A 62,763-nucleotide genomic window follows, 5' to 3' on the forward strand; every position below is an offset into this window, starting at 1 on the left:
AACATCTCATAAATATCTCATAACATAAATAAGTAAGGGTATTTTGGGAAATCACCGTTCGAGCCCTGGCTGATTGTACACACTGCTCCAACTTGTTTTTCTCTTAAAACTCTTACTCGTGTTTAGAAAAATAATTTCTTTTGAAATTTTTTCTCAAATCCTCAGTTTGAGTCCAGACACACCCAAAGGTATATCCGAATCCCTCAAACCAAGGCTCTGATACCAACTTGTAACATCATAAATTTTCATACAAGTTTTTCATTTTTAAAAACCACATAATTCTGATAAACATAGTTCACAAATCCCAAAATGACAATGTATTAAAAACACATGTTAAATAATTGTTTAAACAAAATCCAAGATCCTCAAAACATAACTCCGCCTCGTGTGTACAATCAAGTCGGTGCCTTCCCGTGATCCTAAGTACCTGAAACACATAACACATAACACATAACACGGTAAGCACGAAGCTTAGTGAGTTCCCCAAAATACCACACACATCGCATTAGCCTCTCATGGCCATACTTAAATAAGACCCTCCGGTCAATGTGTCTCAGTGGAACCCTCCGGTCCCACAACTCGGGTGGAACCTCCGGTCCTAACTCAATAAGCTCAGAATAATACACAACATAAATCACAAAGACATAATGCAGGATATCACAATACTCAATATAAGCACCTAAGACCCTCCGGTCACTCAAAGATTACCATTTTAGGTAAGTATAGTGAGAAGACTCACCTCGTAAGCAAGCAAATAAACCTCGTAAACGAATCACCGGTCTAGCCTCTACCTAACACATATGATAATTATCTCTAATTAACATTCCATTCACAACTCTAAATAACCAAAGGATATTCTCTCTCTCTCTCTCTCTCTAACTCTTGGAATGGGTAAAAGACCATTCTACCCCTCCATGGTCTCCTTACACCCTGTCTTGACCAAACCTTAAAGTTAACTGAAGTCAACACTCAAGTCAACAGTCCATGCTGACCCGACTCGTCGAGTGCATCTATGTGACTCATCGAGTCCCCTTGTTCCTTCAGAAAAGTCGCGAAAACCCTAGCCGACTCGTCGAGTTGGCTCAGCAACTCGGCGAGTCCCTTAAGTCTGTTTTCTCTTTCAGACATTTTAACGCAGATTTACAACCCTAAACTCTAAATCTAGCCTCCCAAGGCTGATATACCACGTAAAGCTGCAAGCTTTACGTCCATGCATGGAACTTAGGGCTTGAAATGCCAAAACAAGTTCCATTTAGGGTCTTAATCATGAAAGCTCTTCTATTAGCTGGATAAAGCTAGGACCTTTGGGCTCTAAGGACCTCACAAGGTCCAAATATGAAGTCTCAATCACTTGATAAGCTCAACACACTCAAAGCCTCAAGGAAAGATGGAGTAAGCCCTAAAACTCCATAAAATGAGATCTAACCAAACTAATGAGCAAGGTGGGGACTTTTTACTTTCAACAGAAGCTCAAGACAAATTAACACTAGATCCAACAGTATCTTCTCGATCCTTGCTTTGATACTCCACTATTCTCTTCAAAAAGTGCACTAAATGCTCAAAGATTAGCTCTCTCTCTCTCTCTCTCTCTCTCTCTCTCTCTCTCTCTCTCTTAGCTCAATATAGGCGATTAGGGTTTCACACAGGGGAGTAAGGTGGTTGGTGAGGCAGAAATGAGGGCTTAAGGTCCTTTAAATAGGACCCAACCCCGAAGAATTAGGGTTTCCTCTCACAGTGCCAACTCACCGAGTTGGTCTCTCCGACTCGTTGAGTTGGTCATAAAACCCAAGTGGTCAATTCGCCTCTACTCGACGAGTTGGAGCATCCAACTCGTCATGTTGCTCAAACAACTCAAAATAAATGTATAAATATTATACCTAGAATTCGGGATGTTACACCCATTGATATATGCAAAAGTTCAAAGCCAACAACTTTATGGATTAAGGCATGATTTGGAACAAGTTCTGAGTATTGGACGCTTTGGCTTAAGGGATTAAGACATTTTCTAAGTGGATTGTGAGCAGTGTACGTACGCGGGGCGTACTGGGTCAACTCGATGTATGATGGGCGTACCAACTAAGTACGTAGGGCGTACGCAGTTTGTCTGGGCCTTTTTGATTTGTTGACCGTTTGACCACTGACCATTGACCAAAAGTTTGACTAGATTTGACGAATGGATATTTTGGGCTTTTTAGGATATTGGGCCTTCTTGGATTAGGCCCATGATGGGTTTTAGGCCTAATTTAGATAGCGGGCCTTATTGGGCCTTGTGGTGCCATTTAAGGGATTTGGGCTTATGATGCTTGGATTGGGCTAGGGATTTTGGCAAAGTAAGGAAAGGGGTAAAATGGACTTTTACCCTGAAAGGTTTGGTCATCGGACTAAAATTCTTGATTGGGTCGAGAATCAATTGTTGATGGAATGTTATTTGATGATGTTAGTGCGACGATTTTGGTAGCAGCGAATCGAGTGTTCGGTTATCTTGGACTGAGTTGAGTCTCATCACTGTACTATGGGTCGAAGGCACCAATGTCTGCCTGTTGGCTTATGTATTATTGGAAGACCAATGGGTGGCCCTTGACATTGTATGTAAGACCCGAAGGTGGCTCCGGGTAAATTTGTATGCAAAACCAGGGTTCGGACCCTGAAAATTATGTAGATTGTTAATTGTAGATTATATTCTAGTTGTGTTTGTGATGCTTGCATGGAAGACTAGGAGGTGGCTCCTAGCACTTTTCTCTAAGACCCAGGGTATTGGCCCCTAGCTTGGCAAGGAAAGACCATGATATGGATCGTGACACAATGGCAAGACTATGGTTGGCACATGACACTTTCTATTGTATGTATGATATGTATGGTATGTGGTATTTTAAGAATCTCACTAAACTTTATGCTTACAGTTTATTGTTTATGGTTTCAGGTACTTCCGGTTCGGAAGGGAAGGTCCCGGCTTGATCGCAGTGCATATACACATGTTTTTCCGCAACTTGTGATTTTGGGATTGTGTTCTGATAACTGTTTTATTATGAAATACTTCTAAATGTTTGAAGAAAAGATAAATGGGTGTTTTGATTATATTAAAAATGAAATTTTTACCTTATGATTTTCGCTACGTTACATTATATGGTTTGAAATGGAAAATGGTCAACATTGAACAAAATTGAAAAAAAATGATGTTTGATTTGGAATAGAAAAATAGACTGTTAAAATTGAAAAAAAAATAAACTTAGTGTCAAAATCGAAAAAAGTAAAAACTTAGTGTCTTTTGATGGAAAAAAAAAATCCAATCACCATATCAACATTCCACGTCATCAAAATTGACACGTCATCCTGCACGTCAACACATAACCTATTTGATCGGTCAAGTTGTCAGAATTATAAAAAATTAAAAAAGCACAATGTCAAATTCGAGACAAAAAAATGTCAAATTAGAATTTTGTTATAAACTTACTGTTTTTTGTGCTATTTACCCTATATTTAAATGAAAGAACATATAGTTAGTCTTCGTATCACTAACTGCTGAAAATACTAATCCCTTTGATATGTGTGTGTGTGTGTCTATATATATATATATATATATATATATATATATATATATATATATATATATATAAAACTAGGTCCAAGCATTCTAACTAATTATTGTGCAGATATCGTATGCTATAAAAATGATAAAGAAAATGTGTTATTTGATAATATAAATTCGTTCAATCTTACATAACTATTGTCATTAACACACATTCTCACTAATTAAATCATCTATAAGGTTATCATACACTTATTATTATTATTTTCATTTATGTCAGAATGTTTTATTGGGCCGTATTCTGTTAGAATGAAAATGAGTGAAAAACGATGTGTGAGAACAAAAATAAATAATAATCAGCGAGAATGCATGACAATGACGATATTTTTGTAAAGTTGAACGTATTCGTTTTGCTAAACAACTTATTCTCTTAGTAATTCTCATATATATATATATATATATATATATATATATATATATATATATATATATATATATATATATATATATATATATATATATATATATATTCTGTCCCAAAATTATTGTCCACGTTTGACTTTTGAAGTCTTTCCATGTCAACTTTGACCGTAAATAACTTTATTTGTGCAATATAATTTTTGATGAAACTTATAACAAAGAAAATATATAATCTTAATAAAAGAATTCAATTGTCCACATGGCACTCAACAAATCGTTTTTCCTCAAATATAATTTTACTCCAATACTCTTCATTCCTTTTAATTTCCGGTTATTCTGCCATTCAGTTTATATAACATTTATTTCGGTTCCATTTTATTCAGCAATTGATAAGTTACTTATCTTTATTTTTGAACTTCCGATTATAAATGGTTTAATTTGGTAAGCTTTAAAATCACACTACTAACAAACTACGTAATTAATTCATATTATATTAAAGGTCTATATTGGATATTCAACTAAAAATATCTGTTAATTTATAACAATCAATAAAATAGTCTAAACAAAACTTATATCTTATTAGCTTAATAAAATTTTATAAATTTTTTATCTGTGATTTTCACGGGTTGTAACCTAGTATTTAAAAAAAATCTATTCATATTTCTTGCATAAAAAAATATCTATATGGGTTTGATCTATTAGGATCAATAACTTTTTTAGGATCCATAAGATTTCTTTTTTCAACCTTCATTTTAGAGCTTTTCTTGTATTGAAAAAAATAAATAAAATTATGTAAATTCATCAAATTTCAACCTCTTTCCATATTGGTTAAAAAAAATCGATAACATGTGCATCACATGCACATTATTTGTGAAAACGTTTTTTAGAGATTATTTTCTATTGAAAAAATAACTAAAAATATGTAAATTTATCATTTTAACATCTACCCACACATAACTTCAATTTTTTTTTTAATTTTTAATTATTGTTATTTTTTTTTGCATATAACGTAAAATGTGCACCATATGCACATAAGTAGAAAAACGTTTGTTTTAAATTTCGTTTTTTTTTTCAAAAAATCATCTTCTATTGCATTGTCCTAAATTATTAAGATGTTTTTCATTTGTATATTAATGTGCATATATTCAGATGTGCATATATGTATATTTTCATTTTGTGTATATATGTATATGGTGCACATTTTATGTAAATTTTTTTTACCAGAATACCAATATGGAAACAAGTTAATAAACAATGAATTTACATATGTTTAGTTATTTTTTCGATATAAGATAAGCTCTAAAAAGGTTGAAAAATTATGCACATTTGAGTTTGTGTGTGTGTGTGTGTGTGTGTATATATATATATATATATATATATATATATATATATATATATACAAGTAGGTTCATGCGAAAACATAAATATCTTGTGAAAACGTGAAAACATATTTTATCTTATAAAAATCAAACACAAGTATTATAAAAATTAAATTTATTAGCAATAAATAAAGATAATAAGTTTACATTGGATTGTGTTATTATAATATAGATTTAAAGACGGTTTTAACAACTAATTTTTTTTCACGTCTTTAACCACTGTTAAATTCATGTTTTCATAATAAAAATGTCAAAAATCATGCTTTGCTAATATGAAACAATTTCTCATTTATCATCGATTATCATCATGTAGTTCAAAGTTTGGATGGTTTATTGTCCAAAATATAAGGTTGGGGTGACACAATCTCATAGTTTTCTCTTGTTTTCACGTTTTCGCAAATTATTTGCATTTTCTCATTAACATTCCCCTATATATATATATATATATATATATATATATATGTATTCATATTTTTTTAAACTTTTTCTAAATATTTTTTTTTCTAAAAACATTTTAGTTGACTATGATGTTGATATAGAAGTTGAATAGTTAAAAAAAATTAAAAAATGTTTTTTTTAGAAAAAATATGCATATGGTGCACATTTTTCATAGAAATTTTTTTATTATGAAACAATTTCTCATTTATAATCGATTATCATCATGTAATTCAAAGTTTGGATGGTTTATTGTCCAAAATATAAGGTTGAGGTGACACAATCTTATAGTTATCTCTTGTTTTCACGTTTTCGCAAATTATTTGCATTTTCTCATTAACATTCCCCTATATATATATATATATATATATATATATATATATATATATATATATATATATATATATATATATATTCATATTTTTATTTTAACTTTTTCTAAATATTTTTTTTTTCTAAAAACATTTTAGTTGATTATGATGTTGATATAGAAGTTGAATAGTTAAAAAAAATTTAAAAATGTTTTTTTTTACAAAAAATATGCATATGGTGCACATTTTTCATAGAAAAAAATTATATTTTTTTTTCCGAATACCAATATGGAAAGAGGTTGAAAAATGTTGAATTTACATATTTTTATTTGTTTTTTCGATATAAGATAAGCTCTAAAATGTATTTTTTATAAAAAAAATGTGCATATGATGAACATTTTTCATAGAAAAAAAATTATTATTATTTTTCGAATATCAATATGGAAAGAGGTTGAAAAATGATGAATATATATATGAATATATATATATATATATATATATATATATATATATATACATAATTATAATTTTTTTTATGGAAACTAATTAAATTCGTCATTAATGTCAGCAACAACATTCTTTTAGAAATGAATTTACATCTAAGTTTTCATGTATGTGTTCGTGTTTTGTTTATGGACCCACTAACTTAAAATACAACAAAGTTGAATAAAATATGAAAAATGAGAGTGTATTCTAGTAGAATACACTCTTATTCTGTTAGAAGATACTCTCATTCTTCTAGAATAAACTCTCCCTCTACTAGAATACACTGTCGTTCTTCATGTTCTAGGCAACTTTATTGTATTGTGAGTGAGTGAGTCTTGAAACAAAATACGAACCCATATATGAAAGTTTGTTTTTTTTTATCAAGGTTTAATGGTGTTCATATTAATCGACTAAATGCTAAAAATGGTAATATATTTTCTTATCTTTTGACTCGAAATCCACTTTATATGGAGATTTTAATTTCCTAATTAAGGTTATCCCTTTAACAATTTAATCTAACCTAATTTTTATATAAAAATCTAATTTCTCTTTCTTTCACTTGTACAACCCAACCCAATCTATTTTTTTTTACCTTATTAACAATCCAATCAAAACCTATTTTTATTTAAAAAATATAATTTATTTTTATTTTTATTTTATTAAAAACTGTTAGAAACATTAAAAATAAATATTTTATTTAGATATGAAAAATTGAGATGAAATATGAAGATATCAATATTATACTCTATCAGTGGTGAATCTATAACAAAATATCACATGGTTTCCAAATTAAGTGAAACTGATAAAAAAAATCAACAACACTTGTGAGGGGTCAGGTCAGGTCGTGTCGTGTACAATTTAATGAAATATAACTGAAACAATCGATCAGACACCACCAATTAAAATTTTAAATGAAAAATTAGTTGATTATTAGTGAATTGATACCTTATTGTTTGATAAAAACTATATATTATATTTAACCATATATATTTAACATCACAAATGCCCCATGTAACTTATTTTTTTCTCCTTTTAAAATGGTTTTTAAGACATTTTTTTAAAAAACAAACTCAAGATAGGTCTTTTACTTTTTCTAAAATAGTTTCTAATTTTTGTGATATATATATATATATATATATATATATATATATATATATATATATATATATATATATATATAAATGAAATTCAAATTTTAGGTAGGTCTTAGGACCTACCATCTTACTTGTTAGATAAGCTCCTATACTCTATTTATGGAGAAAAAATATAGAAATTTTAGTATTTTATTTTTACTTTTTTTTTGACAGAGTTAATGTTTGATTTTTACTAAATAACGATTTTTATCCTAAAAATATATATTGTTATCCAAAAAATATATGTTGAGCATCAACACATGGTAATGAGTAGTCTCTGATCATTTGTGAGCTCGGTAGTATGGGTGGCCTAGTTTATCAAAATTAAATTAGTTGTTTTTAATGGAAAAGAGTGAGCCGCTCACCAAGGTACTACCAATGGGATAGTCTAAAGACATTGAAAGTGTTTTGTTGTTTTTGAGAACTAGTTTTCGGAGGATTCCAAATATCGAAACTCTTAGAGTAAGAGGTTTCGGCATTCACACGTTTTGTGCAAGATTTGTCACGGTGATACAGATTCCGTGAGCTATGTTTTGGTGAAGCGTGGTTTAGCAATCAAAGCTAGAGAATGAATTTTTAAATGGTGTGGAATTCCTGCAACAGTTTTCCAGTATGATGGAGTTCCTTGATTTTGATACGAATTAGACAAATTGTCTTAGGAAGTACATAGTCATCACTTCAATCTTTTACCGTTCACAGTGGTGCATATCGAATGCAAAAAAAAACAAGAAGGTTTTTAATAATCTTATCTCTTCCCCTGCATTGATTGTGGGCGATGTAGTTTTGTTGTCATTTGCGTGGATAAACATAAGGGTAGAAATGAGTCTTTAGTTGTACTTATTACGGCTGCTCCATTTTTTGCATATGTAAATTGTTTCCTTGTATTTCGCCCTCGTTCTAGTTTATTGTTACTCGGGGATGCTTTTTAAGCTGATGCGAAATTCTAGTTCATTATCACCATGGTTGTAGAACTCGCTACTCGGTACCTACTCGGCCGACTACCGAGTAGCGAGTACTCGGGAGTACTCAGGAGTACTCGGATTCGATAATTCATATAGAAATATTTTTAGGGAAATTATATATATCAAAATCATAAGTTAAAACCATAAGTTGAGTGAAGCATATAGCAAAATTAGATACAATACACAAAAACTGAAAAAACACACAATGATCCCACTTCGTGAATATTTATTGAAAATTTAAGATATATATATATATATATATATATATATATATATATATATATATATATATATATATATATATGTAGTAATAATCATATATGTGTGTTAAATAATAAATCATTAAGTATACTATACATATTAATCACCGAGTTGGCCGAGTTTTACAATAGTGCTCGCTTCAATAAGGGGCCGATCGGGGAGTACTCGGATTTTGTAACTCGCCTCGGTAAAGGGTCGAGTAGTGAGTACTCGGACAGGTACTCGACCAACTTGGCAAGTTTTACGACATTGATTATCACCATATCCCGTTATGTACAAATTCTCCAACAAAGGTCACTTATAAGCGATTCTAATGCTTACAATATAAGTATTATATCCACAAACGAAAAGGACATCAATGGATTATTTCAATATGATGAACCCTTATTAAAATTTATTTATTTATTCCATCATCTATGGTCCATTATTGTCGTATCCGCCAAACACCACCTGGCAAAATAGGACCTTCATAATTGTTGTCCTTTTGGTTTACAAAATTCAGTTCACACCTAATGACCTTTTAATATATATCAAATAAAATATTTTTATTCAGGTAGAAGATACAAGGGGCTTTCCATTAAGTTAGTTTTAGATTATTCACTTTGACTGTTTCTTTTTTTTTTTAAAAAATAAATTTCATGGTGTATTTTCTAATTCCGAACATAGGTTTGGTTTTAATATGTTTTAAAAACACATTTTTATATCTTTTAAAAGCACATTTTTACATTAATCACCGTAAATACAAGCTAAATCGAATAAAAATAAAATTATGGATTATAAAGAATACTTTCAAAAAAAAAAAAATGAATAAGAAAAGGCGGGAAGCGCATTCGTCAACTCCCATTTATATCATTAAATAAGACCAAACCCTGGATCAAGGCATCAACCACAAACAGATGTCTCTCTCTCTACCAAAGGCAATATTATACTGTATAAAACCCCACAGGTTTCACACCCATCAACACATACACACACTAAATTCTCTCTCCATCGTCGTTCCCATGTGAAATCAATGCTCGTTTCAGTGCGTGTATGCTTCGTCTAAACTTCAATCTTCAACGATTCTCATTATTTTTTTATTTTCTCTCAGATTTATATAGATATAATAATGTATACATGTGAAGTACGCGATTCACGTTGAAGTACACAACCACTTTATCTCTTATAAGTCATAACCACTCGATTGAGCAGATCTAAAAAAAAGGAAGTCAAAAGGGAAAGGGCAATGGGGAGTTACAGAGTATGTTGTTGCTTTACTAGAAAGTTTAAGGTGACTGAAGCCGATCCGCCGCCTGATGTAAAAGAGGCGTTCGGAAAATACTCCGACGGGATCCATATGACTGCCGATCAACTGCGACGGTTTATTGTGGAGTGCCAGAGCGGCGATGGTGTCTCGATTTCAGATGTTGAGCGTATAGTGGAGCAGGTTCTTCACAAAAGGCATCCAATTACTTCGTTAATTAACAGGAAAACGTTTACTCTAGAGGATTTTCATCATTATCTCTTCAACTCCGATCTTAATCCTCCAATTATTTCTCAGGTATCTTCCAACATTCAACTTATAAATTGACATGAACAAAGCAAAAATATTCATGTTGAATATTTAACAAGTCGGTTTTACCTTTTACATCTAATTGTTTCAATCTCTGAAGTCAAAATGAAGTTACTATTTTGGAAAAGGTGTAATGTTAATAGTTGATTGTGACCTAGATCGATTTAGGAATACTTGATTGTTAAAGTTATAACTTATAACTTATACTTGATTGTTAATAGTTAAGGTTATAACTTATTAAGGTTATGACTTATAAGTATACGTCAAACCAGCACTTGTGGTAACATTGAATTTTCCACTGGTTCATCTGAATCTATTTGAAAGAAATCATGTATATATTCTCGAATTGGGAATATATAACACGTGTATGATGTAATTATTTATTCAGAGTTGATAATTCCAATCAACCAGAAAAAGAAGAGGATAGCAGATAAAGTAGTAACTTAATTGCTTTTCTTCCTGATTTTGTTCATATTTACGCATGTGATAGTAGCTTATGGTACCCCACTGCCCACTACAGGAAATGAGTGTTCCTTTTTTTATTTTTATTTGAAGTATTATTATTACCGATGATGCTACTTTACTACTAACTTTGGTATAAATGCATTGCCTCATGTTTATACATGGCTTTTCCAATGATAGATTCACCAAGATATGAATGCTCCATTGTCCCATTATTTCATCTACACGGGTCACAATTCGTACTTGACTGGAAACCAGCTAAGTAGCCCTTGCAGTGAAGTCCCAATCATCAAAGCATTGAAACGAGGTGTAAGAGTAATCGAACTTGATTTATGGCCAAATTCATCTAAAGATAATGTTCATGTTCTTCATGGAAGGACCCTAACAACACCTGTGGAACTCATAAGATGCTTGAGATCTATCAAAGAACATGCTTTCACAGCTTCTCCTTATCCAGTCATCATAACACTCGAAGATCATCTTACCCCTGAACTTCAAGCCAAGGTGGCTCAGGTAAAATATATTATATGCTTAATCCTTCCTTTTTTTGTGAATTTTAATATTGTTAATACTTTATGCTCTTTTTTGCTAGATGGTTACTGATACATTTGGGGAGATGCTATTTTGCCATAACTCAGGTAAAATGAAAGAATTACCAACACCTGAAAGTTTGAAGTATCGGATTTTAATTTCAACGAAACCTCCAAAGGAGTACCTTGAAGCTGAAGAGGACAAGCGTACGAAATCACAGAGAGTTAAAGATAGTGGTGAAGATGATGTTTGGGGTGAAGAGCCCTCACGAGCCGTAGCATATAAAGACAAGAACGATAAGTATGAAAGTGATGAAAGTTTCATTGATCATGATGTTGATGATTATGATTTAAAGAGATCGGATTCATGTCCTGCTTACAAGAGTTTGATTGCTATTCATGCTGGTAAACCCAAAGGTGGACTTGTGGAGGCACTGGAAGTCGAAAAGGATAAAGTTAGACGCTTAAGTTTGTCGGAACAGGGGCTGGAAAAAGCTGCAGAACACCATGGACAACAAATAGTGAGGTAACTATCTGTTGGGAAAATGGTCTCAAAATTTCCCAAAGGTCTAATGAAAAATAGTTTAAAAAGTTGAACAGAGCAATATACATGGAAAACTCTAAAAGCGGAGAAAAACAACAAACATCTCGACGGAAAAATTCATTACATAACAAAATTATTACAATCACAAAGACTAATCTCTTAAACAACACCACAATTACATTCACAATCTAAAGAGCGGAATGTCAAGGGATGACTCTAGCGACTAGTCTATCTCGTGTGTCACTTAGTTTTTCTCCGATTAAGTCAGGCTAACTTGATGAATAAAGAAAAAAAATTAATTAAAATATGATTGGAGACACATGAAACCAAATCCTTGGAATTCTTTTATACATAATGATGTTTTTCTTGATTGGAGACGCATGAAACCAAATCCTTGGACTTCTTTTATACATAATGATTTTATTCTTGATTCTAGGTTTACGCAGAAGAACATTCTTAGGATATATCCGAAAGGCACCCGTTTTACCTCGTCCAACTACAAGCCACTAGTGGGCTGGCTACACGGAGCTCAGATGGTTGCATTTAACATGCAGGGATACGGTCGATCACTTTGGTTAATGCATGGAATGTTCAGAGCAAACGGAGGATGTGGTTATGTGAAAAAACCAGATTTTTTAATGACAAGTGGACCCAACAACGAGGTATTCGATCCCAAAGCAAAGCTTCAAGTGAAAACAACTTTAAAGGTGAAAATCTACATGGGAGACGGATGGCATCTGGATTTCAAGCAAACTCATTTCGATACGTACTCACCACCAGATTTCTACACAAGGGTAACAACACAACACAACACTTCATATTTATATTTGTAATTTTGTTGTGAATGATTTTGTATATATAAAAATTGTTAGGTTGGGATATCTGGAGCACCTGGTGATGAAGTGATGAGAAAGACAAAGCCAATGGAAGACAACTGGACGCCTGTTTGGAATGAAGAATTTGTGTTTCCATTGACGCTTCCTGAAATAGCTTTACTTCGAATTGAAGTTCATGAATATGATATGTCTGAGAAAGACGATTTTGCTGGCCAAATTTGTCTTCCTGTTTCTGAGTTGAGGCCGGGAATCCGTGCGGTTCCTTTGTGCAACCGCAAAGGCGATCCGTACGCCTCTGCAAGACTATTAATGCGGTTTGAGTTTGTACCCAATGAATCCTAAAATCCCACCGACTTTGTAATTTAATCCCTACGGAATAAAATCTTTTTGCATTTTCAAATAAGGGTAATTGTATTCGTAGTATATAAGAAAAATATGGTTTTCGCATATTTTCCAAATAAGCCCAATCAAGCCCAATAAATAAGTACTTGTAGTTGTAGCCTTGGAGGTGAGCCCAGTTCAGGTCCAGCCCATCCTACATTATCAAAATGGTATTGGTAAATTTGGGATTTCAAATTTTTTTTCTTTCAATTGGGACTTCGAAGTTCGAACCTTTTCTTTTTCGTTATTAGACTACAACCAATTAACCATGAGTGATCAACACCACAAGTTCAAAGAATGAGACAAAAAATAAATAAATAATAATAACTTAATAAAAAATGAAAAATGAAAAAGACGACTTGTTCCTTTCCCCTCCCATTCTTCACCAAATTTGGGGGCTCACCGCTCACCTATGTGACATTTGGCATCTTTTAGATGTTATTCTTTTTGTATAGACTTTATATTGTATTTATTTAATAACTTTTATAAAAAAAAACTTAAACACTAAATTTTATAATTTATTCTCTATAAAGGTAATGTAGAAGTAGCTGTATATGTTTCTATAATAAAAACAATTAGATGTTTGTTTATTTTAAAGTAAAAAAATGTTTATATTTTTTATAAAATAAAATACAATAGATTAAAAATTATTATAAAAAATATATATTTAATAAAAGCCTGAGTTAGGTTGGTTGCTAATGAAATATAAAAAATTAGGTTGAATTGAGTTATGTAAATAGATGAAAAGGTAATTAATCTTTTTAATCACATGTTGGATCGGATTAGATTATGATAAAGACAGGTCTTATATGTTGGATAATGTTTCATTTTTATATGATGAGTATTGAATCATGGAAGTAGCCAAACAACCATTTAACTCTTACACTAATTAATATATCTGAAAACCTTAAAAATAATATATAGTCTAGATGAATATGATTTTGGGAACAAGCCAATGAAAAATTTGATTATATGTTTTTTTCATGGCCACTTGTGTTTTCTAAAAAGACAAACAATCTACTTAGTGAAGTAGATTTGAACGATGAATGTCCATCCAAGTACAACGATTTTGTATATGTTCGTTCTTTTACATATATTCAAGATAAGCATAACTCGTTTGGTTTTAGAGGTTTCCTATTTTATACACATTTTGGTTCCAAAGCTAAGGAATATAATAACCAAGAATAATAATATGATTGCAAGAGGATATGGGGAGTGAGTACGCATCAAAACACAAGAGAAAAGAAAAAACATAGTGTTTGGAGGAATAAAATTTAAAGAGAGTTTGGATTTGACCAAACTTTACAAATAAAAGGGTAGCTTTTGGAAAAAAAAAAGATTGTCAAAGTGGAAGATTGAATAAGATTCATATATCTTTATTACTATTAAGATCTTGAATGATTCCCACACCACAAACAGAAAGGACAACTATATACTAGTAATAACGATGGGAAATTTACCTTTACATGTATCAAACCAAAGGGTATAAATGCCATTTCATCCTCATGTTTTCAACAGACAAGTATAGTAGTAACACTTCCTGATATACCTTTTCTTACTTTCCAGTGTCCACAAAGACCAAAAAAGCCATATTCAAAAGATCCCATTTTTATCAATTCTTTATAGCTTTGTAGTTTGTACAATTCAACACATTCAAGTAATGACATGTTTGTATAACTCATCAATTAATGTTATCGATATAAAAATGTATGTAAATATACAAGTTTTGTACAAAAGGAATGATAAATGAAATTTTAACTTTTATTTACAAAATAAAAAAATAAAAAAGAATATCATACACAATACCAAGAAATAGAATAAGAAAAATATGAAGATTGATGAGACAACCTACTAAATAAAATCATCCCCTCATTAAATCTATTAAATTATAAACAAACATCGCTGTTTAGAAACATTTCAACATACATTTAATAATGGTTATTTCTTGTCAAAGTTATATCTTAAAAAGTTAGGCAAATTATCATAAACAAACATTTCATTTCGGTTCAAACCATCATATCGAATGACTCAAACTGTTTAAAAATAGTGTTGACCAATTTTGTAAAACTAAAATGAACTAATCGATCTTTTATTATTAAAAATGTCAAATCAATCCTTAAACGATCCAAAACCCTTATCGTTGAGTTACTAATATTATCCAAATATATGGATAATCATAAAAACACATTAATTTTGACTAAATCATTTGATCGTATACAACAACCATAACTACACCAATACTTTTAAAAATTATTTCTATTTTAAAATTTTGAATGTCTAAAAGCTTTTCCAACCACAACATTAAAAATGATGATTTTAACGTCAAAATGGTAATTGCATTTCAGCCGATCTTTAAAATGATAGTTTTTAAATAGCTTAATACTTGATACCCAACTCCAATGGTCCACTAAAATAAACCATTTTAGTGTGTTTTTTCTTTTCACATTCCAACCAACTTAAAAATTTAAGAGAAAATGACAAAATTAGCGAAATACATTAATTATTTTACAAATTTATCCATAAAAAATAGAAATTACAAATCTGCCCATGAAAATCGCAGATAAGAATGGTCCATCTATGATTTTTACACCCCATCTGCGAATGTACAAATGACTAAAACACAGTTGTGCTTTAGCCACTTGTACATTCGCAGATGATTTTTTTTGTGTATATATAGGGTTTTACCAGGCTTAAATCGCAGATGGATACTGTCCATCTGTGATTTCCTCTGCATTTCATCTGCGAATTTGTTGTTGTTGTTATTTATTTATTTATTTTTTTAATTTTGACTATGAAATCAATTGTTTTGACTACGAAATAATCTTAATATATATAAACTTTTATAAAATATTATCAGTTTAGTTGTTATTTTTTTAGGAATTTTCTTTAAAGTCTCTCTAAAAAAATGATTGAATATCTGGTTTGTCTTGTAACTGGTGAGAGATGACAAGTTATTGAAACAAATTTGGAATACGTATGTCCACAGAGAGGTATTTCTGAATTCGCGTTGATATTTTCTGAGTATATTAGTTATAGTGAAACAAATCTTTGGTAAGAAGCAAAATTGGTTTGTTAGACAAATGTAGAATTAGTCTTCGTTTCCATCATCCTGAATTGAAATATTATATAGATATAGTTGAAGATATGGATGTTAGAATGTTGATAAATGTAATCAAATGTAGCGGAGGAAGGGCTGTGAAAGTGTTTGTTGTGGTTGATGAAGTAGATTCGGTTAATGAGGCTGGTGATAGTGGAAATCAGCCGGTTGGTCATGTATGCAGCTATAAAGGGAGCAACGATCCGATAGGTACTTTCAATACTCCCAGTGTACCTCAATTTCATAGTGTTGCTGAAATGTTAGTTATTCACCTATTAACTATGTGGATCCTGAGAATTACAAATATGTTGGTGATGATGATGTTGGTACATATCTTAATGACGTGGGTGGTCGTTGTGTTGATGTTCCCGAATAAGAAGTTAAAGTTATGAATAAGCGTGTAGTAGATAAAAGTAAAAAGAAAAAATGTATGCGTCAAAAAGATGAAAAAAAACATGTTTACGGGGATTATGTTGATGTTGTTGATTTATGTTTAGATATAACCGACTTAAAAAGCAATTTAGATGGAGATGAGTTGGGTGATGAGGTCAAAGCTAAGTTTCCTGATAACCCTTTTTACGGTATGCCCCCTCTACCAGAATGTCTAGTTGATATTAATGAAGAAAGCCCAATACAGATGGTAGACATCAATCTTCAAAAGATTAATGTGAGAGTATATTTAAGAACAAAGAACTTTTAATGCGGTGTATTGGTAAAAAATGTCTTCAAGAAGGTTTTCAGACGAGGACAAGTAGATCCACCAAATCAAGGTATGAGGCTGTGTGTGTTTCGAAAAATTGTTCTTGGTTACTAAGAGCAAAAGCAATTAAAAATTCTGATGGACTTTTCCAAGTGAATAAATTTGTTGATGTACACACTTGTTCTTCAACAATTTTGCAACCTAATCATCGACAAGCAAACAAATATATTTTTGGTGAATATCTTGCTGATGTTTTGGTTGAAGATTATAGTAGAGTTTATCGGGGAAAAGATATTGTTAATGATATGAATGCTCAATTGAATATCAATATCTCATACCATCAGACATGTCGTGCGAAGCAATATGCATTGTTGTCGTTAAGGGGTACGAAAGAGGATTCTTTTACCAAACTTCCGGCTTATTTCCACAACTTGGCCAAACATAATTCGGGTACGATGACACATATTAAAACCGATGGTGATGATTGCTTTGAGTTTTTGTACGTCGCACTTGGTTGTTCGGTTAGTATTTTAATATTTTATTATTTTTCCATTTTTTTATTGTATTTGAATAGATATACAATGTATTGTAGGTACGCGCTTTTGTCAATTTCTGTAAACCGACCCTTGTAGTAAATGGAGCCCACCTAAAGGGCGAGGTCAAAGGAACCATGTTACTTGCAGTTACTAAGGACGGACAAAACCAAATATTACCGATTGCATATGATATCTGCAAAAATGAGTGTACAGATTCTTGGACATGGTTTTTTCAAAAACTACGTGATTGCATATGCAATATGCAGGAACTTACAATTATATATGATAGGTCTCCATCTATAGCAATACCCGTTGCCAACATTTTTCCTCATGCTCATCACGGAACATGTGGTGTCCATTTGTATTTCAACATAGTATCTAGATTCGGGAAGAGTAACACAGTTAAAGGAATTTTTTGGGAGGCTTGTAGGGCATACACAGTTGATGCTTTTGACGCTGCCATGAAAGTTATGAGAAAGACAAAACAACCAGTATGGGAGTACTTAAGAAGTATAAATCAAGAAAGTTGGTCTAGGGAACATTTTAGAGGGAACTGATACAATCTTATGTCGTCTAACAGTGTGAAGTCTATAAATGCATTATCTAGACACGCACGTAAGGTGCCAATACTTATGTTGATCGATTTTTTTCGTGCAACAATACAACAGTGGTGGTTTTAAAGACGTAACTTTGTAGGTATTAAGTTAATTTTTAATTTTTAATATTAATGTTTTAATAAATCTTATTGATCTTAACTTCTTTATTTTGTGTCTTTTTTAAACGGAAGCAACAACAACACTTACCCCTTGGGCCGATGAAATTGTTAAAGAAAACAAAAAAACATTTAGTAAGTGGGATGTTCGTATGATCTCAAATACGAAATGCGAGGTCAAAAAGGGGGCAAAAAACGTGATAGTTGATTTCCAACAAATGGCATTGGCAACTTGATGTTGGAATAGTGTCTAAGGCTGCAACTATATTAGGCAAGTATTTGACCCGATTGTACATGGTCCTTTTGGGTTGCCTTCACCATAGCAACTTGATAGGATGATTTATTATGAGAGAATAAATATTATTAATATATTATGAGAATAATATAAGGAATAATAATATTGTTATTTGATTAATATAAGTCATAGATTAATTAGTATTAATTTGGTGACTTAAAGAGATTAATTAAATAAGAGGGTATAAACTGACAATTGTTTGATAGTTACACTTTGGGTTGTAAATCCTTCTTGGATAGAGGATGGACGGATTCTAGGGCTTGGGATAGCCTCAAATTCGTCCAAGGCTATCTTAGGTAAGGATTAGGATTGCTTTAAGGAAAGATTATCCAACTAGGGTTTAAGGGTGAAACCCTAGGAGCCTTACAAGTATAAATAGACCCCTAGAGCAAGGGAAATCGGCACCTCTGCTAAAGCAAAGAAACCCTGTCCGAATTCTAATCCCTCTCCTCTCTCTCAAATCATCCTCCTTGCTAGTTGGTGTTTGTAAGCCATTAGATGAGTGACAATTGTGACTCTAGAACTCCAAGACAACAAGATCAAAACAAGAGATTCAAAGGTAAACTTCTAGATCTGATTTTGTATTGTTCTTATAACTAATTAGTCATTAGAAGTATTGGATTCAAAGCATGTTTAATTAGAGAAACCCAGATCCAAACATTAGGGTTTGCATGTGCACATAGGAATATTCATATAGCTAAAACCCATCAGTGGTATCAGAGACTGGTTGGTTTCTATTAAATTGTTGCTTGTTTGTTTGAATCTTACCTGCAAAATTCGAATTTTGTGTTTCTGAGTCATGGACTCGGCGAGTCCCATTGTGGACTCGGCGAGTTGGCTTGACTCGACGAGTCCCATGGTGCACTCGACGAGTCCAAGCGTCAGGAAGGGCCAGATTCGGGATTTTTTGATATTCATCTTATGGAAACTTGCCTTTATCATATTAGATCAACCCTAATCCGATTTTTTTGATATATATGACTATAATCTTGATCTAATTAAAGAGATTTATCAATTAATAAAATATTTAATTTCCTCATGTGATAATTAATTAATTATTTTGATTAAATTGGTAATTATCTTGCAAGAAATCATTAAATAAATCAAATATGGATAATTATGAAATTAATTGTTAATTGAGATTATTTGTTATTTGATCCTCCATGTTTTAAATGTTTAAAACTTGTCCTCAAGTTTTGAAATTTATGTTTTGTGATTAAAAGTTTTTAATTTAGAAAATTTAAATTTCAAACCCTAGAATTTTACAAGTTTAAAATACAACCCTATACTAATATAATATTACAAGATTAATATATATATATATATATATGTGTGTGTGTGTGTGTGTGTGTGTATAACTAAAATGCTAGTCTTACCGTTAGTAGGCCTCATTCACGAAGCTGATCTATAAGTTGGGTATAAGGTTGCGGCCTATAAAATGGCGCTTAATGGGTGTACACTCACACCCACCGCTTGCTTGATCGGTGGAGGGTCGTTAGCCGAACGGGTAGGATAAGGCAACCTCATCCTCTCATTAAAAGTATAATATGAAATACAAAGTAACTACATATTTTTTAAAATTTCCCAATCTTAGTTACTTTAGGAAAAGTGAATTGATGCAATCCTATGAAATTGCACTTTGCACCTTGCTAAGAAGTTAGTGGAGCGTGTGTAGTTTACCGGCACATTAATTGGTTCTAATCAAAGGTGGAAAAGGGTGATTCATTGTTTATCATAGTTCGATGGAGCGTGTCTGGTTTACCGGCACATCGAATGGGTGATCGTTACAATGAAGGCACCATGTGAATTTGCATGGTAATTCACACCCGCTTTGTGATCCTCGGTATCCCAATCACAATCAAGAGGGGCATATCGAGATTTAAACATGTCATTGAAATGTTTCAATGAATCTCATCTAAACCTAGGAATTCTTAAATTCATTTAGAACTTAAAGTTAGGTTTTCATGGTGGAGAATTAGTGAATCGTCATTCACTTACCTTCAAATTGTTTGCATGTTAGATTACGGCATCCCTTTTCTAATATGTAAATATTGTTGTTGGATCCTAGCCCTAATTTTTATTATTGGGTGATAATTAGGGATTCATATTCTAATCTATCTTTGTCCTTTCTATTTGTAGATGTCGAACGCGAACAACGCTGCTGCTAGTTCTTTCACATTGATGAGCCTTTGTCAAAAGGTCACTTTCGATGGGATGAACTTTAGCGAATGGATAAGATACATTCGCACAATTGCTCGCTATGAGGATAAGGAGTATGTCCTCGATGAGAAGCTCAAGAAAATCAACCCTGAAATCGCTACTCCGGCTGAAATGACCGCTTTTGAAACTCACGAGCGAGATGCAACGAAGGTACATTGCATCATGATAGCCACTATGAACTCCGAATTCCAAAAGTCCTATGAGGACATGTACCCATATGAGATGCACCAAGACTTATTGGAGAGATACCACCAAAATGCGAGACAAGAGCGTTATGAGATTTTCACTAACATGATTTCCGCTAAGATGGGTCATGGAGAGTCTCTTACCGTGCACCTGCAAAAGATGCAAAGGTATGTCGACCGTCTTCGCAAGTTAAATGTTGACTTTGGGGAAGACTTGGCAATCGACATGGTGCTTCACTCTTTGCCTCCAAGCTATAATCAATTTAGGATGACCTACCACATGAACAAAGAGGAGGTCACCCTAAGCAAACTCCAAGGTCTCTTGAGGGTCGTTGAGAGCAACTTCAAGGACAAGTCTGTTGCACCAACTCCCAATCCACCCGCTGCTCCTGTCTTGGCTATTGGACAAGGAAAGGGAAAGAAGAGGAAGGCTTCGTCTAAGAACTATCGCAAGGTTAAAGCCCGAGATGGTGCCTCTTCTAGTGGGACCAAAGTTGATCCTGTTAAGCCCTGCCCTAACCCAAAGGAGGCAGAGTGCCACCATTGCCACAAGATAGGACATTGGAAGAGAAGCTGCCTAGAGTACCTGCAAGCCATCAAGGAAGGAAAGATCAAGCCGTCTTTCGCAGGTATATACACAATCAAATCTAACGATTCATCTCATGCTATTTCTTGGGTTCTTGATACCGGTTGTGGTTACCACATTTGTTCTAATGTGCATGGACTAAGAAGAAATAGGGATGTGGAGGCTGGAAGAATAAATCTAATCATGGGGAACAGAAGATCGTCGCCTGAGACCAAGATTGGAGTGTATTCTTTAGTGCTTAGGAATGGTTTAAGTTTAGATTTGAAAAATTGTTGCTATTCGCCAGAAATGGCTAGAAACATCATTTCATTTCATGGTTTGTTTAGACAAGGTTTTAGATTTTCTTTTAATAATGAGAATGGTTCTATTTTGGCTTATCTAAATGGTGTCTTTTATTTTGAAGCTATACCATGTAATGGAATTTATGAAACTGTTATGATTGTTGATAACTTAGGAAATGATGTTTTGAACATAGATTCTTCCAATAGTATGGATAGAGCATCCTTGTGGCATTGTCGTCTTGGACATGTCAACAAGAAACACATAGCCCAACTCCAAAAGGATGGAGTGTTGGAGTCATTCGACCTTAGGGAAGATGACACATGCGAATCTTGTTTACTTGGAAAGATGACCAAGTCACCCTTCACAAGTACTTGCGAAAGGGGTGAGGGTCTATTGGACCTAATACATACCGATGTATGTGGACAGTTTAGATCAACCACGAAGGATGGGAACCGCTTCTACGTGACTTTTACCGATGACTATAGTAGATATGGGTATATCTATTTAATCAAGAAAAAGTCAGAAACTTTTGAAAAGTTCAAAGAGTTCAAGAATGAAGTGGAGAATCAATTGGGCAGGAAAATCAAGATGCTTCGATCCGATCGAGGAGGAGAATACCTAAGTCTTGAATTCCACGATTATCTCAAGGAGTGTGGAATAGTTTCACAATTGACGCCTCCTAGGACACCGCAGTTGAATGGTGTGGCAGAAAGGCGTAATCGAACCTTATTGAATATGGTTCGCTCTATGATGAGTCGTGCTTCACTACCAATCTCTTTTTGGGGGTATGCCTTAGAGACTGCCGCCCATACCCTTAACCAATTCCCTACTAAGAAGGTTGCCAAAACACCTCACGAGATGTGGACAGGGAAAGCTCCTTCGTTAGCACATATCAAGGTTTGGGGTTGCGAGGCTTTCGTAAGACGAGATACTCACGAAAAGATCGAACCTCGTAGTGAGCGATGTATTTTCATCGGCTACCCGCAGAAATCCTTTGGATATCTCTTCTATAGACCGAAGGACAATGTTGTCTTTGTTGCGAGGAGAGCAGTTTTCCGAGAGCAGGAACTCATAGGCCAAGGAGACAGTGGGAGGCAAATCGATCTTGAAGAGATTCAAGAGTCGATAGATGAAGGAACCTCTACCGCTGGCACTCAACCCGAGGAGGAAACTCCGGTTGAACCAATTGACGAGTCCTCACCTCTTAGACGTTCCGAAAGAGTTAGAGTTCAACCCCAGTTTTATGGTTTTCATATTACTACCGAAGGGGACACGTATATTAGTGATGGTACACTAATAAACCTTGATGAACCTAATAGCTATAAGGAAGCCATGGCAGGCCCGGAGTCTGCAAAATGGAAAGAGGCAATGGATAGCGAGATCCAATCCATGTATGATAACCAAGTTTGGAATTTGGTTGATAATGTGGCCGGACGTAAGACCGTTGGGTGAAAATGGATCTTCAAGAAGAAGACCGACGTGGATGGAAACGTACACACATATAAAGCGCGATTGGTCACGAAGGGCTTTACTCAAACTCCCGGAGTTGACTATGACGAGACCTTCTCACCAGTTGCGAAGATAAAATCTATTAGAGTGATGCTAGCGATTGCCGCATTTCATGATTATGAGATTTGGCAAATGGATGTCAAGACCGCTTTCCTTAACGTAAAGTTGGCTGAGGATGTTTACATGGCTCAGCCAGAGGGGTTTGTGGATCCGAAGCATCCGAATAGAGTGTGTAAACTTGAGAAGTCCATTTATGGACTTAAGAAAGCATCTCGCAGATGAAATCTTTGCTTCGATGAGAAAGTCAAAGAGTTTGGATTTGTACGAAGCGAAGATGAATCGTGTGTATATGTCAAAGCCAGTGGGAGTATAGTAAGCTTCCTCGTTCTATATGTCGATGACATATTACTCATAGGAAATGACATCCCGACTCTGCAGGAGGTTAAGTCCTGGCTCGGGAAGTGCTTCGCTATGAAGGACCTCGGAGAGGCTTCCTATATTTTGGGAATAAGGATAGTAAGAGAGAGAATTAAGAGACTAATAGGACTTAGTCAAAACACTTACTTATAGAAAGTACTAAAACGTTTTAGTATGGAAAACTCGAAGAAGGGAGAATTACCGATACAAAGTAATGCCAAGTTGAGTAAGACTCAAAGTCCGAGTACCGAAGCTGAAATAGCAGAAATGAGCCGAGTACCATATGCTTCCGCAGTTGGCTCAGTCATGTACGCTATGACTTGTACTCGCCCTGATGTAGCCTTTGCCTTGAGCATGGTTAGCAGATATCAAGGGAACCCTGGCAGAGCTCATTGGATTGAAGTTAAGAATATCCTTAAGTACCTTCGTAGGACGAAGGAATGGTTTTTAGTTCTCGGAGGGAGTGATGACTTGAAGGTGCGAGGGTATAGTGACGCCAGTTTTCAGACCGACAGGGACAACTACCGTTCGCAGTCGGGCTGGGTCTTTACCCTGAATGGAGGAGCAGTGACTTGGAAAAGTTCCAAACAGGAAACTGTAGCTGATTCGACGTGCAAATCCGAGTACATTTCAGCGAGCGAAGCGTCGAAGGAGGCAATATGGTTGAAGAACTTCATCGGTGATCTTGGAGTTGTACCCGCCATAAAGGAGCCCATGGAGATTTTCTGTGATAATGAAGGAGCGGTTGCCTTGATTAAGGAACCGAGGGATCATGGTAGATCTAGACATATCGACAGAAAATATCACTTTATTAGACATCGTGTAGAAGAAGGACAACTCGTAGTGAAGAGGATATCATCAGAAGATAACCCAACAGATCCGCTTACGAAGGGACTGAGTAGGGTTAAGCACTTTCAGCATACTAGGAGTATTGGGCTGAAGGATGATATTAGCATAGATTAGATTGTAGTAGAAACGTGTAATAGATAAATGTAATTAACATTTGATGATTAAATAAAGGAGTTTTATTTATGAGTGATGTTACTGTCTTATGTTAATTGTTTAACTATTGTTTCATTTTGCATGTTTTGACTTCCAGAATAATTGAATTTATTAAGACTAATCAAATTATTCAAATTGTCCACAATCGTTCATATGTTGGAAGTAGATATGAATGAAGATTGTCATGAATTGGTATGTAGATTGTCTAAATGGTATTAGACATAGCAAAGGTTGCTGCAACGTTCATGAGTGCTTATGAACTGGTTTTGAGCATTGGAACAAACCCGCGCTTGCTGGAATCACCTTATGGAATATGATATAAAAGGGTGACCGCAAGACGATAATATCATATAGTCTTAAAACCTAGATATATGGTTTGTTATTTGTTAATTGATTGTACATTGATAATGCGAAACCGCATTGGTAACTCGATGTTATAAAACGCATTGTTGTGTATAGTTGATTAATGAATAAGTAAATGCATATAAGTCGAAGTTTATCTGTAACTTTTATTCTAAGAGGGTAAAAGCGATATCTCGGTCGCTCGATGATTTGATTTGACTTATGTGCCGGGCCCGGTCAGAACTGAATTGATGTGTTCGATTAAGTTCTATGTCAAATAAATCGGAGATCGAGAAACCAAAATGCTAGACAAATCATTCCATAGAATTGTCAGCATGATATCTAACATAGGACTGTACGATCCCTTATCTAAAGGACAAGATTGATTAGATCAGAGTTTGACAGCGTCTTTGAGAGCTACGATTGCAAATCGAATTGTACTTGTGCATATAGTTACTAGACTTATCCAAGTGGGAGACTGTTGGAATAGTGTCTAAGGCTGCAACTATATTAGGCAAGTATTTGACCCGATTGTGCATGGTCCTTTTGGGTTGCCTTCACCATAGCAACTTGTTAGGATGATTTATTATGAGAGAATAAATATTATTAATATATTATGAGAATAATATAAGGAATAATAATATTGTTATTTGATTAATATAAGTCATAGATTAATTAGTATTAATTGGTGACTTAAAGAGATTAATTAAATAAGAGGGTATAAACTGTCAATTGTTTGATAGTTACACTTTGGGGTGTAAATCCTTCTTGGATAGAGGATGGACGGATTCTAGGGCTTGGGATAGCCTCAAATTCGTCCAAGGCTATCTTAGGTAAGGATTAGGATTGCTTTAAGGAAAGATTATCCAACTAGGGTTTAAGGGTGAAACCCTAGGAGCCTTACAAGTATAAATAGACCCCTAGAGCAAGGGAAATCGGCACCTCTGCTAAAGCAAAGAAACCCTAGCCGAATTCTAATCCCTCTCCTCTCTCTCAAATCATCCTCCTTGCTAGTTGGTGTTTGTAATCCATTAGAGGAGTGACAATTGTGACTCTAGAGCTCCAAGACAACAAGATCAAAACAAGAGATTCATAGGTAAACTTCTAGATCTAATTTTGTATTGTTCTTATACCTAATTAGTCATTAGAAGTCTTGGATTCAAAGCATGTTTAATTAGAGAAACCTAGATCCAAACATTAGGGTTTGCATGCGCACATAGGAATGTTCATATGGCTAAAACCCATTAGTCGTCATGGCATAAGATGTTTAACAGTCAATAATTACCAAGACTGCTCGAGGTATGCATTAATGTCGCAACTAGCATTTTTGCTAGAAAATTCTACTCTCAGGTAATTATTCACCTAGTGTGTGACATCCCCAAAATCACGGCCAGAAAAGACCGATTTTGTTTATGCTTTATAAAAATCAGAGTACTTCATTTTATAAAAAGGTTGCGGAATTTGTTCCCAGAAAAACATGGTAAATACGTTATTAAAACATTTTCGAAGAAACGTATTTATTTCATTTTAAAATGTTTGGGATGTCATCGTTAATACCGAAACATAAGCATAAACAGACTTACAATGATTTACACTAGTGATCTACATCTCTTTTAAATCTCTCAGTGTAATGTCACTTCACTTCGTCACCTGTGATATACATAAACTGAGTGGGTCAGGTTGGGAAACCTGGTGAGTACATAGGGTTTTCAACCCACAATAATATAATTATTATGTTCAATCAAACAATCAACCCAATTACCCATCCCCATTATATTCTTTACTCTTTAAGGATTTAACCTAAGAGTCATCTATCCTGCATTCGTTTATTCCGAAGTCCCTTACTTCCAGGGTTATGGGACTGGCACTAAATCCATAGCTGCCAATGTTCGTTCATAAAGCACTAATTCCATAGCTGCTATAGTCTATTCATCGGGTACTAAATCCATAGCTACCAGTCTTTATCTAATAGGTACTAAGTCCATAGCTACCAATTCCTACAGGTACTAAATCCATAGCTACCAACGTCTAAAAGGTACTAAGTCCATAGCTACCGGTGTTTGTCCCATAGGCACTAAGTCTGTAGCTGCCAATGTATACTCACGTCATCTTCTATCTCTCATCATTCATCTACCCATCTCATACCCAACATTTTCGTATATATAAAATACGTATACAGTTTAAGTCCTTTAAAACATGTATAAAACGTTCAACCAGCATAGACAGCAAGTATTCAGATAATGTGCACACATAGCACGTAGTTTATATAAAATACTTCATATCTATGTGTAAGATGAAAGTAATTGTGCACTCACAACACGTAATATATATTAAATACTTCATATCTATGTGTAAGATGAAAGTAACTATGCACTCACAACACGTAATATATATTAAATACTTCATATCTATGTGTAAGATGAAAGTAACTATGCACGACGCCGTCAAAGTTTTTAGCGTCGGAACCGGCACGACGCCGAAATCCGAGTTATAACGAAGAAGTTATGCCTTAGCACTCTAAACGAAAGTCACAGAATATGTTAAACTAAGAACATCGATAAAAAGAACGCCCAAATCTGACTTCGTATGAAGAAGTTACGGTTTTTCGAAGTTTCGGATTAGCAGTGTACAGTCCGAAATTCGAATATTAGATCGAGCGATTTTTAGCCGACACAACCTAAACGAGAATTGAAGATCTCATTATTAGTAGCGTAACAATAAAAAGACAGACGAAAATGGACATCGGATGAAGAAGTTATGAGATTATAACGGACCAATCCAGTCCCGGCCTGTTAAAAATATAACTTTAAAAATAAATTCAAAATTAGCCGAAGGAGTCTAAACGAAAGTTGTAGAGTGCGTCTCCACCTACGCATGGATATAAAGAACGTCAAAAAGGGAGTTCGTATGAACGAGTTACAAATTATAATAGCATATTTACGTATTAAAATAAAGTATAAATCATATATACGTACACATATATATACATATGTATATATCATTAGAAAGGTATCGACGATGCGGTCATTATAAGACTAATGTTGAGTTCTTTCGACATTAGTTTAGTACAAATATCTTTAAATCTATTTAAAATAGTATTATAAAGGGGTGTTTAGTTGTTTATATAACTATAAGGTCATTAAGTAATTATGGGGGTAGTTTTTGTAAATTCCATTACTATAAATAAGAGGCTTGGGCTCTCATATTTCTTGCACCATTCTCTTGATTCAAGAGTCTTTCTCTCCTTATACCCCGAGCATTTCGGTCCCTCGTGATTCGACTTCTCTTTCTGTAGTTTTAGTATAGTAAGGTGAGCGCTGAAGCGTTGCACAAATCTTTCTTAGAAAGATTCAGTGACGAAGTTCTGCCCCTACAGAGCCCGACTCCTAGCTAAAATCCCCTTGTAAGTAAGTTATGCTTACCCTATTTTAAATATAGTTTATATTTAAAATTAGTATTGTTATTATAAATTTATAATAAATATTTGAGCTATTATTATGACTTATATAAGTGTCGTTATAATATCTTTTTAACTACTCGCGGTACGAGAATCTGGTTTAATGGGCCGTATAGGGTTGTTGGATTTCAGAAGTGCTATATGCCAAAATGGTCCTGCCCTCTGGTGTTTTATGTCTGGCCCCTGTCTGTACATAGTGGTTGGAAAGTATTGTTTAAACGCTTATATAATAATAATAATAAGACTAATAATTAGTCACGGTAAATATTAGACTAAAATCTAGTGGTAATAATACTAGGTTTCGTCGAAAGAAATTATTTTAAAGTAAACGAAGCGTTGTCCGAGTACCGAGTCACCACCTTCTCAAGTGAGTGCATAGTTACTTTCATCTTACACATAGATATGAAGTATTTAATATATATTACGTGTTGTGAGTGCATAGTCCCTTTCATCTTACACATAGATATGAAGTATTTTATATAAACTATGTGCTATGTGTGCACATTATCTGAATACTTGCTGTCTATGCTGGTTGAACGTTTTATACATGTTTTAAAGGACTTAAACTGTATACGTATTTTATATATACGAAAATGTTGGGTATGAGATGGGTAGATGAATGATGAGAGATAGAAGATGACGTGAGTATACATTGGCAGCTACAGACTTCGTGCCTATGGGACAAACACCGGTAGCTATGGACTTAGTACCTTTTAGACGTTGGTAGCTATGGATTTAGTACCTGTTGGTAATTGGTAGCTATGGACTTAGTACCTATTAGTTAGACGCTGGTAGCTAAGGATTTAGTACCTGTAGGAATTGGTAGCTATGGACTTAGTACCTGTTGAACATTGGTAGCTATGGACTTAGTACCTATTAGATAAAGACTGGTAGCTATGGATTTAGTACCCGATGAATAGACTATAGCAGCTATGGAATTAGTGCTTTATGAACGAACATTGGAAGCTATGGATTTAGTGCCAGTCCCATAACCCTGGAAGTAAGGGACTTCGGAATAAACGAATGTAGGATAGATGACTCTTAGGTTAAATCCTTAAAGAGTAAAGAAGATAATGAGGATGGGTAATTGGGTTGATTGTTTGATTGAACATAATAATTATATTATTGTGGGTTGAAAACCCTATGTACTCACCAGGTTTCCCAACCTGACCCACTCAGTTTATGTATATCACAGGTGACGAAGTAAAGTGACATTACACTGAGAGATTTAAAAGAGATGTAGATCACTAGTGTAAATCATTGTAAGTCTGTTTATGCTTATGTTTCGGTATTAACGATGACATCCCAAACATTTTAAAATGAAATAAATACGTTTCTTCGAAAATGTTTTAATAACGTATTTACCATGTTTTTCTGGGAACAAATTCCGCAACCTTTTCATAAAATGAAGTACTCTGATTTTTATAAAGCATAAACAAAATCGGTCTTTTCTGGCCGTGATTTTGGGGATGTCACAGTTGGTATCAGAGCATTAGTTTAAGCGAACTAGGAATATGGATTTATTTCTAGACTTAAACTTAGGATGCTAAGCGATGATTGTGAGGTGTGAGCACTAGCTTATTTTAGGAATTGTGCCTAAAATGCTTTTATGTGCTAAATGCTTTGTGCATGATATGTTGTTAATTGTTCGGATCTATGGTCTGTTGCCGACCGGATCTGGAAACCTTATGTGTTTAGGATTCTAAACGTACGACTACGGTATTAGAACTAGCATGTAAATGTTTCGGAGTGATAAGGATTATTTAAACGTCAAGTAAAGGTCTAAATTCACCTTATTCGGTGTATAGATCGAGATGGTAAGGACCCGTAGCGGAAACGTAAACGCAAATGGGAACATGAACCAACCCCCAGTGGTTCAGCAAATACCTGTTGTAGAAGAAGTTGCGCCTGAGCCAGTAACCATGGCTGGAGTTCAAGCCATGATTCGGGCTATGTTGGCTGAACAAAGGAAAGAAATGAGACGGATGTTGAATAGGGACGAACCTACTATGCCCATTGAGCAACCCGAACTGATTCCTGAGCAATCTGAGGAAGGGAACTACAGCCGCCAAGTGAGTCAAGTTGGGACTCAAGGTGAGCAAAGGGATGGCCCAGAAGGGAGAAACAACAAGGATGGGCGGAAAAGAACTTCTTGGGTGTGAAACCACCAAGCCTCTCAGGAAGCCCAAAGCCGGTTGAGATTATGGATTGGATCTCTGAGATGGAGATGGTGTTTGAGAGCTGCAGCTGTAATGAGAAACAGAAGACTGTCTTTGCAGTAAGACAGCTGAAAGCTGGAGTCTTGAGCTGGTGGAAGCTATTGGCAGATACGATGCCACGAGGAGAAGCCTTAAGGATGTCGTGGGAAGAGTTTTTGGAACAGTTGAAAATGCAGTACTGCTCGGAGGTAGATCTGATAGACCTAAACAACGAGTTTCAGAACCTGAAGAAAGGGAAGATGAGTATTGATGAGTATGCCACCGCATTTACCGAGAGGATGAAGCTATTTCCCTACTTGGTGCCTACTGAACTCTCCAAGATTGATAGGTTTGCTAACGGACTGCCCACTGACTTTGGTCCAATGGTCAAAATGGCAACTACCTTAAAAGCAGCTATTAGGGCAGCTAAGAACGTAGAGGCCCAGATAAGAGAAAAGGGTCTAGAAAAAGATAAGGCAGGAGAGAAGCGAAAGTTTGAGGGATCTTCGAGGTCGAACAAGGAAAGCAAATTCTCAAAACTCGGAGGAGTAGATGGAGGTGAAACAAGATGGTGTGATAAATGCAAGAAGAAGCATGGTGGGAAGTGTAACGAAGAAGTGACTTGTTACAAGTGTGGGAGGACGGGTCACTATTCCAAAGACTGCACACATAATGACAAAGTATGCTACGGATGTGGAGGCAAGGGGCACATGTCCAGAGACTGCCCAAGGAAAAATAAAGCAGCAAGACCAGAAACGCCACCAAGGCCAAGGGCATTTCACATGATCCTTGACGAAGCAGAGAACCATGCGAGGAATCAAGAATGAGGACTTCTTACCCGAAGATCAGATTATGCAGTAGCCATAGTTTCGTATGATGTAGCCTAGTAGAGGCATAGTCTAGGGTGAACTTGAACACCTATGTAATCGTTTCAAGAATTAATATAAAACCTTCGTTTTGTTATCTGATGTGTTGAGTGATTGTATGATTTGCTGCATGGTGACTTGGGAAACTGCGAGACAATACTTGGGACGAGTATGAGTAGGTGTGAATGGTAGCAGAGGCCTATACTACCGGAAGCACAGGACTCACACTTGGATCAGGGAAAGTCACAAGGTTACCAAGAAGCTAGTAATTGATTTCGTTTTATTCAAGTGTGTTGTTACCATCGTTTCGGTAATGACTAAGAAGATTGTTGATATTCCGACCCTAGTGGTCATATCGAATCGAGTCCGACTACGATGAGTATGTTGTGTGGCTCAGAGGACCAAGTTTGATGTAGCGTCCGACTTAAACCAAACGGTTGAAATCAAAGCGATCAATAGAAGTATCGCACTCGTTGTTAAAGAAGTTAGTGGCTAGAAATGCCTAATGTTAAAAATTGATTATATCACATTAGAACATGAAGGAAGGCATAGTCTGTTTTAGAATTTAACTCTAAGAGACCTAAGTCTAAGTGTTGCAACATACGATGATAGGTCATTAGAATATGACACATCGATCTATAGTAGTAATAAAAGAACTTATCTCAAGTCCGTATCCAGCAAGGATTGAGATTGTGACTTGAAGGTCATAATTTGGAGTCTAACCTGAGGTAGAGAGCAGGTGCACGATCGAGTACTCTTACAGTCAATGAGTTTAAGAGATAGAATTGAAGGAATGTAGAAGTTATAATTATTACCTAGGATGAAGAAATGATGTATGGAGTCATTATATGACCCTGTTTCGTTGATGATTCCGGGACGTAATCATCCAAAGGGGGAGATAATTGTAACGCCCGCAGATCCGGGCTAGTCAATTTAGAGACAATAGGGGTCGAAAACGACTTTTCGACAAAAAGATTATTTAGAATAAATAATCTTAACCAAGTTGTAGAATATGTCACAGGGTTTCCGTACATATAAAGAACGCCGAAATCCGAGTTATAACGAAGAAGTTATGACCCGTCAAAATTTCGCGTCGGAACCGGCACGGCGCCGGGAAGCATAAATAGTAAATTTATGATAGAGCGAGATTTCACCTTAGCACTCTAAACGAAAGTCATAGAATATGTTAAACTAAGAACATCGATAAAAAGAACACCCAAATCTGACTTCGTATGAAGAAGTTACGATTTTTCGAAGTTTCAGATTAGCAGTGTACAGTCCGAAATTCGAATATTAGATCGAGCGATTTTTAGCCGACACAACCTAAACGAGAATTGAAGATCTCATTATTAGTAGCGTAACAATAAAAAGACAGACGAAAATGGACATCGGATGAAGAAGTTATGAGATTATAACGGACCAATCCTGTCCCGGCCTGTTAAAAATATAACTTTAAAAATATATTCAAAATTAGCCGAAGGAGTCTAAACGAAAGTTGTAGAGTGCGTCTCCACCTACGCATGGATATAAAGAACGTCAAAAAGGGAGTTCGTATGAACGAGTTACAAATTATAATAGCATATTTACGTATTAAAATAAAGTATAAATCATATATACGTACACATATATATACATATGTATATATCATTAGAAAGGTATCGACGATGCGGTCATTATAAGACTAATGTTGAGTTCTTTCGACATTAGTTTAGTACAAATATCTTTAAATCTATTTAAAATAGGATTATAAAGGGGTGTTTAGTTGTTTATATAACTATAAGGTCATTAAGTAATTATGGGGGTAGTTTTTGTAAATTCCATTACTATAAATAAGAGGCTTGGGCTCTCATATTTCTTGCACCATTCTCTTGATTCAAGAGTCTTTCTCTCCTTATCCCCCGAGCATTTCGGTCCCTCGTGATTCGACTTCTCTTTCTGTAGTTTTAGTATAGTAAGGTGAGCGCTGAAGCGCTGCACGAATCTTTCTTAGAAAGATTTAGTGACGAAGTACTGCCCCTACAACGCCCGACTCCTAGCTAAAATCCCCTTGTAAGTAAGTTATGCTTACCCTATTTTAAATATAGTTTATATTTAAAATTAGTATTGTTATTATAAATTTATAATAAATATTTGAGCTATTATTATGACTTATATAAGTGTCGTTATAATATGTTTTTAACTACTCGCGGTACAGGGAATCTGGTTTAAAGGGCCGCATAGGGTTGTTGGATTTCAGAAGTGCTATATGCCAAAATGGTCCTGCCCTCTGGTGTTTTATGTCTGGCCCCTGTCTGTACATAGTGGTTGGAAAGTATTGTTTAAACGCTTATATAATAATAATAATAAGACTAATAATTAGTCACGGTAAATATTAGACTAAAATCTAGTGGTAATAATACTAGGTTTCGTCGAAAGAAATTATTTTAAAGTAAACGAAGCGCTGTCCGAGTACCGAGTCACCACCTTCTCAAGTGAGTGCATAGTTACTTTCATCTTACACATAGATATGAAGTATTTAATATATATTACGTGTTGTGAGTGCATAGTCCCTTTCATCTTACACATAGATATGAAGTATTTTATATAAACTACGTGCTATGTGTGCACATTATCTGAATACTTGCTGTCTATGCTGGTTGAACGTTTTATACATGTTTTAAAGGACTTAAACTGTATACGTATTTTATATATACGAAAATGTTGGGTATGAGATGGGTAGATGAATGATGAGAGATAGAAGATGACGTGAGTATACATTGGCAGCTACAGACTTCGTGCCTATGGGACAAACACCGGTAGCTATGGACTTAGTACCTTTTAGACGTTGGTAGCTATGGATTTAGTACCTGTTGGTAATTGGTAGCTATGGACTTAGTACCTATTAGTTAGACGCTGGTAGCTAAGGATTTAGTACCTGTAGGAATTGGTAGCTATGGACTTAGTACCTGTTGAACATTGGTAGCTATGGACTTAGTACCTATTAGATAAAGACTGGTAGCTATGGATTTAGTACCCGATGAATAGAGTATAGCAGCTATGGAATTAGTGCTTTATGAACGAACATTGGCAGCTATAGATTTAGTGCCAATCCCATAACCCTGGAAGTAAGGGACTTCGGAATAAACGAGTGCAGGATAGATGACTCTTAGGTTAAATCCTTAAAGAGTAAAGAAGATAATGGGGATGGGTAATTGGGTTGATTGTTTGATTGAACATAATAATTATATTATTGTGGGTTGAAAACCCTATGTACTCACCAGGTTTCCCAACCCGACCCACTCAGTTTATGTATATCACAGGTGACGAAGTGAAGTGACATTACACTGAGAGATTTAAAAGGGATGTAGATCACTAGTGTAAATCATTGTAAGTCTGTTTATGCTTATGTTTCGGTATTAACGATGACATCCCAAACATTTTAAAATGAAATAAATACGTTTCTTCGAAAATGTTTTAATAACGTATTTACCATGTTTTTTTGGGAACAAATTCCGCAACCTTTTCATAAAATGAAGTACTCTGATTTTTATAAAGCATAAACAAAATCGGTCTTTTCTGGCCGTGATTTTGGGGATGTCACATCATCCATGCCAAATACCCACCATGCAAACTTATCAAATATCTCTATTCTCTTCTCCTCTCTATTCACGGCCAAACACTCATCCCACCATCCTCAATTTTCTTTTAAACACTCTCATACACTCTCAAGAACATCCTTTCCTTCCATCCAAAAATTTCGAAGATCTAGGGTGTTTTCAAGAGGATTCTTCACCAAAATCATCATCCTTGGTAAGTTTTTGATTAGATCTATGGTCTAGTCTCTTGATTACTTCAAAAATCTCCTCTTAACTCATGAAATTTCGTGATCTTGCATCTTGGAACCCATCTAAGCTCAAAAACCTCTCAAGAAGCTTGTTAGGGCCAAGAATCACATCATCTTCTTCCATTTCTTCTTCAAACCAAGAACAACAAAGCAAGGTGAGTTCATACCCCCTTGTTTTTGGTTTTTATTTGTTTTTGGTTTTTACTTGTTTTTGGGGGAGAATACAAGTTTATTTGTGTAGATCTATGTGTATATGCATGATTATGTGTGTTTTCTTGAAACATTTGGTGATTATGTGTTGATTACTTCACTAATCTAAAAATATGTTAAGAAACTTGAAGTTTATCACTAGGATCTTCATATGAATGAGAAAAGTATGTTTTATCACAAGTATTACATGTAAACAGGTAGATCTGGGATTTGTATACTTTATATAGCAAAAATAAGTGTTGTGTTCAAAGATTTATAAACTAAACTCACAAAAAAGCTCTTGACAGAAAAGTTTTTGTCCAATCTCGGACTGTTTTGACCATCCAAATGGAAGTATTTTCCAAAACTGTTTTACATGGATAAAGTTCAGGTTTATACCTTTAAAATGACTACTCGCACGTTTTCATACGATTTTTCTACAATTTTTGGCGAATTTTACAAAACTGCCTATCATATTTGAAATAATTTCGGACCAACCTGTGAAGATGAGCAATTTCACACTTGTTAGAAGCCATTCAAAAATTATGAGAAAATTTGTGAACAAAGTAGACAAAATTTCTAAACTTTCAGACTTTACGGATCCAAATTTCGACTTACGATGATTTTTCTACAAATTTTCAAACAACTAGGTCGGAAAAGCTCAAAAACCAGAAAATGTGTATTTCACAAAAATCAAGCCAAGAATGTTATTTTTTACAAAAAGGGGGTTTTAAATGTTATTTTTACTACAAAATAGTTATCAAAACAAGTTTTGAACAAAATGGAGACTAAAGTGTTATTCTTACAAAATTTGGGCCATAATCCTAAATTTTTGGCTTATTGGACCAAGAACGTCATTTTTACAAAAGTGGGCTTTTTATATCAACTTTGTAAATAATCAAGCTAAAATAAACAAAACAATAACAAACGGGTTAAAAACGATATTCATATCCTTATTGGGCCTGGAAATAATATACATGTTTAGTGGGCCTTAGTGTCATTTTACATGTATATTGGGCTCGGGATAGGTATTCATATCCTTATTGGGTCTGGAAATAATATACATGTTTAGTGGGCCTTAGTGTCCTTTTACATGTATATTGAGCCTAGGATAGACATTGACATTCCTTTTGAGCCTGGAAATAATAGACACATATAGTTAGGAGTGTTCATTTGGATGGATCGGTTTAATCCGATCCGATCAAGTGAATCCAAATTAATTTCGGTTTTCAAAACGTAGATCCAAATAGTCCAAACTAAATTCAAATCCGATCCGATCCAACCAAATTATAATTCGGTTGGATCGGTTTTTTACAATTCGGTTTTCAAGAATCAAGACATTTGAACAAATATATAACTTTAGTATTAACTTACTCTATAATATAAACTAAAAAATATTGTTTAATTAGTTGTGAACTAAAACTTATAAATAACTATCAAGAAAAATATATTATAGTTTACTACTTTATAGACAATTTTTTTTGATAAGAAGTATATATTAAAGTATTATAATAGATGAAAAATTTTAATATATTAAAAGAATAATTTAGTAAATGTATAATTTATTAAAGATATATATTGAAAAGAACAAAATAATAAATTGTAATTCGGTTTTTTTAGACTATTCGGTTTTTATTTTATAAAGCAAAACCAATCCGAAATCCAAAATAATAATTCGGTTTTGCTAAAAACCAATCCAAAAATCCGAATATCCGAACCAAATAGTCCGATCCAAATTGTCGAATTGGACAATTCAGTTTTATCTAAATAGTGAACAGTGCTACGTATAGTGGGCCTTAGTGGTTCACTTACATGTTTATTGGGCCTGGGAATGGGTTTTATATGCGTTCTTCTTTTTATGCTATTTTAGTGAATACTTGAACTAAAACCAATGATAAACCAACAAACGGATTTAATTTGATCATTCTCTAGGCTATTGGGCCTTAGTGACCCATTTTTATGTGTGATAGGTCCTGTATACAATTTATATGTTTATTGGGCCTCATTGACCCATTAACATGTGCGACGGACCTTGGATACTACATGTGTGCCATTTGGGCCTGTAAATACTTTACATGTGAAATGGGCCTTAGTTGTCCTTTCATATATATTTCGGGCCCATGTTATATAATCTCATTCCATTTGGGTCTTGAAATGATTTAAATGTTTAGCGATGCCTTAGTGGTTCACTTATATGGATCATTAGTCCTGGAATGAGTTTATACCTTTTTCTTTGCGTAAATTCGATTAAGGATCTAGCGAGTTTTTGTCGGTTGGCACCTATTAAGTGTACGATCGTAGCCTGTAGTTATAACCAGAGTCTCTTGGAGGGAGAACGGGGATTTGTGTATAGATCTATACGGGGATGACACATCAGCTGTTCGCTACAGTTAGACTTACTCAGTCTAGGGTGACGAAAACCTTATAATCAAAGTCAAAACCGGCGTCCAGCGACGCCAAGACAGACAAAATTGTCATTATTTAGTATGGTTATGACGACTCGCTTAGAGGAATTAACGTTATGAAGTTTACGGAAGACCTTTTTTTTAGGCAACATCAGGTTGTCTGGGAACATTCTCTTTACCTTTTTAGTCAAATAAACAATAACATACATGCATTAATACAAGATCTAACACAAACGCACTAAACAGTTTTTAGAAAATATCGGATTTTCTGGTGGTTTTCAAAGTTATATAAATCATTTTTACAAACATGCTTATGAACTCACCAATATTTTTATGTTGACCGTTTTCAAAATAACTTGTATTCTCAAGAAACCGTTGAAGCAGGATGAACGAAACAAACTAATGGATATTGTGTTATATTTTGTTTTATCTTACTCTTACTATTTTGGCATGTAATATTCAAATACAATACTCGATGTAAACAATGAATGTTGTAATATTACATGTGTGATGATGATGATGTTATGTTTCAATTATATTCACTGTAATGATATTTCAAGATGAAGTCACGCACAAGCCCCCGGACGTTTCCGCCGTCTGGTTCGGGGGTGTGACAATTAACTGCTTATTTTACCGAAACACTAAGGAAAACATATGAGGAATCAATAAACCCTCTGCCAAAGCCATCCGAATAGGAGATCCCCGATGCTTTGATGATTGTTAAGCCACCTATAATGGATAAACGTCAGCCAGACAGGCCAAGAAACACATACTGCATTTCATCCCAAGGCGAAGGTCCAATTAAAAAAGAGTGTTCTACATGTGGTCAAGTAGGACACACGAGAAACAATTATACTGGAAGGGTGTCCGGTAGTGGAGCACGTCGCACGACTCGACCTCCAATAAAATTTTGCCATCCGTTGGCGAAACTCTAAAGCTGCGTTCCTTGGGTCAATAAGTTCACGTATTGGTTGACCTGAAACTAATTGTTCCATAAACATACAAACAAAAACACTGGAATCTCCCAAATGACTACTTTGTTGGGGAACATTTTTTTCATAAATGAATTGCATATTCAATGGAATCCTTGGGATGTTCTTCCGGGCCTAATAGTTAATCTTGTTTAAATAATTTGCCACCCGAGATTCAAATTTGGTAAAGGTTCCATCAGATTTGAATTTTTTATAAGCCACTCTACCGAGACTGCCATAAATATGGACTTCCATTGACGCCAATCGTAGTTCCACAAATAACCAGTGATTAGGGAATGAATGATTCGGCAATAGGACTTGTATAAGGATCAGAAAATAAAATTATGTTTTTTATATCACAATAGAAAACATAACGACAATAATGATAATATTTTCAATATAAACAATGCAGTTTACCGTATCGACATCCCACCAAACAACCATGAAGTTGGGGTACGTAGCAATACCAACCATAAACGCCCTCCAATCTTGCCCTTCTTCCAAAGCATGGCAAACAAAAAAAATTTGGAGGCATTATTGTATGTTGGTCGCCATCAATAGTCTATACCAAATGGTTATATGCTGCACAAAATTATGATACTTTTGTTATTGACTAAAAAATAAATTACTTTTAAAATAATAAATTAACAATTATTTTACCGATGACTCCAACTTTCCGTCATGTGTATGTCCAAACAAGGCGCTCTAAAAATCTCTATCTAACACGAAATTAAACAAACCATGCTGGACATCATATGAATGAAATAAATAATTGTGGATGACAACTTCACCGCCTGCTACGTAAGGTTGCAGGCGCAACATAGAGAAGTCGTGAACAACAGCAAAAGCTGGAGGAGGAACGTGGCTTGTTGATTTGATATAAACCTTCTTTTTTGCTCTTCTTTTATGCTTCGGTGTCGTGTGCAACTAAAAACAATATTCAAATGTTTAAATCTCTATCTTTCAAATAATTCACATAAACATAAAATTCTATTATTACGATATAAGTTTATAAATTAAATGAATACCTCGGTTTAAGGAGGGCACAAATACTGTGACGGTTTTCGAGTCCTCGGTTTATCGGGTGTAACTTCTTTGCCATAAAAACCATAAGCATCATAATAATCTACATTTCCCGTAATTATTACTTCATCTTCCTCCGACACCTAATTTAATAAGCAATAATATCTAATTAAAAAAATGTTTCAATCTACTAAAAACAAAATTAAAATAAATGTAAGTATAAGAACCTCTTTAGCTTCATTATAATCATTTACATCAAGCACATCATCATCAAATTTGTTCCCTGCATTGTCATTCATTTCCTCCAACTCCTACATTAAAAATAACACATTATACTTATTAACGAAAGACACATTAAAAATCAATTATTAAAACCGTAAATGTAATATCTATAACAACCTTGTTGTCTTCAATATCACCAAAAATATTTTCAGTTGTATTATTTTTATTCATCACTTCATCTTGTACAACCTACATTTTCAAATATAAAATATGAACACAGATATTCATATATGTTAATAAAAAAAAATTGTGTAGCGTGTAACTAACCCGTTCATCATATTTTGCTTGGAATACTGTAGGCTCCTCAAAACTGATGTTATTCCATAAATCTTTATTATTCACTTCTTCAACAAAAACCTCTCTAAGTTCTCGGTTCGTAAACATATGTTGTTCCAGTGCATGTAGCCGTTTCAACACCTCCTCTAGGTTGTGTTTCCCACTGCCCCTACCTCTACCATGAAAGCGACCACTATACGACATACTAGACGAAGATTCGTCTTGTCTCCTAAAATGGTCCCGTATTGGGGATGGAACTGATTTCTGTCCACCATATACATACTCTTGAAATGACATATAATAACAAGATGTCATCTCACTATCACTCGGTAACATGTTTTGTCTTGGTGGTTGTCCCTCCTAAAAAATTGAACATGTTAAAAATGCATACAAAAGTATAATAGTGAAGTTTATTAATAATAAAAAAATATTTATAAACTTGTATTTTTGAAAAAATCTTGTTCACATCAACCCATTTCAATTTTTTTGTCTCACTCCATCGTTTCATCAGAGGCATGTCTCTATTTTTTCTCAATACAAATCCACATGCACGAACAGCCGAAAGCATCTCATATATCAATATCTACAATTTTTACAATTATATTAATAAAAGTTAAAATTAAAATAACAAACATAACAATAAAACCATTTAAATATAAGTAAATTTTTATACCCTAATTGGAGCCATAAATACTGAGACGAAGTATTTTAAAGTTTGACAACGCTTAGGAAGTGATAAATATTTATTTATCTTGTTCCATGTATCCTCAAGGTCATCATACGTAAAATCTCATAGATAACTACCCCAAGCGAAACTAACAAAACAAAAAAAATTATTTATAATATAAATTAACATTAATAATATAAAACTTTCAAAGTAAACAAAACATACTTGTTCCAGACTTCCAAATTCTCAGCAAAAAAAAAAACAATCTTGTGGCACCCGATCATTTATTTCTTTTCCCAAAAAACCTTCACACAAAATGTATATCAAACATACTCTAACTGTATCGACGTCGTCAACTTCTAAGAATGGTTGATTTAAAATAAAAAATTTCAGGTCGTCGATTTTCACTGAACTATTTGTATAGTTCGGAAATAGCCGCTCACGCAATAAACATCTTTTTTTACTACTAACTATTTTTTCTAACACTTTTTTCCCGATGTTTTTTGGATACTCACCAAAATTGAAGCCGATTATCAAACAAAACTCTTCCGGCCCATATACCATTTTCGTATCGCCTACTCTAAAATATAACCATTTTATTCCATCTGGAGATAAAACAGCGTCCGGCTGTATCTGATGAAGGAACATTTTGTGGAACAACAATCCGTCCCCTTGTAAACGTGGAACGTCCAACAAGTAACCAAATACGGTATCTCTAAATATATCACGTCTGACACCATCTAACACTTCAAATACTTCCCATATATTACACCCGAATTCTTTTAAGTTTACAATTGCTTTCACATTGAAATTATTATAATCATATTGCACAAAACACAATAACATATTAGAAAACTAAACAAATATTTCATTTTAAAATATATGATTATTAAATGCAATAATAACATAAACAATAATAACAATACAAATACAAATATTTAATAAATAATTTATATATTTACGCTAAAAAACAATAACATACTATAGCAAATTTTCAACTTAAACGACAACTATATAAACAATTTTCCAAGTTATATGACCAATATACAAACAACTTTTTTCTTTCTAATTATATAAAATGACATTTTCTAACCATATAAACAAACAATTTTTCAACTAAAACGACAACTAAATTAACAATTTTCCAAGTTATACGATAAATATACAAACAATTTTTAACTTTCAAATTATATAAAATAACATTTTCTAACCATACTATAAAATTTTTTCTACTAAAACAACAAATATATACAAATTTTCAAGTTATACGATAAATATACAAACGACTATTGTACACATATTATAAAATTTTCTAACCATACTATAAAAAATTTTATACTTCACCAACAAATATATACAAAATTTTAACTTATACGACAAATATACAAACAACTATTCTACGCATATTGTAAACATTATTTTAACCATTTTTCAATTTATAAAAACAATTATACCATAAGAATATACAATTTTTCAAGTTATACAATAACTATACAAACGACAAATAACATATTCTAATCATGATATATCAATTTATCAACTTAAACCACTAACCAAAACATATTCTAAACATTATTCTAACAATTTATTTAACTAATAACGTAAACAAATTAGCATATTCTAACCATTTTACTAAATGTACAACTATCCGATGCACACGCTACGCAATCTCTATTTGTACATTCATACAACCACTAACAAAATAACATTTAAACTTCAAGTTTACTAATAACAAATATTAAAACTATCAAATACAACAAAATTACCCTATCACAAACAATATAATTTTATTTTTTTACACTAATTAATACAATAGATAATAAAATAATAAAGACATATACTAAATAAATGTTAATTAAAACATAAAAAGAGTTCAAATCTAACCATATTTGCGGGATTGTTGAAATAATCCTCCATTTTCTTCAAAAAATAGTCAAAAGGAATTCCAGAGAGAGAGAGTTTCTATATTGAAGAGTGAAAAATGAAGAAAAGAAAAACGCTTATATAGAGTTTTCCCCCGAAAATCGAAGATGAACAGTACAAATCGCAGATGGAAAGCAAAAATCGCAGATAGGGTTTTTCCATCTGCGAATTTAATGGTTATTTTTGCAATTTCTATTTTTTTTGCTAAATTTGTAAGTTAATTAGTGTATTTGGCTAATTTTGACATTTTCTCAAAATTTAATGGGTGAGATACATTCACAACACCAAATATGAGAATTAAAATGATCGACCTCTAAAAAAAGGTATGACTTTATTGATTTCACCATTTTAATATTTAAAACTCACATTTTTTGTATTTTACCACTAGAGTTGGTTATTGGATGTAAAAAATAAGTCAACACATAAATAGTATGATATTTAGAGATTTATTAGAGTTGAAAATGATATTTTAGAGGTTTGTTGGAGTGAAAATGATATTTTAGAGGTTTGTTGGAGTGAAAATGATATTTGAGAGGTCTATTGGAGTTGACTAAGTATAACTAAATTTTTTAAATAACCCACATCTTTTATGTATTTATGTTGTATTCACTTGGGTTTTCTATCGTTATTAAGTTTTTGTTAGATTTCAATACAAGCCAAATATTTTCTTGAAATTTGAATTTTGTCCATTTTGAAAATATTCTTGAAATTTCGGGCGAACCAAGTTTTTTTATGTCATAATTCTTAACCTGACATTCTAGGTTTAATATTTTTTTTAATTAAAGAAAATTACGTTTAATATGACTTAAAGACAGTCTTATATGAATTTTATCTATTCCGAAACGTTTCATTTCATACTTGTAAATAACTCAAAATCTTTATAACTCTTTTAAAAGATGTCATTTAAATTAATATGGTTCCAGATAAATCACCTAGTTTCCACAATATTTTTTTGAAATTCCTATATTTTCAACTTATGCCAATTAAGTGTATGATTAAATGAAATCCTTTTATATATAAAAACAACATTATTTTCATGTTTGATTATTCAAATATTTTCTCTTTACTTTTTATTTATTGTTATCTAAAGCACATGGAAATAAAAAAAAGAAGGTGTGTGTATGTATTATGTCCCATTCATAAGATTGAAGGTTAAAATTATTTATATCCGTCTAATCTTTGAATAAAGACTGGTATGATAATAATGTTCTAGAAGACTAAAAACCATTTGGGTTATTCTTCTTTGTTTCAATTTATATCCTCATATTTTCCATCTACTTTTTCTATATTGCAAGAAAACATTTATGGTTGTGTATTTAGAGAAAAAAAATTGTTTTAATTTATTTTTGTTAAAGATATTGACCTTAGTTTGTAATATATATGATTGGAAAAATATAATAAGAGAGTGGTGTCCAAATTTCCATATAACAAAAAAGAAAAACAAAAAAAATACAAATTTAATTATAAAATCATCCTTGTCAGTTTATGTTTTTTTTCTTTCACCTTCATATTTTAACATGCGGTAATCTTTTTAAGTAAAAATACTTATTTTTAAGATTACCTTTATCTTGTAATAATATCATATAAACATTTTAACAAATAATTAACCATAATTGGTTCAGATAATGCATGTTATCAAATACATATTTAACAAATATTTCAAATAATAAACATCAAATTTCACATATAAACTTTCAACAATTATTTAATACTTTTTAATAAATTATGGTATTAAATTATGTTCATAAAAAGAACAATGCACTCCGTTGATGTATGTGGAAGAGTCATGGGAAAGTTAGATCATTGACTGATGTTTAAAGTTCTCTTTAAAACGACTTAAATACGAGTATTATTAACCCCTAGTATTTGTTCGTATTAATAGAGTTTAATCGTTATAAGTTTTCATCAGATTAATCAATAATCCCAAATGAAACACTGACGTATAGCTGATAACAAACAAACATGTAATATCGTATCGGAGGTATGATCAGTTTGGCATATAAAGATATATTGTATGGGAAATTCACTTTAAACACCTCACTAATCTTACCATGTCATCATTTCCGCCCATATATCGGTTAGTATAATGACTAATATTACGGTAGATATTATTTATAAGTTCATAATAACGATTATAAACAAAAACATAAGTTGTACCGCCCCGTTTATTTAAATAAATTAATAAATGTAAGTCTCGGACTGATTTGCGATGAATTTTAGATGTTGAGGGTTAAAAGTGTAAATTACATATTAGTTTTGTAAGTGTTTATGAAGGCAGGGACTAAATGGAAATTATTGGGACTTCATTGAAGAGATTTTAGAGGCCTAGGGGTTGTTTGGTAAATTCTGTACCTAAGTTGTAATGGATTCTAATATTCAGGGTTTAAAGTGTAAGTTTTGGATTTCATTTGAAAGGATTTCATGGGGAGGGACCAGAAATGTAATTATGGGGAAATGCTTATTTTGGACGGGTATATATATGCGTTACTAAACCCTAACCCTATCTGGTAGCACTAGCCGTCATCCCCACCTTATCACCCCTCCTCCAGCCGCCATCACCGACCCTTCCCCCTTGTTTCTCCGATCAGTTGCCGACGAGTAGGACCAACGAAGCCAGCAGCCTTGCCCCACCTTTCTGACGGAGAGCTTTGTTGGAGACCAAGTCGGAGCAAAGGTCCCCAGCCGTCGCAACCATGGGAATGACTTCAATCATTGCTGCTTCGCCGTGGGTTGCCGCCGTCGCAGCCCCGCTGCCGGTAACGACGTGTTCGTCGTGATAGCCGCCAAGACCGACGACCGAGTGGGGTTTTGCTGCTGTAAGAGGCATGAGTGATCAGAAGATCGATGGTGATCCCATCCGCCGCCATAGGGCCGTTATCTGTTGCTGCTGCTGATCTTTGTGCCAGTCGATCTGCAACGCCCCTCTCCGCCTCCTTCCACCGCTGTCCCATGTCGATGTGCCACTATTGTTGTTGTTGGAGGTTACTGCTGCTTCCGGACCGTCGTGAGCCACCAGGTGGGTGGTTGGGTCCATAGTGCAAATGAGAATCACGTGTGCGGGGCTGTATTTCCATATTTAGTGTGTGATATGTGTGTGTTGTCTAGCCGGAATTCCTAAGAACAGCCGTCGGCCACCGCTAGGGTGGTTATGTGCGTGTGTTATAATTAGTTAGTGTGTGTGTGATCATTTTGAGTTAAGCACTGTAATTGTAATTAGCAAGATGAATAATAAAAAAGAAACTCAAAACCACCACCGTAAGGTGGTGGCCGCCGCCGTGTGCCGCCGTAGACCACCACTACCTGAGGTGGTAGTGGGTGGTGCCCCGCTAGCAAACCCTAATGGGCTTAGAGATTGGTTTTGGGCCTATTGGGCCATGTTTGGGTGGAAAACCCTAATTATGAGTATTGGGCCTTAGACTTATTGGATCCATTTTTGGGCCATTGAGATAGGATTGTATATTAAGCCCAAATTCTCCATACCAATTATCTAGTATAGTAAAGGACTTAATGGACTAAGTCCTTAATGGGCTAATTGAGAAAATACTAATATTTGAGAGATTATCAGCACGCACATGAGAATTATTTAATAAGTGAATATTAAATAATAATCATTGGCAGAAATTAATCTAAGCAATAAAGGACTTAATGGATTAAGTCCCTAGTGTGTTAAGTCCTTAGTGGGTTAAGTAAGAAACACTTAACCCTAGTTATCATTTGATGTGAAACCCTAATTTCACTTGGGGCTTTGTGTTGGGCCATCCGAGAATAATCAAATGGACTAGAGTAATTAGTTGGGCTTTAAGGTAAGGCCCATATGAAGGATTGGGCCCAATTTGGAAAATTGGGCCATAGATGGGCCATAGTTGGGGCCTAGATGGTTGTATGATAGTGGGCCCTAGAATGATACATGTTGGACTGGACTGATCAATTGGGCCTTAAGGGAAGTCCATGTAGAGGTTTGGGCCCAATTTGGAAAATTGGGCCATATGCTGGGCTTTGATCCCTAGTTGACTTTGGGCCTATGGATTGGGCCTTGGGCTTGGGTAAGCCAAGCTAGGGGTAATGTAGTAATTATCCAAAGCATGTATTTTTTAGTTATGTGTTAGAACCCAATTATTAATTGGGTGTTATTTGGTGTTGACAGTTCGGGAATCTGTCAGCCAGCAGCTGGGGTGGAGTCTGTGGGACTTCAGCAGTGTGGGATTGTGTCTACGGGACTTGAGCAGTGTGAGGTGAGTTTCCTTCCAGTAGGAACGGGTCTATGGTGTCACACCCCGAAAACCAAAGGCGGAAACGTTTCCGGGGTTGACTCCAAGTTGAGTATCAAATCCAATGCACATAGTAAGTAAAGTAAACAACTATTACATTACATATCAAAGTTTACATTTGTTCAAAAGTAAAGTTGTACATTCGTAATACATAGTATGTATGAACAAAAGTAGAGACGAGTCTTCTGTACGCTTCGTCTTCTTCAAAAGGATCGCTAAGTACCTGTCTAATGTTGACCTGAGAATACAAGCAGTTTGAAAATCAGCATAAAGCTGGTGAGTTCATAAGATGTTTGTTTTTGTGAAAATGTACGAGTTTCCTTTGGTTTATTCGAAAAGTTGTTATCCAAGAAAATCTCATATTTTCTTAAAAGAAATGATTGGTTGATTGTTAGGTTACACGATTCTGGTTATGTTTAACTATGATCCCAGGAAAGTCCCATACTTTCCTGATTGGATATTACTAAGTGTGAAAGATATATAATTATCTAGTTTATTACTCTTTTTCTAGTTATGTAACGTTTCTCCAGGAAAGTCCCATACTTTCCTAAAATTACATATTGATTTCCATTCGTACCTATTGTATTAACTAGGTATTCTGATATCCTAATGGTGTTATCTTGAAATATAGTTAGCTACATATCTTCGTATTCGTGTTCTTATTCTTAACATATTCTTATACTTATTCGTGTTCGTATTCGTATTCGTAGTCGTATTCGTTTCCCTAATCCTACTCCTATTACTATTCGTTTTCGTATTCGTGTTCGTATTCGTATTCGTAGTCGTATTCGTATTCGTTTTCCTAATCCTACTCTTATTACTATTCGTTTCGTATTCGTATTCGTAGTCGTTCTGTTCCTAGTTATAGTTTCGTTATTCGTTCTGTTTGATGATTAATATGAATTATTCGTAGATTATGAAACATAATTCAGATTGTAACATTTTATCAAGAAATCTATGATTAGTTTGAAAGCTAACTTCGTAATTCGAACTATTTAATAAACACAGTTATTGATATTAGAACATACAGAATGAAATCAATTGAACAGAAAATGATAAGTTGGAGTACAAGATTTCCTTGTACTTTTGCTTGTATTCCCCCCTGAAAACAGTGAAAAACACGGAAAAAGGCGTAGGGGTATGAACTCACCGGACGAGAAATGTGACGATTTGGATGCTAAGTGTTGGTTCGGGGCTTGCAAATGCACGAGGTTCCTAAGTATAATGTAAAGATACACATTTGTATCTAATTAGGACTTAGATTATTTATTTGATAGGGACAATTGCTTCTAGTCGCGAAAACACTCCGATACAAGTGTTTGGAGGGACCCGGGTGGCGTTTAAGGACACATATAGTTAGGATAATGAATTGGGACATCAAAGGAACACTCCATAAGGAGTTTACGGCCACATGACCCTCTACCCATGAGTTTACGGCCGTAAACTCATGGTGGGGTGAGTTAATGGCAAAAATGGCTTGTAACACTTAAGGGAATATTTCTAGGTTTGGTTTTAAAGGCTTGGAATGGATTTAAATCACCAAAATGATTAATTTATGGGAGTTTATGGCCTAGCATAGGCTCCTGGCCGTAAACTCCTAAATACTCAAGAAAACTTGTGTTTTTGGTTTCCAAACAAATCACATGTGATTGCTAAAATTGTTTTAAGACCTTATATGCATTTGTTTGATGTTTTGAAAGGGTTTTTGGAGTTTACGGCCTATGAGACCCCTCTCATGGCCGTAAACTCTCTTAGAGAGTATTTCCTTGTGTTTTAAAGCCAAAAACTTGTTTTTAAGGGTTTCTAAAATTCATTCCAATGCTTATAGGGATTAAACAACACTTTAAAATGAATTTTCACCATGCTTTAAGGAGTTTACGGCCCAAGCACTTGCCTTGGCCGTAAACTCACAATAATCCCTCAAAAATTATGTTTCAAGTGCCAAAATGCTAAAAATAATATCCTAAAATTCATATCTAAGTCTTATAAGGGTTTTGGAAGGGTTTAAGGTCACAAAAACCCTATGAATATGAGTTTACGGCCCAAGCTTGTGCCTTGGCCATAAACTCCTTCAAATCTATCAAAATCCATGTTTTAAATGTTCTAAGTCCATATCATGAAGTCCTTTAGCCATATCTAGAGTCCAATTGAGTTTAGGAAGGGGTTTAAGGGCTAAAAACCCTTCAACTTGGTGTTTACGGCCTAGGTAGCTTCCTGGGCCGTAAACTCATATATTGTGTCCCATTTCATGTTTAAATCTCGAATTTGGAAGCCAAATATGCTATAGATTAAGACTAGGAAGGTACCTTAGGGTTTTGAGGCCTTAAAATTGAGTTTTGGAACCTTACACTTGGATTTTAGGAGAGAGGTTAGAGAGAGAGTAGAGAGAGAAGGAAAGAGCTTCAAATGAAAGGTTTAACATGTTTATATAGTTCCCAAAACTTGGGCACGGAGGAATTCTACCCGATACCGGCCTTAAACGAGGCTTTAGGTCGCACCCGATTAAGTTTCCGTCACTCGGCGGGGACGTTTTTTTAAAACTTATGAAATAGATAAATTTTGGGCTAGTTTCATGGGTTCCCTAATGATTTGGACACTCATTGGATTAAAATAAACCTATAAATTTAATTAACTAAACCCAAAAACGATATCGGGACATTTCGATATACGACGAGTTATACGGGTAGAATGGGTTCTCGGCGATGAACAACTTCGGGTTGTTACATATGGTCACAATGCCGGCCCGTTTAGTTAGCAGTAGTTCCTGACTTCAGTCCGATGCAGTAGTTCAGTATGCTTGGTGTATTTGTGATACATACATGGTATGAGTTATGTGTCCCGGACTATGGTCCGATGCAGTATATAGTATATGTGTTTATATTACATGCTATGATTATGTTATGTTATGTTTAGTTAGTTCCGGACCTCGGTCCGATGCAGTAGTTAGAGTGCTTGATGTCTTTGTGATTCAAGCATGTTTTGTGTTATGTGTTCCGGACTCTGTTCCGATGCAGTATGCAGTATATGTATTCATGCTAGTTGATATGTTTATGCTATGTTATGTTCAGTCAGTTCCGGACTTCGGTCTGATGCAGGGGACAAGGTCCCAATCAGTTCCGGACTTCGGTCCGATGCAGTTAGTTCCGGACTTCGGTCCGATGCAGAGGGCAAGGCCCTGGTTAGTTCCGGACTCTGGTCCGATGCAGTTTCTGGACTTCAGTCCGATGCAAAGGGCAAGGCCCTGGTTAGTTCCAGACTCCGGTCCGATGCAGTTTCCGGACTTCGGTCCGATGCAGAGGGCAAGGCCCTGGTTAGTTTCCGGACTTCGGTCTGATGCAGTGGGCAAGGCCCAATAGATGCTTTATATGTTATTGTATGGTATGTGGTAGTTTGGGGGAGCTCACTAAGCTTCGTACTTACGGTTTTCAGTTTTGGTTTCAGGTAGTCAGTTTTCAAAAGAGGAGCCCGGGAAGATTGCAGTGCACACACCATTTGTTCAGCCTGGGATGTTTATACTCTGATATATTTGACAGTTGTTAAGATATTTTGAGATACATTCTTTATGATTCTTATATGACGATTGATGAATATGGTGTTATTACTAATTTTAAACGAAGTTTTCAGACTGTATTTTTGGGATGTTACAAGTTGGTATCAGAGCCTTGGTTTGAGGTATTCGGGCGCACTCCCGAGTGTGTCTGAACTCAAACTAAGGAAGTGGTATAAAGTTTTCAAGAGAAAAACCATGGTTACAAAAGAATTTTGAGAAAAGAAATTTTTTTTAGAAAAAGTATAAAGAAAAGAGTTTTAGAAAAAGCGAAAAGAGTTTTGAAAAGAGAAAAGGGTGTGGTGCATGCAATCAGCCGAGATCAAGTAAGTACTCCCAAATTACCCATACAAGTTTATGTTATGATTATCAGTTTCAGTTTCAGTAGAACAACATGCTAGAATAGGACTGAGGATCTAGGAGGATGCCTTATGTGCCTGCTATATATGTTTTAGCTTTATGAGAATTGCATGTTAGTATTGAGTAGACATTAGTAGGATAGCCTGTTTAGGTTATGCCTGATAGTATGAGCTTAGCTTTGTATGCTAGTATAGTTTCTCATTATGAGAATAGATTTGCTTGAGTAGTTTCCTGTGTCCGAATGCTGCTTGCTTTGTGCTTTGTAGGACTCTGAGTGATGGGAGTTAGGCATTAGGTGAATACGTCATGTCACATGTGATCAGGGTTGAATAATCTTAGAGTGCTGGATTTGGCCCTATCGCGCAGCTCTTGTTTGAGTCTAACCATTGTAGGGACGAGTCTTTTACTCGAAGGATTATTTGAGCCTCATCACATGTGATGGTATTCAGGTGATGGCTAATTAGCATTACAGGGAGGCCTTCAGCAGCTGAGGAATGGACTGGGGTGGAGTCAGAGATTTCCCTAGGGCAAGCCTAGGATGAGAGTAGCAGAGATCAGTAGTAGTAGATGTGACTTGGTGGAGTCGAGGCAGTACTTGAAGAAAGTACGGATAGATGTGGAAGGTAGTATGGGCCCGTACTACTGAAAGCAGAGGATCCGTACTCGAATCAAGGAAGGCTGAGATGAATCCAGGAAACTTGTAGTGTGTGAGATCCCTCGAGTTTTGATGAGTATTGTGATGTTAGTGATGGTATATTGTCGAGTATAGTGACACTACGTGGTAGACCAGATGGTAGTTCTAGTGTCGATGAGGGATCAGGATCGGACTCGGTAGTCGGGCAGCTCGATGATCAGATGAGGGAGTTCATTCCATCTGAGGTTACATCCATTATCATTGATTAGACTCCTGTGATACTCAGTATGATCAAGGAGGGCATTATAGAGATTGTGATGAGAGGCCGGGTACACTCTACACTGAGATAGCAGTCGTGATAGGGACCCGTACGTTGGTGTTTCGGGAATTCAGAGTTTATGAAGCTTCAGATTGTCAGGGGGTTAGGGACCCCATTGTTAGAAGCAGATGGTTGGCAGATGTCGCCAACACTTTTCGTACCAGACACTGTCTCGAAAGGAGACAAAATCTGACTTACGTCCTGTCTCCTAAGGGATAGAGCATGAGATTGATAAGAAGAGGTTGGTAGTGAGTCGAGTGATGAAGCAATTGATGCTATGTCATGGGATGACTTTTAGACCAGATTTTGGGCAGAGTGTGCCCAAGAGATTGAGGCGCAGCAGTTGGCGCAAAAGTTGTTAGATCTCCACCAGACAACTGAGACTATGGCAGAGATCACTGCCAAGTCTCGGGAAAGAGCTTATATGGTACCACAGTATGCAGCAGATGAGGAAATGAAGAAGGTAAGTTAACAGAACATACTATAGAATGATAGCAGAGAGAATGTGAGTATCTCGGGGTGCAAGACCCTGAATGATATGACTTTTAGAGATCGAGAGCGGGATTGGGAAGTACAACGTCATCTTGGTTTATTCCAAGACTGAGGAGCAGCACGAGAAGCACCTGAAGGAGGTGCTAGAGACTTTGAGGAGGGAGAGAATTTTCGCAAGGTTCCCTAATTGTGAGTTCTGGTTGCACGGGGTGCAATTTCTTGGACACCTTGTCAATCGGAAGGATATTTTAGTTGATCCGGCCAAGATAGAGGCGGTGATACAGTGGGAGATTCCGAGGTCTCCAATTGAGATTCGGAGCTTCCTAGGTCTAGCGGGTTATTACCGTAGATTGATTCAGATTTTTTTTAGAAGTTGGGTGATCTTTTGGATTAGCTGGTGTTGAAAACACTAGAAAGGGTAAGCGTGGTTCTAGCAGGAGCAGTGAACTGTAAGAAGGATCAAGAATCCTTTCCAGACAGTGAACTGTAAGGAGCTAGTTGAATCAAAGTAGGGGAGAATCACCCAAGGATTCAGGAGCAGGAGCAGTTTTGAGACTAGGATAAGTTTCACATCCTTATTGGGAAGGAAGATAGACCAAGCGGTTGTATGGTTTGAGGATAGTGTGGGATGGAAGTTCGGAAAAGCTTGCCAATAAGGAGATCGCGTTCCCGTGATGTTACTAGCAAGCCTTAGGGAATCAGGTTTGGGATTCCAGTTAGGACACGAGTTCAGCTGGTGCGGGGCAAGCACGTGTTCGATCCAGTATTAGAGTGTTGTATGCCTGCGAGTGTAGCTGTAGCATTCACTAGCAATCAGATAGCATCAGAGTGTTGTAAGTCTGTGGGTGTGTCCGTAGCACTCACTGGCAGTCAGATAGCATCAGAGTGTTGTAAGTCTGCGGGTGTAGCCGTAGCATTCACTAGCAGTCAGATAGTATTAGAGTGTTGTAAGTCTGCGGGTGTAGCCATAGCATTCACTAGCAGTCAGATAGTATCAGAGTGTTGTAAGACTTCGGGTGTAGCCGTAGCATTCACAAGATTAGCATATAGTACTAGAGTGATGTGAGTCTATGGGTGTAGCCGCAGCCTTCATTAGGTTGGTAGATAGCGTGAGTGCGTTGTTAGGACGCAGAAAGATCAGTAGTACCCACCAGTTCGGGTATAGCAGTGAGGAAATGGAAATCCACAGATTGGATTTCAGAATTTCCCAGACGGATTAGATCAGGTTGAGTCAGTGATACGACTGGAGGAGTGCCACTGCAGTTGTAGGATCAGGGAAGCAATGGATTGTATAAGAATGTTGTGATATAAGGCTACCATCGGTTATGTAGCAATCACTTTTAGCTTGTATTTGGTGACGTCAGGATTTGACGTATGGACTCGATCAGTTAGATCAGAAAGTTATTATAGCCTCAACGGCATGGTAACTAGTGGCAACTAGTTATAGAGAAGGAATTTGTTCAGAAGTCGTGTGAGGCGACTAAGTGGGAGTCCTTTGGCTCCGCAACCGGGCCAGAACTTGGTACTTCGGATGATTGGCGAATCAGTTGAGACCAAGAAGGTCTCGGTAGATGTCGGGAAGCAGCCATGTGGCAGCATACAGTTTCAGGCAGTTCAGTGTTCAGGTAGTTCCGTGTTTCAGGTAGTTCAGTATTTCAGGCAGTTCCGTGTTTCAAGCAGTTCAGTGTTCAGGCAGTTCAGTGTTCAGGCAGTAAGTATTTCAGGCAGTTCAATGTTTCAGAAATTTCAATGCTTCAGACAGTCAGTGTCTTAAGCGGTAATGGTAGTCGGGGATTTCATGTATGGTTAGAGTCACAGATAGCATGGGTTATGCTAAGTCACTTACAACAGGATTATATGAGGGTTGGCTACGTATAAGTGAATCGCAGGGATAAGGAGGTCTGTGATTCTGTTTTTTTAGTAGGAGCCTTGAGTTATCAGAAGATGAGTAGGTAGCTGAGAGATAAGTGGATGGGAGTCAGCAGTAATGATTCAATATGGGCGGTTAGTTAGAGGGTCAGGTCATCCTGAGACTACAAATTTCAGAGTGAGTAATGTGATCGTAATGCAAGAAATTCGCTTATCTTCGAGTTCTAGGACCCTACGAGGGATAGTTTTGGTTGCCCTGGGAAAGCTAGGGTGTGCCCAGGATTGGGGTCATGTTACTTGAGTAGTAGGGCGTGTAAGGAATGATAAAAAAAATGATGATTTCGAGGACGAAATCTAATTTAAGTAGGGGAGAGTTGTAACGCCCCGTTTATTTAAATAAATTAATAAATGTAAGTCCCGGACTGATTTACGAAGAATTTTAGATGTTGAGGGTTAAAAGTGTAAATTACATATTAGTTTTGTAAGTGTTTATGAAGGCAGGGACTAAATGGAAACTATTGGGACTTCATTGAAGAGATTTTAGAGGCCTAGGGGCTGTTTGGTAAATTCCGTACCTAAGTTGTAATGGATTCTAATATTCAGGGTTTAAAGTGTAAGTTTTGGATTTCATTTGAAAGGATTTCATGGGGAGGGACCAGAAATGTAATTATGGGGAAATGCTTATTTTGGACGGGTATATATATGCGTTACTAAACCCTAACCCTATCTGGTAGCACTAGCCGTCATCCCCACCTTATCACCCCTCCTCCAGCCGCCATCACCGACCCTTCCTCCTTGTTTCTCCGATCAGTTGCCGACGAGTAGGACCAACGAAGCCATCAGCCTTGCCCCACCTTTCTGACCGAGAGCTTTGTTGGAGACCAAGTCGGAGCAAAGGTCCCCAGCCGTCGCAACCATGGGAATGACTTTAATCATTGCTGCTTCTCCGTGGGTTGCCGCCGTCGCAGCCCCGCTGCCGGTAACGACGTGTTCGTCGTGATAGCCGCCAAGACCGACGATCGAGTGGGGTTTTGCTGCTGTAAGAGGCGTGAGTGATCAGAAGATCGATGGTGATCCCATCCGCCGCCATAGGGCCGGTATCCGTTGCTCCTGCTGATCTTTGTGCCAGTCGATCTGCAACGCCCCTCTCCGCCTCCTTCCACCGCTGTCCCATGTCGATGTGCCACTATTGTTGCTGTTGGAGGTTACTGCTGCTGCCGGACCGCCGTGAGCCACTAGGTGGGTGGTTGGGTCCATAGTGCAAATGAGAATCACATGTGCGGGGCTGTATTTCCATATTTAGTGTGTGATATGTGTGTGTTGTCTAGCCGGAATTCCTAAGAACAGTCGTCGGCCACCGCTAGGGTGGTTATGTGTGTGTGTTATAATTAGTTAGTGTGTGCGTGATCATTTTGAGTTAAGCACTGTAATTGTAATTAGCAAGATGAATAATAAAAAAGAAACTCAAAACCACCACCGTAAGGTGGTGGCCGCCGCCGTGTGCCGCCGTAGACCACCACTACCCGAGGTGGTAGTGGGTGGTGCCCCGCTAGCAAACCCTAATGGGCTTAGAGATTGGTTTTGGGCCTATTGGGCCATGTTTGGGTGGAAAACCCTAATTATGAGTATTGGGCCTTAGACTTATTGGACCCATTTTTGGGCCATTGAGATTGGATTGTATATTAAGCCCAAATTCTCCATACCAATTATCTAGTAGAGTAAAGGACTTAATGGACTAAGTCCTTAATGGGCTAATTGAGAAAATACTAATATTTGAGAGATTATCAGCACACACATGAGAATTATTTAATAAGTGAATATTAAATAATAATCATTGGCAGAAATTAATCTAAGCAATAAAGGACTTAATGGATTAAGTCCTTAGTGTGTTAAGTCCTTAGTGGGTTAAGTAAGAAAAACTTAACCCTAGTTATCATTTGATGTGAAACCCTAATTTCACTTTGAGCTTTGTGTTGGGCCATCCGAGAATAATCAAATGAACTTGAGTAATTAGTTGGGCTTTAGGGTAAGACCCATATGAAGGATTGGGCCCAATTTGGAAAATTGGGCCATACATGGGCCATAGTTAGGGCCTATATGGTTGTATGATAGTGGGCCCTAGAATGATACATGTTGGACTGGACTGATCAATTGGGCCTTAAGGGAAGTCCATGTAGAGGTTTGGGCCCAATTTGGAAAATTGGGCCATATGTTGGGCTTTGATCCCTAGTTGACTTTGGGCCTATGGATTGGGCCTTGGGCTTGGGTAAGCCAAGCTAGGGGTAATGTAGTAATTATCCAAAGCATGTATTTTTTAGTTATGTGTTAGAACCCAATTATTAATTGGGTGTTATTTGGTGTTGACAGTTCGGGAATCTGTCAGCCAGCAGCTGGGGTGGAGTCTGCGGGACTTCAGCAGTGTGGGATTGTGTCTACGGGACTTCAGCAGTGTGAGGTGTGTTTCCTTCCAGTAGGAACGGGTCTACGGCCACAATGCCGACCCGTTTAGTTAGCAGTAGTTCCTGACTTCAGTCCGATGCAGTAGTTCTGTATGCTTGGTGTCTTTGTGATACAGACATGGTATGAGTTATGTGTCCCGGACTATGGTCCGATGCAGTATGCAGTATATGTGTTTATATTATATGTTATGATTATGTTATGCTATGTTTAGTTAGTTCCGGACCTCGGTCCGATGCAGTAGTTAGAGTGCTTGATGTCTTTGTGATTCAAGCATGTTTTGTGTTATGTGTTCCGGACTCTGTTCCGATGCAGTATGCAGTATATGTATTCATGCTAGTTGATATGTTTATGCTATGTTATGTTCAGTCAGTTCCGGACTTCGGTCCTATGCAGGGGACAAGGTCCCAATCAGTTTCGGACTTCGGTCCGATGCAGTTAGTTCCGGACTTCGGTCCGATGCAGAGGGCAAGGCCCTGGTTAGTTCCGGACTCTGGTCCGATGCAGTTTCTGGACTTCGGTCCGATGCAGAGGGTAAGGCCCTGGTTAGTTCCGGACTCCGGTCCGATGCAGTTTCCGGACTTCGGTCCGATGCAGAGAGCAAGGCCCTGGTTAGTTTCCGGACTTCGGTCTGATGCAGTGGGCAAGGCCCAATAGATGCTTTATATGTTATTATATGGTATGTGGTAGTTTGGGGGAGCTCACTAAGCTTCGTGCTTATGGTTTTCAGTTTTGGTTTCAGGTAGTCAGTTTTCAAAAGAGGAGCTCGGGAAGATTGCAGTGCACACACCATTTGTTCAGCCTGGGATGTTTATACTCTGATATATTTGACAGTTGTTAAGATATTTTGAGATACATTCTTTATGATTCTTATATGACGATTGATGAATATGATGTTATTACTAATTTTAAACGAAATTTTCAGACTGTATTTTTGGGATGTTACATAAGTTATACTTAAAACACGGTAAGCATAAACTCGACTTACAGGTTGTACGACGAAAACAGGGGATTACGCGGGCAAAACTTCAAAACTAACCGCTCTATTTCTCGGGGAACTCTTACACTACAGAGCTTCGCTACTAACACTTAAGAACCACATGGGTTGGGCCTCGGGGCCTTAGGGAAGTTTGAGAGAGAAAGAAAGAAAATTGAATAAGAAAATGAGCTTGAAAACACTTGAATATATAGGAAAAATTGAAGGGCATGCTGCGTCCCATCCGTGTGGTAGAATCTCATTCATTTCCGTGGGGAAGAAGGGTGCACATGATCATGACATGTGCCACACTCCTGTGGTGCCACGTGTTGCTTCCTCGTTCGTTGAAACTTAATTATTTTGTAAAATTCATAACTTTTGCATACGGGCTTCGTTTTTTATGGTTTTTTCATCCACACATAGATATCGACGTGTACTATAACTTTCATTTATACTTTTTCGGCTAATTTTCAATTTATTTTTTGTTTTATGGCCCGAGAGGGCTTGGACCGTAAATAATGTTGCGTAAATCATAACTGCTTCTACGTGCTCTGTTTTCAATGTTCTCTATATCGTTGAATTCATATTGAAGAGTAATACAAATTTTATTTAGATTGTTTCGGCTAACAATCAACCAATTTTGATTTCTATTTCTATATCGCACACTGATGTACCATGTCGCACTCGAAACTTTGAAAAATCAAAACTTCCTCATATAATGTCGAATTTTTACGTTCTTTATATTGACGAGTTCCTATTGACGATAACTATAACTTTCACAAGATCACTTGAGATAAAAAGCAACCTATCTCCGTTTCACTTTTTATGACGCACCTTACTGTCTCGGTTTAAACGCGAAACTTAGACAAATCATAACTTCCTCATATGAAGTAAGATTTGGGCATTCTTTATATCCACGAGATCACTGTCACGACTACTATAACTTTATTTAAGATTATTTATCCAAAACAATCTTTTAATTTTAATCTTTATTTTATCGTTTAACGATAAATTTTATATAAAAGTTTTCTATAAATATTATATACTTCTAATATTTGTCCACTTAATGTGTATATGATAAATATTTATTATATCATAACACATATGAAGAATGATTATTTTAATTAACGATTTTAATTCTTCGATTAAATGTATAATTACTATGATTATACTTTAAACGTCTAACCTAAAACTATGGATGTTACAGTTCAATACTAGTATGATTTCAGTCGTCATAAATCGGAAATCAAGAAACAAAATCTTGGACTATGAGATTGATTTGTATCTATGTCTCATGTCCATACGATATCTTGTGGGTTGAAGGAGTAAATGATCACTTATCTTAAAGGCCAACATTCGATTTTATCAAAGTCCGGGAGTGGCTCAGGAAAACACTATTTACTGGTTATTCAAAGTGTATACTTGTAATTGTAGTTGATGACTTATCCATGTGGGAGACTGTTGGATTAAGGTGTCTATGGTCTTTACTAAATTTGTATAATCTTAGTGAATAAAGTAAAGACCTTTTTGGATTGTCGTCATAACCAGAAATAGCTAGAACTGATATTAGGAGAGAGAGATAAAATAATTTGATTAATATATTAATTAGAAATTGTTAATAATTAATTTTGAATTAATTATAAATGGTTGGAAATTAATTAATTATTAATCTGAAATTAATTCAAGATTAATTAAAGGTGCAATGAGTGAAATATAATTTTTCAATAGTTGAACAAAAGAAACAATTCTAAAACTATCCAAGCATGGACGGTTTTGAGGAGCCTTTCTAGGGTTTCTGGAAGCCTCTTCTCTGTTGATAAGGAAAGAGTTGAACTGGGCTTCAAATCTAATATTTACTTGTTCAAATTTGAATTTATCTGCAAGTTACCTAAATTATTAATAAGCCCCTTGGACATCACAAATTCATGCGTTATCGTACCTAGAAAAGGAGAAAAAAAATTCTCTTCCTCTAACCTCTCTCCTCTTGTCTTTATAGTGTTCTATGGTTTTGAGACTATGAACCACTAGAGATATTCACACTATTGGATGTTTGATTTCCATGGAGCATTTGAAGAATTAAAGAGTTAGTATATTTGAATATTCAATATACTAAAATGTTTAGTTCTAACCCTATTAGTTTCGATTATATTAGGTTAGAAGCTGTTTTATAAAGTATGTTGCTATAATAGTGAAATTCCACAAAAGTTCAAGGTTACATATGCCCATAAGAGTTTATGTATAAAATCCGTTGTGCAAATATTTTTCTTGTAACTAGAAAACCCATCATTTTAATACTTACCAACAACACATAATAACTCCCCCTTACAAATCCCTTTAAGAAAACAACCATCCAGTTGTATTATCTTTCAGCATCCCTCCATCATCCCTTTTCAGCCCATCAAATCAAACATAGAACTTACTATAGTAGTTCTTTCTATTTAACATACAACTCACATCAAAGTAGAACTTGGATTTGTTCTCATAATCTCTTTTGCATATGACCACAACTTTATATAATTGACATGTAATTTCATACTTTAAGGACTAACTGCGAAAAAAAAACTTAAGTGTCTAAATTGGTAAAATAACAAAACTTAGTTATGTTACAATACCATTTTCCATTTAAATATATTTTAGTAATGGTTTAAAATTGGTTTGTTAATTTAATATATTTGTAAAGAATTTTTTTTTTCTATCCAAACTTTAGTCTTCTATAACTGTTTAATAATAATAATAAGTGGTTTTCAAAAATCTTTAATAATATTAATTGATTTCTAAAATTAATTAAAAATAATAAAACTATATAATAACATAAAATTATAATAATTGATTTCTAAAATTAATTAACAATAATAAAAATATATAATAACATAAAGTTATATATTATATAAGTTATTTAAAAAACTATGATTCATATTTTATCATTATAATTGAAATTAAAAAAATAATCAAATAAATAGTTTTTAAATAAGTTATACTAATAAGAGTAAAAAGTAAAGCATATCAAAATTATTTTCAATTTTATTTATATTACGGATATAAAAATTCATTAAAATAATATAATTGTTATATATATATATATATATATATATATATATATATATATATATATATATATATATATATAGTAAAAACTCCCAACGTCATTCGCGCGGGTTCAATTAAGTTTAGCAAAATCAGTGGAGGTTTGATTGAGATTTGTAAATGTCATGAAGTTTCTAAATGAGTTTAATCAATAATAATAAGGTTTAAATGCAACAAACTATAAAGCATATTTCTATTTATTTGTTCATTTTACAAAGCAAAAATCAGACGATAAAGGAAAAGTCAAAACTGAAAGAATGATGAAATTTACAGAACATGTGTAGTAAGGGTCCCAAAGTGTAATATTAGCAAAGATGATACAACAAAAACCCAAAATTACCAAACTTAAAGGACAAAATTTATAGAACATATGTAGTAAGGGACCCAAAGTGTAACATTAGCAAAAATGATGTGGCAAAAACCCAAAGAGACCAAACTATGATATTGCTAAAGGTCTAAGGGATTAAAAGTGTAACATTTTCAAAGTTTTGTGGCAAATATCTAAATGACCTAAAAAGTTCTATTTCTATGGTGTTGTTTGGTTCGCAGAATGTTTCTGAAGGAATTAGAATTAGAATTTAAAAAAGAATTTGTTAGGAATTTGAATCCAATTCCATATATTGTTTGGTTGGCAGGAAATGAAATTAGAATTAATTCCAGATTTTGCTTGATTGGTAGGAAACATAATTAAAATCCATGTAAAATGATAAAATTGCCCTTTTTTTTTATCTGTTTTGCTTAAATTTACTTTGATTTCTAAATTACATGTAAAGATATACTATATAAAATATAAAATAGTAAATTTTATTTTATTAATTGAGCATTCATGCCGATGACGATGGTAAGTGGTGGTGATTGATAGCGGCGATGATGGTGGTGGAGGATGGTGGTATGTGGTGGTGGCAGTGACAGTGGCGGTGACGGTGGTAGGCGATGGTGGTGGCAATGGAAATGGTAGGTGGTGGTGACAATGGCGGGAGGTGGGTGGTGGTAGCGGTGGTGTTGGTGGTGGGTGATAGTGGTGGCGGTGACAGTATGTAGATGGTGGTGGTGACGGTAGCGGGGGTAAGTGGTGGTGGTGGTGGGTGCGTGGGTGGCGGCAATAGAAGGTGGTAACGATACCGATAGGTGATGTGGTGGTGGCGGTGACGGTGACGGTAGGTTGGTGGTGGTGGAAATATTCGTGACACTAGCAGTGGTAGGTGGTGGTGGGTCGTTATGGTGGCGATGCTTGTGGTAGGTGGTTGTGGTGATGGCGGCGGCGGTGGTAGGTGGTGGTGGTGGCGGTGTCAATAACAGTAAGTGGTGGGTGGTGATGGGTAGTGGCGGCGGTGGTGAAGGTAGTGGTAGGTGGTAGTATGTGATGATGGTGTAAATGTTATGTTATAAAATAAAACAATGGTAATAAGGTAAAATGTTACTTTTCTTCCTGAAAATGAATTAATTTCATCATCTTTTTAAAAGAAAAAGTTTTCCCTTATTTAATGAAAAGTTTTGTCATTTAAGTTTCTAAATTTTATCATACAAAGTTGAACCAAACTCTAGAATATGGTGGAATTGGAATCATTTTCCCCCA

General features: G+C 35.3%; 1 protein-coding gene and 1 long non-coding RNA gene across 2 annotated transcripts; one reads left to right on the forward strand and one right to left on the reverse strand.

Annotated features, from left to right (window-relative positions):
• The first annotated feature begins 9,791 nt into the window (after nucleotides 1-9,791).
• LOC145055304 (phosphoinositide phospholipase C 2-like) lies at nucleotides 9,792-13,240 on the forward strand. Its single transcript, XM_079003600.1, has 5 exons — nucleotides 9,792-10,453; nucleotides 11,108-11,440; nucleotides 11,520-11,983; nucleotides 12,438-12,795; nucleotides 12,874-13,240. Exons 1-5 carry the CDS (start codon nucleotides 10,139-10,141, stop codon nucleotides 13,177-13,179), a joined length of 1,776 nt encoding a protein of 591 aa, XP_078859726.1. The 5' UTR covers nucleotides 9,792-10,138; the 3' UTR covers nucleotides 13,180-13,240.
• Nucleotides 13,241-39,431: 26,191 nt separating this feature from the next.
• Nucleotides 39,432-40,346, reverse strand: LOC145052010 (uncharacterized). Its single transcript, XR_013683901.1, has 3 exons — nucleotides 40,261-40,346; nucleotides 40,039-40,176; nucleotides 39,432-39,937 (listed from the first exon to the last, which is right to left on the reverse strand). It is a non-coding gene; the product is annotated as an uncharacterized LOC145052010 (long non-coding RNA).
• Between the last annotated feature and the right edge of the window lie 22,417 nt (nucleotides 40,347-62,763).

Source organism: Lactuca serriola, chromosome 5, assembly GCF_051521515.1.
Source record: "Lactuca serriola cultivar US96UC23 chromosome 5, Lser_US96UC23_V15, whole genome shotgun sequence".
NCBI lineage: Eukaryota > Viridiplantae > Streptophyta > Magnoliopsida > Asterales > Asteraceae > Lactuca > Lactuca serriola.

Excerpts from the sequence above, each read along its gene's own strand:
- LOC145055304 (XM_079003600.1), top strand. The coding sequence starts at position 10,139 with ATGGGGAGTTACAGAGTATGTTGTTGCTTTACTAGAAAGTTTAAGGTG. Across the intron at positions 10,454-11,107 it reads ATCCTCCAATTATTTCTCAG|ATTCACCAAGATATGAATGC; the intron begins GTATCTTCCAAC and ends TTCCAATGATAG. Across the intron at positions 12,796-12,873 it reads CACCAGATTTCTACACAAGG|GTTGGGATATCTGGAGCACC; the intron begins GTAACAACACAA and ends AAAAATTGTTAG.